At 40.3% G+C, this 71919-nt stretch overlaps 3 protein-coding genes across 5 annotated transcripts; 1 reads left to right on the top strand and 2 right to left on the bottom strand.

Moving 5' to 3' along the window:
• Positions 1-13165: 13165 nt before the first annotated feature.
• trmt44 (tRNA methyltransferase 44 homolog) lies at positions 13166-36033 on the bottom strand. The gene is made up of 11 exons (XM_033651789.2): positions 35565-36033; positions 35366-35483; positions 33983-34202; positions 33820-33888; positions 33335-33442; positions 31237-31308; positions 28481-28587; positions 27945-28128; positions 25830-26172; positions 15775-15891; positions 13166-13874 (listed from the first exon to the last, which is right to left on the bottom strand). Exons 1-11 carry the CDS (start codon positions 35902-35904, stop codon positions 13642-13644), a joined length of 1911 nt encoding a protein of 636 aa, XP_033507680.1. The 5' UTR covers positions 35905-36033; the 3' UTR covers positions 13166-13641.
• Positions 36034-43380: 7347 nt separating this feature from the next.
• Positions 43381-56148, top strand: tnk1 (tyrosine kinase, non-receptor, 1). 2 transcript variants are annotated; one of them, XM_078164865.1, is made up of 14 exons: positions 43381-43680; positions 46892-47066; positions 47548-47618; positions 47728-47919; positions 49018-49170; positions 49258-49535; positions 49629-49755; positions 49936-50082; positions 50224-50318; positions 52804-53022; positions 53487-53551; positions 54614-55107; positions 55189-55284; positions 55630-56148. In XM_078164865.1, exons 2-14 carry the CDS (start codon positions 46904-46906, stop codon positions 55801-55803), a joined length of 2274 nt encoding a protein of 757 aa, XP_078020991.1. In that variant the 5' UTR covers positions 43381-43680; positions 46892-46903; the 3' UTR covers positions 55804-56148. The 2 variants fall into 2 exon arrangements, with proteins under 2 accessions (XP_078020991.1, XP_033507594.1); XM_033651703.2 differs by having other exon boundaries at positions 46888-47066.
• Positions 56149-58087: 1939 nt separating this feature from the next.
• On the bottom strand, positions 58088-68602 carry LOC117246190 (phospholipid scramblase 1-like). Of its 2 annotated transcripts, XM_033609967.2 has the most exons (8): positions 68377-68602; positions 67709-67806; positions 64858-65153; positions 63799-63841; positions 63372-63592; positions 61516-61677; positions 60319-60480; positions 58088-60220 (listed from the first exon to the last, which is right to left on the bottom strand). In XM_033609967.2, the coding sequence occupies exons 2-8, from the start codon at positions 67719-67721 to the stop codon at positions 60161-60163; spliced, it is 957 nt and encodes a 318-aa protein (XP_033465858.1). In that variant the 5' UTR covers positions 67722-67806; positions 68377-68602; the 3' UTR covers positions 58088-60160. The 2 variants fall into 2 exon arrangements, with proteins under 2 accessions (XP_033465858.1, XP_033465859.1); XM_033609968.2 differs by lacking the exons at positions 67709-67806; positions 68377-68602 and adding an exon at positions 65404-65556.
• Positions 68603-71919: the final 3317 nt, after the last annotated feature.

Raw genomic sequence — 71919 nt, 5'->3', positions numbered from 1 at the left:
CAGCTGGCCTGGCTCTATCCACAAATACGCCTACCAACACATCTGAAACAAGTTAATCTAATTTTTTTAATCCAATCTCAAACAAAAAAGTAAAAATCACAGTTTGTGGTTGGACTATTTCTCAACAAACTAAAGTTTATCCATCAGACAAGCTCTGGGAAACAGTCTCTATTTTACAAAATATCTCCATCCACACTAGAATGCAAGAAGGACCCCAAACTTTCATCGACGAACGGGGTAACGTAACCTTTTTTTAAAACACCTTCCGGAGATCTCATCACCACTGATTACCCTTTAAAATAAGGATGAAGGAGCTCACTTAAACATGAGTGATGCTCTGGACATTCAAAAGTTTTCCACTCCTCATCAACAACAATCCCACTCTCATGGGGAGGTTGACCATCAGTTCAATCCCTGGTTCCTCCAGTCTGCATCTCAAAGTATCCCACATTGCTCCCAATGGCTGTTCCATGGGTGTGTGAGTGTGTTAAAGCTATGTATCCTGCACAGTAGCCTCGGCCACCTGTACAGTATGTGAATGGGTGAATGTGGTTTGAGTGTAAAAAGTGCTTCTAGTGGAACACTAGCGCTATACAAGTGTAAGTCCATCCATTTTACCATTTACTATGGAACGTGTCCCACCATCTACTGGTTCGACTGGGCCCGGCAGGTTTTGAAGCGCAGACGCTGAGGTGGAGCAAAAACTTTGGGCGTAGCAGTCGCCTTGGAAATGAAGCAACGAGGGGTAGGGGTTGAACTCTTTCCCTAGGAATTGGGACACCACTCACTACATCACTGCGTTGGTTACATTCACGCATACGTAACTATTTTAAACAGGAAGCTGTGAGCCATCTATATTTCCAACCGGCATCTACAGTGGAGTCTCCGGTTGAGTTCATCCTACCTATTGTGTTTGCTGTATTCATCATGCTTCGTTTGATGAACAACAGACAACAGGGGACTTCTGCTAGCTAGCTAGCTAACCAGCTAACATTACAAGGCAGCATAGTTACACTAGCTGGCGTGTTATCGTAATGTGAAAAATCCGACAATTTTGCAGAACAGGACAGATGACAGATGCCAGATAGTGCGAGCTAGCTAGCTAGCTAACAAGCAACCTGACGACGGTAACGTTAGCTATGTATGAATTATTTTCCCCGTCTCTTGCTCGGTAGTAGCCATGGCGACATCTACCCCTTGCTGGCAAGTCAGCATCTGAAATCCCTTGCTCCGAAGGGCTAGTTTCATACCCACTACCCCTCGTTATGCCCCCTACCCCTACACGCAAAAAGGAATTGGGACACCACTACCCCTCGCGGGAACGTGCAAATGAAGGGGTAGGGCCAAGGGAGGGTATCAAAACTGAGGGTCCACAATTGTTGTTGTTGTTGTTGCTTATTAGACAAAGCAACAACAGGCAACAACATCATTGTTTCCCAAATACTCCGTTTTACATGTCCACATTGATAAACAGTAATGCGTTTTTAAAAATCTGCACCTTAGAAGGTGTTTTTAACGCTTTGAAGCATGCGCAAATTGGCTTGATTTCTTTAAAAGGACATGGGAAGAAGACAATGATCAACAAAAAAGAAATGACCCCCCAAAAATTTGCAAGAAATCAGTAAAAAGAAAAATTAAAAACAAGAAAATAAGTATAAAAAAAAGTAATTAAAAAAAATGCCCCGCAAAAAAATGCTAAAAAAATAATAATGTAATATAATTTTAATTATTTAATAATAATCATTGTTAATTTAATTTTTCCTTAGCTTTTTTCACAATCTGTTTGGAAATAATTGTTTAAATCTATTAATTTTTTGCAGTTTGTGGGACATTTCTTACCAAGTTACTCACTACATTTTTCCCATGTTTTTGAAAGAAATGGCACAATTTTGCTCAATGTTCAAATATTTAGACAATTGCAAAAGGCATCTGAAAGCAGCATGAGAAAAGTGATGTCACTCCAGGCTTCAAAGGGTTAAAAAAATCACTGCTTTAGTGACTTAAAACACTGTTCTTATGTGAATGAGAGGCCAAAATGTCGAGGAAATATCTGCTCACCAAAACATCCATATATGTGTAGACAGGGACTGAGCTGATCGCCTCCTGGCTCCAGCAACATACTTAAAGACATGAGAGTGAGGACAATAACATGTATTTCCAAACTTGTCAAACTAATCCTTGTGAGGTTATTACTGCTTTGTAAAACTTTAATTTTATTCTGCTGCAGCACAAATAGGACCTTTAGGTGAATCAAATCTATATCGAATGTGGGCTCCAGCGGCTATCTTTCCTTAAACAAACAGCACAGCAGCAGTCACGTCTGTGTTTTGACACTGTTTACCCTCCCTGTGCAGCTACATGCATCTGTTGAACTGTTTAACTTTTCCTTATTGGCTCCAGAAAAAACACATGCAGCTAACACAGCTATGTGTTTGGAGAGGCTGTGTTTGATTAAAGGTAAACATGGATGCTATTATATTTTTCATGCACAGTTTAAATGCGGGAATATGTCCATCCATCACACAACACTAACTTCCAGTATGTGTTTAATCAGGGGTGTGACTACGATTTGACTAGAGACTTCTGGGAAATGCAGTGTAAGTTTCTTTTTCTAAGTGTAAAAGCTCAACGGTCCAATAGGCTCAGCTGCTTTTGTGCCATCTGGGTCACCTCGGCCCGTCGCCCATGGTAACGACACCCCCTCCCAGTTCCTGCCTCTATAGTAACCCCCATTTTCACCTCACATCAGTGCTGCCGAGCCACTCTCATGTTGGACAGACGCATTTTCTTTTTTCACTGTTGCAATTTAGCGAAGGCGTGTCATTTAGCTCACGGGAGCTGGATGCTCACAGCAGTGTAATGTCCTTCACATAATGATCAGCTGAAGGCGAGGTGTCACACTAACAGCAAAACAGATTGTGTAATATTGCATCATGAAACCAAAACTGAATGTGCTTGTTTCCCACGACAGCAATACAACACGGTGCATCCCTGTAAGCTGCTGATGCCATTGATTAGAAAAGGTGATTGTGCGACAAGGCGCTGATTCATCCTCACCAAAAGATCATTTGCTTTTTTGGTCATTAAGTGTGACGTAGTTGATAGTATGGAGAGTTTGAAGAATGTGTTTGTATCAACTGATTCTCACAACTGGGTCTATTTTTCTACAAAACATTTTAACAACTTTTAAACTGTAAATTTCCAACACTAATTCAATTTCATCACTGTCGCTAATTTGGTATTCAATGCAATAGGAAATGTTTTTACATTTAAACAAAGTCAAATTCTGTAATACCTTTAGAAAAGTACAAGAGATTATGTAAATCTGTACTTTTTTGTGTTACATTTTTCATGTTCTTAACATCTTTTTTTTTTGTTTTGTGTAGATTTGTGTAGACTTTTTTTCATTCTCCTACAACAGCAAATTGCAAAAACACAACAGCAACTCACAAAAACACAGAAGCAACTCACAAAAACACAACAGCAATTTGCAAAACATAACAGCAATTCCCAAAATACAACAACAATTTGGAAAACACAGCAGTAGCTCATAAAACACAACAGCAGCTCACAAAACAAACAACAGCAACTCACAAAAACACAACAGCAGCTCACAAAACACATAACAGCAACTCACAAAACACAACAACAACTCACAAAAACACAACAGCAGCTCACAAAACACAACAGCAGCTCACAAAAACACAACAGCAACTCACAAAAACACAACAGCAGCTCACAAAACACACAACAGCAACTCACAAAACACAACAGCAGCTCACAAAAACACAACAGCAGCTCACAAAAACACAACAGCAGCTCACATAAACACAACAGCAACTCAAAAACACAACAGCAGCTCACAAAATACAACAGCAGCTCACAAAACACACAACAGCAACTCACAAAAACACAACAGCAGCTCACATAAACACAACAGCAGCTCAAAAACACAACAGCTCACAAAACACAACAGCAGCTCACAAAAACACAACAGCAATTCAAAAACACAACAGCTCACAAAACACAACAGCAGCTCACAAAAACACAACAGCAACTCACAAAACACAACAGCAGCTCACAAAAACACAACAGCAACTCACAAAAACACAACAGCAACTCATAAAAACACAACAGCAGCTCACATAAACACAACAGCAACTCAAAAACACAACAGCAACTCACAAAAACACAACAGCAACTCACAAAAGCTTATAAGCAGTTCACAATATACAACAACAAATTGCAAATTTGCAAGTTGCAAAAACATCACAGCAGCTCACAAAAACACAACAGCAATTTGCAAAAACATAAAAGCAATTTGCAAAATATATCAGCAATTCACAAAACACAACAGCATTTTGCAAAACACAGCAGAAGTTTGCAAAACCATTATAGCAATTCACATAACACACAAGCAACTCACAAAAACTCATACTGTAAGCAGATCACAAAACACAACTGCAATTTGCAGTTTTGCAAATTGCAAAAACATTAAAGCAATTTACCAAACACAAACAACAGTTCACAAAACACAATGGAATTCACAAAAACAGCCATTTGCAAAACTCAAAAGTCACAAAAATTCACCAAAACACAGAAACAGAAATCATGTTTCTCATTATTCATGTTCACATGGAGCATTTTACTTATGAAAATTTGTCATGTAAACATGTGACCTCTTCACTCAGTGTTTTCATGTCCCCAGACACCACCGTTGCTGAGATTTCAACAGGCGGTAATTTGAATAGTGCATGAAAAAAGGAAATCCATATTTTGATCTGATTAGCACTGGAGGGAAAGGAAAGGACAGGGAGAGTGGGAATTCACACTCAGTGAGGCATCGCATTTTGTGCAGAACACAGTATTAAATTAACATCTCATCAAATATTAATTCAGTGGATTGGCTCCTGAGTGGATGTTTCAACAAGCAAAAAGGGTGTATTTTGATGCTGTGGATCAATGTGTGAGTAAAAGTTATGGTTTTATGTTCCCCAGGAATCTGTTGCAAAATATATCTCTCAGTGCAGGTTTAATAAGTGAGATAAATCAGCGAATATACGACAGCTTTAGACTCGCAGGAGCGCATAAACTGTGTTCTAATTTTACTCCATGTAAATGTGAGTGAGTTGGGTAGATGCCATGGCACGACCCATGTGTGTATTGCGTATTTCCAGCTCTGTGTTGAGAAGAAGCACCATCCACGCTCCATCTCCACTGCCAGCTTTTTGAAGTGCGTGTTGAATGGTGAAATGTCAAAAGGAAACATTTCCAAACAAACCCTCCCCTCGTCTCACTCTTCTCTCTCGGCCCATGCAATGACACAATGAGTGAGCACCAGCTATGACAGCTGGAGAGCCTAACACCCTTATCTCGGAGTGTCACCCAGGTCTGAGGTGATGATGAAGGTCGATGGAGGGGGGAGTGTCCTGCAAGAGCAGTACAGCACTCTGAGTCACAGGTACACAATAAAGACTGGATGTGTTTTATCTGCTGTGACCATCAGCTTGTCAGCTCTGAGATATTGATCGAGTGCCTGGATGCGAATATCATCCTCGACTTATCAAGTGGGAGAGGATTTAAAATGTGTTGTGGACTTTTCTGTGGTTGGAAAATCCCCCCAGGGGCGTTTTTTCAACTTGAAAGAACAAAGTTTGAAAAAGTTCATACGAGTATTAGATACATTAATACTTCTCACATCATCAAGCCAAAAGCAACTGCGTAATTATTCAATAAGTTAAAGGTGCTCCATCCAACGTGTAGCTCCATCAGACAAAGAGAAAAAAATAATAAAATAAAGGAGAATAAATACATAAACGTGCAGATATTTAAATGAAGGATTAAGAGAAGTAGGAAATCGACAAAGTACTACCATTTCATCCATCGTTTTTATGTGAACAAATACACCATGTGTAACGTTACTGTTGGCCGCAACCTGAAGAAGCAAGCTGAACAGTAAGTGGGACGTGAAATGACTGTTGTAGCCCACTGAAACAACCCCCCTCTACAGAAAACTCACAAACAAAATAAAACAGAAGACAAAGATATTGTAAGGCAGCAACAGCAAAAAGATTTCATCGCAGTGACAGCTGTCAGCGTGGAAGTCCTACGCAGCTCGCTTTGCTGAGAGAGACTTCTGTACGTCACAGGCCCTATGTTGCCACGCTGAATAAAACATGAAGGAAACACAGGGAAAGTTGTTGGCTTAGGCACAGAGATGCAGCCACTTCTCCCTGACCTAGATTTCAGGCATGGGTAGTAATTTAGTCTGCTAATGTGTTCCCCTCTGTCTTTTCTGTTGCTTTCACCATCTCTAATTTATTCTTCTGGAAATTTGAGGAGCTGATGGACGTCGTTCAAACTCTGCATGGGGACGGACCAGTAGGAACCAAGAAGAGAAAATATTTTCCTCTTTAGTTATGGCGAGAAATCACTTACATGTGAAACACTGTCTGCAGAATAAACAACCAAAGCCTCTGTTTAGTGTCAGACACTGTGTTGGACATGTCCACTTCTAAAGGAAGCTGTTTGTTTACATAGTTTGAATAGTTTTCCACTGGAGCAGCAACATGATCCTGATATCTGGAAACCGATTAAACTGCACACAGAGGAATTACCTAATCACGACCCCTCATCACATATGAGCAGTTCAGCCAAATGATCACATTCCCTTCTCGGACAGGAAACAGCAAAGATTTGGGAAAAGTCAGGAACAAATAAGCTGAACTTGTGTTGCAGGAATGTTTTTTCTTGTGTTTTCCTATCTTCTAAATCAACTCGTGACCACTTAGAACCCAACCGAGAATGTATGAAGAGAACTGGATACAGTGTTTGATGCAGGGCCTTGTTCATTTCTATAAAAGTAGCTCAGAGGCACATGCAGCCAAAAAAGCTAAACTTCCTGAGTGTAAATTAACACAGATCTTCTGCATCACTGGGCCCACAGAGCAAGTGCACTAGAGATTCCACCAGCCAAGTGGCTAACTTTCACTGGCCGAGCCAACCACTTGAAGTTCGCAAATTTGCACCTCCTAGGATAGCGAAGGCATGACCTGCCCTACTGTGTCTTACTCTGTCTCTGCCTATCCAGGGTAAGCCTTGATTGGCTTAGCCTGACATTCTTACTGTAACCTTTGCCAATCTCACTCCTCTTGCCTAAACTAGCCAATCAGAGGGAGAATAGGGTGGGTCATGAATAGGGGATAAAATGATTTAATTGCTTGGCTGCTCTAGACTTTCAAAATGTTATCAGACCAAATGGACCAAATCCCGATAGTGCAAAAAAAAGGTATACACTGATTTACAGGCGTCTCTTTCCCAATGTAAGTTCATGGGAAAAAAGTAATTTGGGTCCAGTGGCACCATGTGACCGACCCGGAAGTTGTAGTTACATGGTTTGGACCAGGAAGCGTGGCAGGCTTTGAAGCCAATTTTCGGAGTGGCCAAACAGCGGCATTACAACTCCCGAGTTCTTTGTGACGCCATTGGGCTCAAACAGACTTTTTCCCATAGACGAACACTGGGGAAGAGATGTCTGTCAATCAGTGGATACTTTTTTTGAGCGCCAAAACCTCCACAAATTGGATCATTTTATTATCAGGATTTAATCCATTCGGTGTGATTTTGAAAGTGTAGAAGAGCTGCAAGATTAAATCATTTTATGCCTGACTCAAAATATCTGTAGCCCCTCTCTTAACGATCTGAAGGGTGCTTGGGAAGAAGAATTGGTAAGAGGTTACCTGATAAGACCTGAGAGAAAGTGTTCCACCGTTTACGTCTCCGCAGAAGCAGACTTACCAGACTGTACCCTGAGGTTGACCCCACCTGTCAGAGGTGTCATGCTGCTCCCGCTACCCTACACCCCATGTTTTTCTCCTGTCATTTGATTGCCCCATTTTGGTCATCTATATTTGAAACTCTTTCACACATGTATGGTTGTAATACACCACCCAGTACCCTGCAACTGAGTTTGGAGTAGCTCCAGAAGGCTCGTCCCTTCCAAGTAGACAATCAAACTCCATGGCTTTTGAGTCCCTTCTGGCTTGCTGACTAATTCTCCTGAAGTGGAAGGACAGGGCTCCACCTTTGCGTGCCTGTTGGGTCAGAGAGGTGATGGCACACTTAAAGCTAGAAGAGCTGAGATATCATAGTCAGGGCTCTATTAAAAAACTACAAGGTGTGGCAGCCCTTCCTGGACTACTTTAAGAACCTACCATGTGCCAGGTTGACTTAATAAGCCCTTCATTTATCCCCATTCAAGTTAGCGGAGTGCTAAACCAGAATTACTCTGCTCAGTCAACAGAAGTCTCTGGTACGCCTGCTCTACAGGCCGAATGATGCAAAAGCAGCACTGATTGTCCAGGTACTTTTATACTGCAGAAATAGAGCATTTTTTGGCTTCATGCGCCACTGAGCAACTTTCATAAGGATGAACAGGGTCCAGCCTCCAATGCTGTATTCAGGTCTCTTAATACATCCATGGTTTGCCCACGATGTCAAATTGGCTTCAAAGTCCCGCACACTTCCTCGGGGGTGGTCCAAACTGCTTAAGAATCCCTATCCTACCATGTGATATGGTTGAAAGCCTTCCAAAAAGCTAGCAGCTGAATCTTGAGTTGGTTTTCTCATACTACTATTTCAAAGCTCAGATTTACATATTGCAGACTATGTATTGTATCTATCACAGTCTAAGATCACTACATTTACTTTGATGATTCAGCTGCTGAAAATAATTTGACTGGTTAATATTTGATTGTTTAAAAGATGTTTAGACGTTTGGACTAAATTAGGTTAAAGTGGGACATTTTTCACATCATGGTTACATATAATCATTGTTTCAAAAGCGTTTTAATGACTATAATTCAGTGTGTAAAAGGTTCTAACTAGATGTTGAAATAGTCATTACAATAATAGCTTTATGCAACCTTGAAATTTAACAAACTTTCTTTTTCAACCAAATGAAACCCAGTTTTAACCCTGTAAAGCCCAAATATTAAATGAGAACAATAATTAACCTTTCAGATGTGGTAGGAGGCCTCTGATGCAGAAAATAAAGGGTTCTTAATTTTTCACATTTTACTAAGTTTTTGGGGAAATTGTATTATATTTCTACTGGTATTTTTTCCATATGTGAACAAGTGTCAGGTGCACATGCTATTTTTACTACCATTCTGACTCAGGTATGTAAAATTGCAACACAGACATAACAAGCTGTAAATCAAATTTGATAAATGTGTTCCACAATAACTAAATATCTTCATGTTCTAGACATTGTAATAATCACTACAAAAATATTTAAGACATTTTACTTACTTAAATCTCGACAAATCCAGTCCAGTAAAACAAAAGTTTGCAGGTTGTGTGAGTTCATGGCCAGATGACCGGACCTTACGACACATTTACTATCCAATAGCAGTGCAAGGATAAACAGTGGGGCCCACTGACTATGTAAATGTGTGTTTTTCTTTTTTAAACCATTATATATATTTTTAGAGATAGTTAAAAGTGATGTAATTTTGCAACTGTGGGTTTTTCTTCTGGGGTAAATGTCAAGACATGTTCTTATCTGCCAATTACAGCCCAGTAACCAGAAGAAAAAATCGGCATTGTACGTTCTGTGAATCACTGATTTTTACATTTGTACAAATTCACGTGATGCATAAACGTTCAAAGGTGAGATGGGACGCTGCTGCCAAGCTGCAGACCACTGCTTGCGACCAACAAACAACAAACCTTTTATAGTCCTGCCAAAAGTGGGTGTTTTTTAGCGAAACATCAGTTGCAATTCCAGTTGTGTTTGTGGCACCAAAAGCAGGTAACATGATCTTCTCCTGACCATAACCAGGTGCTTTTGTGCTACAGCATCACCGCTCATTAATCACAGCACTGGTAGCATATATGCTAATTAATAGCAGTGTTTACATCAGGGCAGGGGGGAGGGAGACTCCCCTCCCCAGTGTGGGGAGGGATGGAGTGATGGAGGTGTGTGAGGGGTAATATTGCTTGCTCTTGCTGTCCTTTGGTCTCCAGGGCAGCGGTGCAAGGCGGACATAAACAGTCATAATTATGGCTTATTGAACAGCAGTCAGAAAGGGCCTGGGTCACAAGGTCACGGCGAGAGTGGCTGCAAGTGTGTGGAGCTGGGAATAATGCAGGTGAACACCTCCGCTGCCCGGGCACGTCACGCTCGTCTGCAGTTAAATGTAGGGCAGTAGGTCGATTGCACCGGATGATCTTTGCAGACCTGGAGCGGCAGGAGTATTTTCATGAATTGATTTCTTCCTGGAAGCATAATGGCATGTGGAGGGGAGGTCGAGAGAGGGAGAAATGATTTGAGGAGGTCATTAAAACCCACACATAGCCGTGCACATTATGACTGAGAGCTGCCTGTCAAACCACAACACTCATTTTCAGCTGCACTATAGTTTATGTCCATCACAGCTGGAGCATCATTTCTGTCTAAATGGCCTTTCATCAGCAGGAAATTGTCCTGAAAGATAAACTATTAGCTTTCTATGGAGCTTATTTCTTCTCCATGTGTTGAAGCTGTGGTCAGACTGAGTAATACATGTGCGTCTTCATCAATACTCAATGACACAGGCAATGAGCTGCAGGTGACACAAGGACATCCAGTCTACTAATATGTAACTGACCCTAGAGCGTCCCTTTCAACCATGATATAGACTTCTATCCTCTGAACAGGAAAACACAGGAATGGATTCAGTGCACATGATAAACAACTACAGCCTGAGACAGGACTCACTGCTCTTACAGTGATTTTCAATATGGATGCTGCCACTTTTTAAAGGTTCATCTGAATTATGAGGTACCAAAGTTACCAGATAAAACTTTTACTTTATAAGCGAAAGACAAAATTATGAGACAGTAAGTCAAAACTACGGACTTTAAGTCAAAAGAATGACTTCATCAAACAAAATGACAAAACTGTCAGCTGTAAATGGGAATATTAACTGTAAATGATAACATTTAACATCAAAATTTTGACTGTATAGACAGTTAAGACACTAAGCCAAAATGAGATAAGTAAAAATTCAGACTTCAGTCAAAATTCTAAGATACTACAATATAGATTTAACTTACTAACTATAAGATACTAAGTCAAAAGTTAATTATGAGTTAATTAGTCATCTTGTGAGATCCTAAGTAAGAAGTACAAAGTAATAAGTATCAATAAAATATATAGTATTTTAAAATCAAAATTATAAGATACTAAAAAAAAAGAAGTACAATTCTGAGGTACTCAAGTCAAAATTATGACTTAATTTGTCAAAATGATGAGGTACTAAGTCAAAAGTATAAGACAGTATATTAAATGTATAGTTTTTAAGTCAAAAATATGAGCTAGTAAGTAACAGCCATGAGATAAGACAAAATTTAGACTTTTTGAATCAAATTGTAAGATCCTAAGCATAAGATGATAAGTCAAAACAAAGTGTTTTTACATCAAAATTATGACATAGTAAGTCAAAAATATAATACTTCTTTAGAGTATCTTTATTACTGCTGGAAAGGTGGTCTTTTCATAAAACTGGGCTGTCTATGCCATAGAAAGATGCAAATACTTGTGAAATTAGTGCTATATAACCAGAGACAACAGAAAATTTAATGTGGCATTTGCTTTTGCTCAACAGGTAGGAAACCTACAACTACCAAAATGCACTGCACCACACCGGACCAATTAACGCTACCACCAGTGGGTGACATAATGCGAGCTTGTCCGTTTTGACACAGGAAACAATGTAACACCCAGCTGGTAATAAATGATCTTGAATTACAATTAACCCTGTCAAACTTGGATCAGCATCACTTTTCTTGGGCTGCTTCCAGACATCTTTCACAAGTATTTAAACCTTTTAACCCTGTCGGCTTGATTTTCTTCAGAAACATGGGAAAAAAAAGATAATAAGAAACTTGGCAAGAAATGTCCTGCAAATTGTAAGAAAGCATAAGATTTAGAACATAAAAACTGCATGACAATGACAACAATAATTAAAAATAAGCTAGGGAAATATGTCCAGAAAATTTTGCAAAATTTAAGTTGATTTTCTAGGATTTTTGTTTTTAAATTTTCAGGTATTTTTTGTACTTTTTTTTTTTTTTTTTTTTTTTGCCAATTTTCAGGTATTTTTTGTAATTTTTTGTTGCCAATTTTCAGTTAATTTTCTTGTACTTTTTACAATTTTTTTTTTGTTTTTTTACAATTTTCAGGTATTTTCTTTTTTGTACTTTTTTTATTTAATTAATTTCTTGTGCTTTTTGCTTTTTTTTATTTTTGCTAATTTTCCAGGTACTTTTCTAGTAGGTTTTACAATTTATTTTTTTTTTTGGACTTTTTTTTTTTTGCCAATTTTCAGGTAATTCTCTTCTAATTTTTAATTCTACTTTTTTGCTAAAAAAAAAAAAAAGAACACAGAAGACAAGAAACATGTCATCCGATGGACTTGAGCTGAGAGGTAAGCATGGATCTGAGCGCTGGTCAGGTGGACCCACACTGTTATGACATAAAGCTGGTTGAAAATCAGTTGAGTGTTCCTTTTAGTCAAATTATGAGATACTTAGTATAAGATATTAAGTCGAAAAATCCCATAATTTAATGTCAGAAAAGTGCACACAGCACCTTGTTAAACTACCTGTGAGACAGGTCCGTGATAATAAAAAAGACGCTAACATTATTCATAGTCATCTTTGTCACTTCACATTTTCAATCTGTATGCGACGGCAAAATCCAATAGATTTAAACAGTCTGTTCTATTGCATCAATGGTCTGATTGTTGTTGCTCACAAAAACAAACAAACCCAGAGGAGATGCTTCCCATCACCCCGCTGCAGTCCCTGAGTGGGCCTTACTGTTTTTGACATTTGAGCCACAGGGTGATGGCACACTGTGTTAGAGAGACACAGCAGTGAGCCCCCGTCCAGAGGGGACGACATGCAGCTCACCCCTCAACTCCTGCCAACAAATAATTCATACTGCTAACATTTACTTTGTTCAAACGCTGCCCGGTCTTTATCCACCGCCCTGCCGGTGAGCCTCAAAGTACCTGTCTGAGGTGAATCTCGTGTCTAAGTGAAGTATATGGAAGCTTTTAAAGTTTTGCTGCAGTGGAGGGAAAAGTTAAGTGCTCGACAAAAACGAAATCCACGATAGATTTGATCATCTTTAAATAAATAATAAGATGGAGCTTGACATCCTCTTTAATACACAGTAAGTGTACAATTCTCTGAGCTTAACTAAAGTCCACCTCTTAAACAAATGAAAAGACACAAAGAATCCCTTGAAGTTAAATTACAGCAGACGAACCCAGAGGAGTAGGCGGACTCCAACTGTGAAACCCAAAGCTGCACCAGGAAGCATCACACTCTGGCAGCCTCACACAGAAGACAGAGGACACTGTTAAATTTCAAAACCTCATTTCCCAGAAATGATGAAACATGGCATTAATAAAACTCACACAGCTTTGGCCTGAGCTTCTTCCTGTCTGTGGCTGCAGGTCTGGATGTCGAGACTTTTCCAGGAGGTTCAACAGACTGCATTCACAGAGTGAATGCTGTTAATTAGAAAAGTAGTTCCTCAATTTAAAAATCTACTAACTAAATGAGTGTTGAGGAGGAATGAGCCAATCAAAAGGCACTGTTTTTCATCTTCTTCAGAGGCCTGGTCGAGGGTCGGAGGTCGTCAGGTCCATGGGCGAAGCCACAGTGTTCAGCCTGCAGGGGGCAGCGCTGAGGGTGGTGGTCATAGAACCAGCAGGGGCGAGTTTTCAGGGCACCGGGGGCAACTGGCTTCCTCTGGGTATCCGCCCTGGAGGACTTCCTGTCCCGCCAGTCTCGTATGTACACCCTGCCTCCTTCCACTGAAAGAGAAGGAATGAAAAAAAGTCACAAATAAATCTGTTTCTATAGAGTAGCAAAGTGGAGGACTTATTTTGGGAATCCTGAAGGAAACAACCTGTTTATTTTCTGCATACTATAGAGACAAAAACAGGCTGAATCATCAGTGCAAAATATGAAGAACTGTGTTTGATAATATCTCACTTTTCTGTGGGGCAGTGGGAGACAGTAGAGCAGGGATACTCAACGTGCTTTGCCTGGGGCCACTATTTCAACCTTTCTACATTTGCTGTCTTCACTCATCTTTGGTAAGAGGGATATCCAGCCGCAGCAGCCCTACACAGGTCAGGTGTACACAGGGGTGTTTCTAGGATTTGCTTAGCCCAGATCTCTGTAGGTGGGTGCGGGGGATCCTCGTGTGGTTCTTTTTTTGATAAACAAGCTCTATTTTAATGGGTCTGTATGCACTCTGGCAGCTTATTTAAATTCAAAGATGGAAAAAATCCCATTGTGTATCAGATACTGTGTATTAGAAAATGGTCGGTGGGCCACCTGGCACCCTATCATGGGCCAGATATGGGCTTAAGTATTGCTGCAGTAGGAAGATGACAGGGGAAGAGGGAGGTTGAAGGAGACACTCCATCTGCTGACCATGACATGTGGCTCAAAGCTTGCCAAAAAAAAAACCAAAAAAAAAAAAAACCTAGTACCCATTTAACCCTTTGAAACCTGAGCAAAGTAGCTTGATTTCTTTTAAAAACATGGGAAGAAGGCAACAAGCAAAGAAAGAAGAAATTACCCAAATAATTAAAAACAGGAAAATTAGTTTTAAAAAAAGAAAGAAAAAAAAGAAAGCAAAGTTAAGTGAAGTAAAAAAAAAAAAAAAAAAAAAAAAAAAGTTTTTTATTATTTATTTTTTAAAAATAAATAACGAAATGACATGGAAAGGGTGCTTAAAAATTACAATAACGCTCTAACATAATTTCAAAATGTGATAAAAATAATTATAAATATAGTTTTCCCCTAACTTTTGTCTTCTTTTTTCCCTATTTTTTAAAATAATTTTCGAATTAAATTATGTATTTTTTTTTGCAATTTGTGGGACATATCCTACCAAGTTACTCATTGCCTTTTTTCGCATATTTTATATTTTATATATTTTTTGAAAGAAATCGCACTGATGTGTTCAGGGTTCAAAGGTTTAAATACTTGAGAAAGGCGTCTGAAAGCGGCGCAAGATATATACATATATATATATATATATTTCAAATATCTTAATTTTGTGCTCAGTGTTAAAAAAGAAGGTTGTTGCTAAAACGGACAATGTCGCTTTAAGATAGTAGAAGCTGCAGGTCACGTGTCATCCTCCAAGCTCGAGCATCAGCACTGTCATGCCTCTTGGTGTCTGAGCAGCAAAGTCGTGAGCTAATCAGCTTACCTTGTATTTTGACATATGTTGTAGGGTTGTGTGAGTCAAAAAAAGACAGTGAGCTTTCGTTTTGTGATTGCTTCTTCAGTTTTTGGATCCATGGGTAAGTTAACATTTACAGACAACAGTACGCTATGTAAAGAGAAACATTATCGATTTTTAACCAGCACTGTGTCGTTGCAGTGTGTGCAGACGAATGGAGTTTGGCTGGCCCCTGTGCCGCCAACGCCCAGAGCTCCCCGTTCATTTGCGGGCGGAGGTTCATGCTAATATCCATGCTATCGCTTTGACACTTAAACTACAGCAGCAATCTGTTTGCAATGGTAATGGATTACATCCAAAAAGTAACCACACCCCCATTTTCTGTTTTAGAAAGAGCGTTAAGTGAAAAAGAGGAAGTAGCAATGGCTGGAGTGGGGCTTTAACCACACATATGAAAATACTTTTATGTAGACTAGCTGTGAAAATGTATATAAAGCATGTGGTCCACCTACCTCTGAAGACTTGGTGGTTGTTCTTGATTAGTGTCTGAAGGCCTCCACACTCCTTCTTCAGGAGCTGCAGGGTTTCCTGCTCCAACAGCCCGGCGACCTCGCTCACAGAGAGGCTGCCTGAGGAGGAGGGAGGAGAGGAAAAGAAAGGGATGAAAGAGCAACAAACAGAGTGTGACAAAGGAGCGGGAGGAGGTTTATCGATGTTACATTCATCAATATATTAACACGCTGCTTCAGGCATGCACTGAAATCATTTTTATCCACCACTGCGGAGTCAAAAAAAAGAAGTATCCAATAGCTTGTGTTGATGTCACCGGTAGTTTGGAGGGAGGCAGAGCTATGACATCGTCTCAGTGAAAGTGCTCCAGGAGTGAAAAGGTGATCAACGCTAAATACGGAACATTTTACAGGAAGGGGAGGGAGAATAAAAACACCTCAGTCACTGTCTTGCAGTGTAAGCCTGCGCTGTGAAGTGTGCTCAATTAAAGCTGCTCCAACAAGCAGTCAGAGCAACCAGCATGCATTTCACCGCTGGATCTCCCACCAGCCTTTTAGAGCGTGAGTCACTGCCGTCACTCCCCCAGTGGGATAATAATTTTAGATACCAAAGAGCAAAAAAAAAGTAGAAAGGTGGATATTAAAATGCATAAAGCTGCGAGTTAAGTGAATAGTAAGCAGATAAATGACGTGCTCGGAGCAGCACCCGGCCTTTGGGCTCCCTTTCATGATATTTTCTGTATTTCTGCTTTTGCCCTTTTACCCCCAGAGGAGAATTCAATCAGGATTGACCTTTGCTTTGTACAAATGACAGTCTTTCTCCTCTGTCCTCTGACATATTGGAGAGGGACACACTGCAGGATTTCCAATGCTCCTTTGTGCCGTTTCATAACAATATTTGACCTAAATCTGCAGACATCATAATGCCATCTTCATCATACTTTTACACAAAATCTCTGGAGGCGCTCCAGGCAGCCCCTGCTGGCTTTGAGTTTAATGAATATGAGAGAATTTCACTGTCTTTGCCTCTGATCCAAGCTCACTTGGGAAAAGAAATAAAGCGCTAATATTTAATTTTACACTAACTCTACTTTTTCTAAAACATATTGTCCACCCAAATACATCCTAAACTTAGCCAGCCATATTGCTGAGTTAATCCCTGAAATATGCAACACACTCCCACATTCACAGACACTCGCACAGCCAAAACGCAGTCCTGCACTGCCGAGTGTGAAACTGGGCAGACTGCCGTCCTACAGCCCAGACGCCAGGGAGCTCCAGGCCTTAATATAATATCAATACGCCGTTTAGAGCTGCCCTTTACTGCCTACAATGTTAATGGGGATTAATGGGAGAAGGGCAGTATTGACAGAGCAGACTAAGACCAACAGAGATGGTTATTAATGGCTCCGCGTCACGTGCGGTTGGATTTGTTTTGTTTTTTTAAAGCTGAACATCCACTGTGCAAAAGATGCCCGGTGATTGATTCTTTGTTGATGATTGTTTTTGCTGCTTAACCTGAATCAGAATCAGGCTGAGTGGAGAAAATCAGTGCTAAGAGTGCTGAGTGGTGAGTCAAACGGTTGAAAGGACCATTACAGAGAAGCAGCTAGCTATTAGCTAGAGCTGACCATCGGTGCCACAGTACACTTGTTCTATAAAAGTAACAGTTTAAATTGGTGGTACATCAAATACAGTCACTGTCTTTAAAAATAGATTACTGGAAGAAGTTACTTTATTTGTTTTTGTTTTATTCATCTTAACATCGTGTCCTAACTGAATGCGGCGCGAGAATCAGTTTGATTGCATTTTTTTATAATAAAATGTACCTGGCAGTACTTTACCTGGCAGCAGCGTGACACAGTGCTGCCTTTTTGAGCTTAACTTTTCTTGAACGCCCTGTTTCTGTTCCGTCCTGTTGCTTGCGTAAAAGCGCCACAATGAATGAGGAGCAGCTGACTTGTAAAGCTGAAATGAGTTATCTACAAGTGACCTCCTTATATAACTACACAAGCCTGAATAGGTGGCAGCTGGCTGGAGGGAGATCAACAACCTATACTGTTATTTACAGTAAATATCATAATATAAAATGTGTGCTCTCTGTTCAAAAAGTACAAATGTAAAAAGACAGCAAGTGCTCACCCACATTTTAAGAGGTTATGCCTCCAGTGGAGTGCACAGCCTGGCCTATGTGGTTTGTTTGTGACATAACAGAAGTGCATATTTAACAGTTTCAGTGTGAACAGAGAGTAACGCTTGCTTGCTGCAAGGACGAGGTGAAAAATTCATATTCGGCATGCGTTTCCCATAAACAGATTAAAAAAAAGTCTGTGCAGTGCACCCGCCACGCGACAGCGGCAGAGGAGAAGCACGGCCTGGGCAAAGACGATTTTTAAGTACTCTGAAAGTAATCCAAAGTATTTAGAATATGTTATTTAGTTTGAGTAATCTAAAGGAATATATCACAAATTACATGATGACATCCTCTCGATCAAATCTCGGCCTTTTTGTCCATCCCCTGCTCCAACCGCAAACAAGTGTTTGCGCATTTGCTGTTGGCCCCAACGCTCTGAATCTTCTTCCCCAGTCTATCAGGTTTGCTGAACCTTTGGACTGTTTTCAGCGATGTCTTGGTTTATGTTAGTTTGGTCTGTCTCTCATTGTGCTGTCTTTTTTTTCCTTACAATTTAGTTTACAGTCTAACTTATTTTAAGGAACACTTCACCCACAAAATGATCATGCCATGTCATCCTCAGTCATGAGGAAAGTCTTGTTTTCCCCACATGCCAACAGTGGGCGAAGAATCCAAAAACAGCAAACTTTAGAAATTAATGAAATGTGTGTTTGGGAAGTACTGAGCATACGACTGGGTAAATAAACCTTGGATTATACAGGATGAGTTTTGTGAGAGTTTGTTAACAGGTGTTTAGGTATAGTTTTGCTGTTGTTAAACGTGGTCCCCGTTTACTTCAATTAATCTGCAATGTTTGCCGTTTTTGGATTCTTCGTTAACCGGAGGCATGCAAGAAAAACAACAATTTCCAACAATTAAATTGATATATTAAAAGGTCATTTTGCAGGTGAAGTATTCCTTTAATAAAGACTTCATCATGATTTAATATTATTGCCTCTCAAAACCTAAAAATGTAAAAACAAACAAACAAAAAAAAGAGTTTACTATCTTAGCCTGTGAGTCAGAATTACCCAAAGGGGTCACAAGATGATTAACAAGTTGGGAAAGATGAGAAAAAAAACATGTTTCTGCGACAAAAAAACAAAAACACCTTTTTTCATATCTTTCCCTTTTCTTGTGAAGTAAAATCTTGTGAAAAGCCAAAATAGCACCATCCCACTCATAATAATAAAAACACTCATAGAAACAGCATTATGTAGGACTGTTATCTTCATTACCTCATATGTGGTTATGATTATTCTAGCAAATGGTGTTCTTTAAAATGTTGTGAAAAAGTGAAAGATGCAAGTTGCAATTTTCCAAAGCTCAAGTTGACATATTTAAATTGCTTATTTATTTCCTGATTCATGCAAGCTGCTTCTGTGTCTTTACATTTACATGAGATACTGAGTGATTTTTTGACTCACTGCACCTGTCTTTGGAAAGAAAAAGTCTAAAAAACACATTGTACTGATTTGAGGTTTGGTGCTGCAGAGTGTAATGCATGTTGGATGTACAGCTGTGCGCTGACTTTTGTTCTCAGCATGATTACATAACTACCTGAGCCCAGTCAGCAGAACAGCATGTATGAATTAGTAAAGCTACAGCAGCCAGCTTCACACATTTGCACATTTCACACGTCAACTATTCGAAACACCAGAGAGAGAGACAGTATTTTGTCTTCAGGGTACAAATGTCGTGCTTTCAAATATTGAATGTTTCCTCAATAAAACGCAGTCTGAAGTTAAAAAGTTTCCTGATTTTGATGAGGAAATACCTGCACAAAGAATATTTGAATAAAGATAACATAAATCCAAATCTGATACTTGACATTTTTTGATGATCAATTGATACAAAAAGGAAAAATCTCTCTCTCAGATGTCTATCTATCTCTCTATCTATCTGTCTATCTATATCTAAAAAAAATAGCACAGCTTTCTTAGCCCTCAGTCAGAGGTAATTTCATGACTGCTTGTGTTGTGTTAAAGCTTCAATTTATCACAATCACAGGTGGAGAATGTAGACATCCAACACCAGATCCACACGCTCACAAGACGACAAGCTGTCCTTTTTTTCTGCCTTTTAGTTTATGAGCTAAATGTCTGCATTTGAGATGTGAAATAAAGAGACTTGGCGCTTGGGAGCAACTGATAAGTACAGTATGTTCAAAAAAAATGTGGATTTACACTAAAGCCAGGATGCTATATAACCACACCTCTACTGAAGTATCACTTCAAATATCAGAAATGAATAGATTAAATATACTCATACTCTTTGAAGATGCAATAACTGAATCTCAAAGCTCTTTCGGTGACTCTGGATCTTTTCAATATAGGCTGGCTCACCCCGAATTTACCCTTTGTTCTTACACAGCAGATTACTGGTAGGAATACCTCAATACAAATGCATACTCATGCATAAATCATAGACTGTGGTGCATTATTCATCCAGTCATCTCTATACAGGGTTACAGACTCCCTTCACTCACCCTCCCTCATATTTTCTACCAGTAATTTCAGCACTGATATCATGACAGAGAATTTTGTGGTTTAATCTTAGCAGTCCTCATCTCCTTATCTCATTCATACTGTGTGTCTGTGTGTGTGTGGGAGCGGTGGTGCAGAGGCATTGACAAAGGTGATGCGTCGGCGGTGTGCATATGTGTGTGACGCGGCGCGTGTGGCATACTCTGTACCGTGCAGTGCAGGAAGTGGTTGGCAGAGAGTGAGATACAGGAGTTCAAAGTGGCATCGCTGTGTGTCACGAAGGCCCTGCCGACTGGTGCCAAGAGGGGGACAGGGTGTTGACGAGGGAAGTGGGGGGTTGGATGGGATGATGGAGGTGGGGATCAGATGAGAGGCTCAGGCTGCAGAGGCTGCCGACCTGCCACGAAGCGCTTGGAAATATATTTTAAGGCTGTGACGAGAAATGTGAGAAGTGATTCATCCATGTTGTTAAGAGCGTGTTCAGGTTACGTCTACAGAGAATATGATGTTGACGCACGCTGTGTGCATTTTTGGACGTGGAAGCCATATTGTGGTCTTTCATATTGACACCTGTGCCTGCTATGATGGTCAAGCAATGGTATTTGGACAAACTACACAGGTTAAACAACATAGACCCATATGAGCTTGCAGGGCTGGATTACAGATCTGATGTACTACCTCCGCTCACATACCTCATCACTGTGATCTCATTTATGGACTGAGTGCATACACTCTGGTAACAGAGATAACAGAGCGCAGATCTCAAAGATGGCGTCCCCATCCTACACAGCAGGACATACCTTTAGGTTCCTCCAAGTCATGGATCTTTGTTGTTTATCTTGAGTAATTTGTCCAAATGTCACTGCTTGGCCACCAAACCAGGCACAGGATATGAATGTACAGAAAAATGTAACACAACCAGCGTAACCAGCCAGCACTAGCTCCAACAGTCACTACAAGTCACCAGATGATGTCATACGCTCATATGCATTTTGGTGAAGTGCATTAATGGAGGCATTAAAACCATGCCAAATTCTTAGATTTTGAGCTAAGCTAAGCAGCTGTAGCCTTATAGGAAATGGACAGATATGAGATCGTCTTAGCCGTCTCTCTGCCAATTTAAGTGCAAAGAGCAAATACAAGCACTTTAGGATCTATATCAGAGAATATATATATATATATATATATATACACACACACACATTATATATATACATACATATACATATATATATATATATATATATATATATATATAGATATATAGATACATATATACACACACACACACACACACATATACAGTACAGGCCAAAAGTTTGGACACACCTTCTCATTCAATGCGTTTTCTTTATTTTCATGACTATTTACATTGTAGATTCTCACTGAAGGCATCAAAACTATGAATGAACACATGTGGAGTTATGTACTTAACAAAAAAAGGTGAAATAACTGAAAACATGTTTTATATTCTAGTTTCTTCAAAATAGCCACCCTTTGCTCTGATTACTGCTTTGCACACTCTTGGCATTCTCTCCATGAGCTTCAAGAAGTAGTCACCTGAAATGGTTTTCCAACAGTCTTGAAGGAGTTCCCAGAGGTGTTTAGCACTTGTTGGCCCCTTTGCCTTCACTCTGCGGTCCAGCTCACCCCAAACCATCTCGATTGGGTTCAGGTCCGGTGACTGTGGAGGCCAGGTCATCTGCCGCAGCACTCCATCACTCTCCTTCTTGGTCAAATAGCCCTTACACAGCCTGGAGGTGTGTTTGGGGTCATTGTCCTGTTGAAAAATAAATGATCGTCCAACTAAACGCAAACCGGATGGGATGGCATGTCGCTGCAGGATGCTGTGGTAGCCATGCTGGTTCAGCGTGCCTTCAATTTTGAATAAATCCCCAACAGTGTCACCAGCAAAACACCCCCACACCATCACACCTCCTCCTCCATGCTTCACAGTGGGAACCAGGCATGTGGAATCCATCCGTTCACCTTTTCTGCGTCTCACAAAGACACGGCGGTTGGAACCAAAGATCTCAAATTTGGACTCATCAGACCAAAGCACAGATTTCCACTGGTCTAATGTCCATTCCTTGTGTTTCTTGGCCCAAACAAATCTCTTCTGCTTGTTGCCTCTCCTTAGCAGTGGTTTCCTAGCAGCTATTTGACCATGAAGGCCTGATTCGCGCAGTCTCCTCTTAACAGTTGTTCTAGAGATGGGTCTGCTGCTAGAACTCTGTGTGGCATTCATCTGGTCTCTGATCTGAGCTGCTGTTAACTTGCCATTTCTGAGGCTGGTGACTCGGATGAACTTATCCTCAGAAGCAGAGGTGACTCTTGGTCTTCCTTTCCTGGGTCGGTCCTCATGTGTGCCAGTTTCGTTGTAGCGCTTGATGGTTTTTGCGACTCCACTTGGGGACACATTTAAAGTTTTTGCAATTTTCCGGACTGACTGACCTTCATTTCTTAAAGTAATGATGGCCACTCGTTTTTCTTTAGTTAGCTGATTGGTTCTTGCCATAATATGAATTTTAACAGTTGTCCAATAGGGCTGTCGGCTGTGTATTAACCTGACTTCTGCACAACACAACTGATGGTCCCAACCCCATTGATAAAGCAAGAAATTCCACTAATTAACCCTGATAAGGCACACCTGTGAAGTGGAAACCATTTCAGGTGACTACCTCTTGAAGCTCATGGAGAGAATGCCAAGAGTGTGCAAAGCAGTAATCAGAGCAAAGGGTGGCTATTTTGAAGAAACTAGAATATAAAACATGTTTTCAGTTATTTCACCTTTTTTTGTTAAGTACATAACTCCACATGTGTTCATTCATAGTTTTGATGCCTTCAGTGAGAATCTACAATGTAAATAGTCATGAAAATAAAGAAAACGCATTGAATGAGAAGGTGTGTCCAAACTTTTGGCCTGTACTGTATATATATACACTGCCTGGCCAAAAAAAAAGTCGCCACCTGGATTTAACTAAGAAAATAGGTACGAGCCTCCTATTGGATAATTACTGCATGGGCGATTATCTTTCAGCTGGCAACAAGTTATTTAACCCCAACTGGTGCAATGAGTTGCTTCTCATTTCCTAAACAACCATGTCGAAAGACACATCCCGTGGTCGTGGAAAAGATGTTAGTCTGTTTGAGAAGGGTCAAATCATTGGCATGCATCAAGCAGAGAAAACATCTAAGGAGATTGCAGAAACTACTAAAATTGGGTTAAGAACTGTCCAACGCATTATTAAAAACTGGAAGGATAGTGGGGACCCATCATCTTCGAGGAAGAAATGTGGCCGGAAAAAAATCCTCAATGATCATAATTGGCGATCACTTAAACGTTTGGTGAGATCAAATTGAAGAAAAACAACAGTAGAACTCAGGGCTATGTTTAATAGTGAAAGTAAGAGCATTTCCACACGCACAATGCGAAGGGAACTCAAGGGATTGGGACTGAACAGCTGTGTAGCCTTAAGAAAACCACTAATCAGTGAGGCTAACCGAAAAAAGGCTTCAATTTGCTAGGGAGCATAAAGATTGGACTCTGGAGCAATGGAAGAAGGTCATGTGGTCTGATGAGTCCAGATTTACCCTGTTCCAGAGTGATGGGCGCATCAGGGTAAGAAGAGAGGCAGATGAAGTGATGCACCCATCATGCCTAGTGCCTACTGTACAAGCCTGTGGGGGCAGTGTTATGATCTGGGGTTGCTGCAGTTGGTCAGGTCTAGGTTCAGCAACAGTATGTGCTCAAAGAATGAGGTCAGCTGACTACCTGAATATACTGAATGACCAGGTTATTCCATCAATGGATTTTTTCTTCCCTGATGGCACAGGCATATTCCAAGATGACAATGCCAGGATTCATCGGCCTCAAATTGTGAAAGACTGGTTCAGGGAGCATGAGACATCATTTTCACACATGGATTGGCCACCACAGAGTCCAGACCTTAACCCCATTGAGAATCTTTGGGATGTGCTGGAGAAGGCTTTGCGCAGCGGTCAGACTCTACCATCATCAATGCAAGATCTTGGTGAAAAATTAATGCAACACTGGATGGAAATAAATCTTGTGACATTGCAGAAGCTTATCGAAACAATGCCACAGCGAATGCGTGCCGTAATCAAAGCTAAAGGCGGTCCAACGAAATATTAGAGTGTATGACCTTTTTTTTTTGGTGGTGACTTTTTTTTTGGCCAGGCAGTGTATATATATCTATATATAGATATATATATGTATATGTATATATATATATATATATAGATATATATATATATATAAGAGGTCCTTTATTCCCTATGCCATACAGGCAGTTAACACAGAAAGACTGTATCGAGGAACACTACTATTTTATACGATGTGCTCTCTCTCTCCCTTATTGGGAGATTATTATTATTATTGACTATTTGCACTATTGTATCATATATATTGTAAAATTGTACGTTTTTAATGGTGTATTGTGTTATGTGTCTGTATGTATCTTTCATGTTTTTGACAGAAGCCAAATACAAATTTCCACTTAGGTGGACAGTAAAGCTAGTTATCTGTCTATCTATCTATCTATCTATCTATCTATGCTTTTGACATATGTGCTGCAACATAAAAAATATTATGCCACAAAATGTATAAAAACATACAGCTTTTTAAATTTGTAGTGGCTACAAAACTGAGCTAATGATGAGAAAGCCACAGTTAGCCTTAGCGAAAGCTAAAGCTAAAGCTACAACTAAACTTACTGATATTTGCCTACCTACTTATAAAATGTATCAATTTTGATAAACTGAAATCTTGGTAATTGCGTAATAATAGTAATTCCACATAACTAAATGAGACAAAGGCTAACTTCGCTAATAAAGAAGCAAAATCAAACAAGCTAAAGCTAACGTAGCTAGCTTAGCAGATATCAGCAGCTACCATGTCAGCTTTCACCACTTCAACTTCATCACACCTAACGGGATAAATTGTGAATTGTAAAACAGACACCTAGCAAAACAGAGATGCATTTAATTATTTAATATAAGTATTATGTTGGTTCTTAAAGTGAAAATAATAGGCCTAAAAAGTTATAAATGAAACATGACAATCTTTGTATTCATTTTGTTTGCCAGCGAGCCTGAAATCTTTGACCCTTCAAACTTCACTGCTTCTACAGATACTTCTCGGTTCATCTGGAGAACATATACAGTATATACTGTATACATATATCTGCCCTGTAACAGATATTACAAAGTAATGAATTCAGAAATCCCCAAAGTGCACAACAACAACACTTGGCTTCACAGATAATGCGTCCTACTTTAGATTTAATCTGAACCTCTTCATCTCTACAGTAGCAGCTCACGTCCAGGGAGACTTGTGTGATTTGTTTGTTTATCTCGGATGTTTTGTTGCGGTTTACCTCCTTGATTCCAGTCACTGGAGGTCCCGTCATCACCAGTCAATCCTAGAAGAACATTGGCGACCCGCAGGACAACGCCGTCAACAAAGTCCCGGGGGAGAGCAGCGCAGTTTCGAACCGTTTCAACCCTGTCTCTGGGTTGGAACCCTGCTCCCCAGCTGCCATCGGGCGTCCTGTCAGTGTCTTTGTTCCCATGGCAACAATCACCATCATTTCTGATCTCCGACCTTTGAACTGCGGCCCCAGGGGCAGTCTGATGGCTCTGGATGTAATGAGCTCTTCGCTGCTCTGCCTCAGCCTCGTCAGATAGCTGGTAGTTTCTTGATTTTCCCACCAGACACACCTGCATGAAAAAAAGGAGGTGAATGTCAGGACGACTCCCATGGGTGCTGCAGCTCAAAAGTGTATAACAGAAACTCAGAAGGAGGAATAGAAATCCTCAATATGTGTGTTACTGTGGACAAAACAAACAGCGCTATGCCAACACTAATTATTTTGGATATACATAGTGATGTTTGGGCGGCTGTTGCTTCTATGTACAAAGTGATTATGACTGATCGCTGTACATTTAAAGTCCAATAAATACTTGCTTGTTCTTATTATGTGTCCATGTGTACTGAAGCAATTAATGTCTGCCAGCTGTGAAAGAAACATCCCATTGGGGACAATAAGGACTTGATTTATTTCTGTCTGTCTATACTAAATGAGCCTCAGGTGGACAAAAGGCGGGACGCACAGCTGTGCATGTTTGAGGAGCAGGAATACAGTTTATGATCATTTTTGAGAGAATTCTAATGATCTGTTTTTGGGAAGAAAATATGTTCATGTTCTCTGCTTTATTGGAAAGTCACAGAAAGATGGGAAAGATCAGACAAAAAAGAGATGGCATGCAACAAAAGTCAGAATAACACCTGCGACTTCACAGGTGTGAGGTACATGTGCATGAGCTGATTCACTATGTAGTGTTTTTAGACACTGTCAACGCTGTGAAATGTTACGAGACTATGAACATGTATACATCAACAAATTAGATACATCATTTCTGTTACTGCTGTCCTAAAATATTACAGATACAATGAATGCTACAGTAACTGAAACCTTCATTATGTGGTGTTTGTACTTTTCTTTTCAGAAAGGTCTAACCATCACATTTATTTTGTCTTTTAGGCAGACTCCCCTTACGATAAGGCTCAGACACAACAAGCCAACGTCAAAGAACTAGTGGCGACAATTGCACTTAAACACACCACAAAGACTACAGCCAACAGCCAACTAGCATGTCCATTCTGCACCTGCATAAGAGGAAACAACTGTCCATAGCAGCAGGCGGTGGTAGTCTGTATTTGTAATTCATGAAAGGAAAGCGAAAGACCGTCAGGACGGCTTCAAGAAAGAAAAAAGGTATTTCGCGTGTGCTAGCAAACTACACCGCAAACCATAAGGAACCGTTTCTTCTAAAGAGTTCAACGGCCAAAACTATAATCTTATCTACGCCCTCTTGACCAATGGGGATTCAACATACTGAATGGGCCGAAAAACAGCCAACGAGGGGTGACAAGGGCCGACAAGGGCCGACTAGTGCCAACAGTGCAGGACACACCACAAAAAACAGTGCCAGAGACACTCACCAATGGCCCAACACTGACTGACAGCCGACCATTGGCCTGGTGTGTCCTCCAGTTGTAGGGTTGAAGTCAGAAGCAATTAGGGTTAGAGCAAAGACGTCATGGTTAGGGCTGGTACTAGTCAGTCACAGCACAGTGGGACTAGGTGGAGCACTGTTGCTGATTGGCTGGAATAGTGTTGTGAGGCTCTGTCTGAGCCATTTTGTTGCTTCCCATATTAGAGCCAGAGCTGCGTATGAATATCATATTGAACAGAACACAAAGCTGGCAGACTGTGAGGAGATATTTGCTGAGTTTGACAAAAAGTGTATTTGTTCAGAACTGCTAACTGCACCTTTAATTGGACTTTGTAACTTGTTGTGGAGTATAGCTTTAAAAAAAAAAAATTAAAAAGATGTCAATTACATAATATGACAGCTGTTTAAGGATTGTGTAAAACACAGGAAGTCAACAACATCAGCTTTTGGCTGCAGCTCTGACTGGGACCTACCCGTTTGGTGGACGGTATCCTCAGGCAGTCCTCCTCAGTGTTGAAGCCGCTAACTTGGCTGACCTCCGTGATGAAGTCGATGTATTCTTTATACTGAGACTTCTTACACTGGCGTCTCTGATACTTTGCATAGAAGTCAAAGAAACAGCAGGGGAGGACGAAATACCGGCAGGAGTACGATGACCTGCAATCAGTGAGATGAAAACACAGATTCTTGACCAGTGCCAAAGAAAATTAAGGTTATAAATCTTTTGACTTGTTTTTAAGATTCTGAATCTGTACGACAAACAGGAAATAATCCATTAAAGAGATTATCATCTGTAGACACATTAGAGAAAAGCAGATATCTCAGACTGAGGCTCAACATCACCATCAGGTGGTCGCCTTGGGAAACACAATCTGACACACAGGAACTAACACACACACACACACACACATATTCACACATCCTCCTTCTGCACATAATGCTATTCCAAATTGGAGAGATCAGCTGGCACTTGAGCTGCTGAGTGAGATTGTGTCTGCTGATGACTCGCCTGGCAGCTATAACGGGGATCCACGGTGTGAGCTCGTCCGAGTGGTTCCCAATCAGCCAGTCCGTACCCGGGAATAAGAAGCTCTCGCTGGGAGTAATTGCCTTTTCCTGAAATAGCAAAGACCCGAAAAGCACAAGAGCTCCTTAGAGCGGGGAAGATGCATGCCAGTGGGATTTGATTCTAATTCACTTTATGGAAATTAACTAGAAAAGGGAAAACCTATTCCCCTCTCAAACTTTTAATATATCAAATAACACCTGTCAATGTGAAATTTATGAGAACTCATTTAGCCTGTGGCCTGGTTGGTTGTGTGGATTTAACCACTTTCTTGAAAAAACACTGACACTTAGATGATCAAACATAATCCAGAATTTCTATAAAACATTTCATATTCGGCTCAGGTCCATCGCCAACATCACAAATGATGTAGGTTAAGAGCACTGAGGCCTGTCAGGTTTAGAGCGAGCCTCCAAATGAAGATTTGGGACTGAGTACAGCACCCCTGGGGGCCCTGAAGGATCAGTCTGCCACATCCGCTCCCAAAAAATCAGTCAATAATAGATGACCTGAAATGGAAGCAGTCAGCAGCTTGTTGTCAAATGACTGACTGAGTCCAGGAGGAGTACAGGAGAGCGCTGTGTTTCTGGGGCAGGTTTCCCTGCAAATGTGTGTATGTTTACAAGGAGTTGTTGTTCCCCCTGTGCACAGGGAGTGTTTTCTTTTTGTAGCTCGCAGCAATCCTAAGTGTAACACTGCCTGTTCCTGTTCCTTCCTGTTTTATTACCATTAAATAATAAAAAAAGACACATTTTCGTTCTGATTTTTGTATTATGCATTTTTTTAAATGGACTTTCACAAATAATTTACAGGTTCATTCCAGGACAGCATCTGACGATTTATTTTCATCATTGATTATTCTGACAAATACATGGTCCATTAATCAATTAATTGTTTGGTCTATAAGTGTCAAAAAATAGGAAAAAAATGCTCCCAGTGCCCAAGTGATGTTTTGGAAATGGTTGTTTTGACTGAACAACAGCTCTGAACCCAAAGATATTAAGTATCATATAAGACCACCAAAATCAGGAAGTCTTCACATTTGAGAGGTATTTATCTTCATACAAAGCTGTTCATAGATCATCAAAATTGTTGTGGATCGTTTTGCTTTCGATTAACTAATCAATAAACAGACCAGCACAAATAATTTCAATTTCACTGGCCAAAGTTTGGTACAAAAAATTTTACATTTTCAAAGTATTTTGAGTGTTATTAAAAGACAACAACTGAGGAAAGTAAACATGTATTTTTTTTTTACATAAATTTATCTATTTTAAAATGTATATCTTTCTTTCTGCAACTCAAATGTAATCCCAAGTGTTCGAAAATTTAAAAAGAACAAGTTTCAAAAATTGAAATACTGGCCTAGAAAAAACAATGGCTGAAATTCTGTACTAACATACTATATAGTATGTAAAAACAGTATGTGAATTTTTTTTAGCATGTCCAAAACCTTAGTATGAAACCAATAGCACATAAAATACAAACTATTTCCACTTACATATCATAGTATGCAAGCACTTGACACTACACCAACATAAATATCCCATAATGCAATGCAGTAGACGACAAGGTTCACAACAAACAGCGACCAAGACAGCTCGGTGGCGTCAATATAGCTTCAGTATTAGTGTAAATATATACGATTTCTCTTTGCAAAGAATGATATATCTTTAAATTTATTTTTACATTACATTGCCTATAGAGCTGAGGTTGGCATGGGTTGCCATGGTTACATGTCTCCAACTGCAAGACTCAAGGAAACTATGACAAAAAAAGGAAAGGACATGACATCTCTGACACTGCTCGAATTTTGCACTGGAGCCAGAGTGTGGTTCCGATCCCAGTCTTCTCTCATAATGACTGTCAGAGCTATGATCTGTTCGGAGACCAATAACAAGGAAAACACACATGCATATTTAGGTAAAAAAAAAACGTCAAAATCACGTAACGTGTGTCTTTAAATCTGGTGGAAGCATTTTCCAGTCAAAGGTCAAACAGCACAGATATGATGTGTTATAGTGAGACTTGCCTACCCCACTAACGTCAATAGAAGTGGCTACAAAGTTAAATGCTAAATTCAAACGCTGTCACTAATGTCACGTCCTTTTATTCCATTATAGTTTCCTTGGAGACTCTCAGGAAGTGATACGGTAATAACAGCTCAGTGGGTCTGAAAAGATATGCTGTTTATTCACACAAAAGTATGTTGAGCGATAGTAAACATATTGGGCATGTAGTGCAACGAATTTCACTTCCAGGTCCACTTGTAGCTGTTCTGGAGCTTTCTGTTGTGTCACATGATCTTCATCAGCACATGATGTTTGCTCCATTACTATGAAGTTAAAAATTCAACCTGGACGTGTGACAAACAGGCAAACATCATGTGGTGATGAGGATCATGTGGTTTAATCAAAAGCTCCAGAACAGACACTAAATGGACTTTGATGTTAGATTTATGTTTTGTGCTTTAGTTCAGGAGACTTTCTGATGTTCTGAAATGTGTCTCAAAACTAACTCAAACTAACAGAGGAATCAACAGTTGGAGCCAAAGCACAAAGCAGCAGCAGCAGCAGTGAGGGGGCGCCGCCAGCTGAAAATACACCTACAGTGTGTGATATGTCAAAAGATAATAACACTAATTAAAAACCTGAATATGGCGACCATAAATCCGCCTTCTCCATGCTTGGCTCGCTCACCTCTAGCACAGTCTGGGGGCCGTACATGTCCCAGATCTTCCTCTTCCGAACATCGATGCCCTTTCCAGGATGCTGCAACACAAGACGGCTTGACGGTCAGCTGCTAATCTCTGACTATCAACAACCACGATGTCTAATTTCAACACCTGTCCCAGTTTGTGATTGGACGTTATGGCGACACTGTGCTGTGGATGTTTTCTATTCAGGGACATGGCCTGTGTCAGTGATTAAGCTGCCGGTGAGGATTCAGCTAATTGAAACACCTCTTCTTTGAGGAGGCGTGTTTTTACAAGACGGACTTAATAGAGGTTAAAAATCTGTTATTCCTTTTGATTAAAAAAACTTTCTGGTGAATGCATCTTATTAGAGTGCTTCTTTTTGCCAATTAGGCTTGTAGTGTGGCTCTGGGATGGCAGTGTGAGTCAGTCAGACAGATGGTCCACCACGAGGACGCGAGATGACTGGTCGCTCTGTTAACACAGATCAAAAATGTGTCGGATGCTCCAACAACAGCATAAACAGGAAGGCACTCTGAAATATAAGAACAAATATATCAGCAAGGAAGGAAACATTAAAAAGCCTTTATTGCTGTGGCTAAATCATAAAAAGCCAACATGCCAACTTTATGATTTAGCCACTACATAAAGGCTTTTTAATGTTTCTTTTCATGTTGATTTATTTTGTCTTAGATTTTGGAGTGCCTGGATCGTCTTCCTGTTTATCCAGATGGCAAACAAGCAGCAACAATAATGCCACTGATTGATTAGTTGATCAAAAGAAAGTAAATCAGCAACTATCTGAACGGTCGATTAGCTGTTTCAGTCATTTTATATGTGCTGATTCCAGCTTCACAATGGAGGATCTGCTACTTGTTCTTATCGTATATTATAGATCATTAAATATTGTTCAGTTCAGTTCAAATATTTGGTAATCAAATTGTAATTTATATGCTTTTTTTTTTTGGTTTAGTTGAGTGATTGCACTGCTATGGAAGCTCATTTCCGACAAGCTTCTCAAAATAAGGACTTACACATCTTGAAATAATCAGTTAGTAGTTCAAAATCATGACTTTGGATTTCAAATTATGACTTAGTATCTAAAGATAATAAAAAACTTTGACAAAATAATGACTTAGAGTCTCAAAATAATATCTAGATATCTCAAAATCATGAGTTTCTCAAACTGACTTGCTTATCTCAAATACTGACTACATAACTCAAATAATTATTAAAATAATGAGGAATTTTCTCACAATAAACTTCATATTATTTCTCATAATTTCACCATGCAATTATTTTTAAAAAAATTTTTTCCCCATTATTTGTTCATTTTAATATCTTTCATTGCGAAGTCGGATTCCACATAAAATCAACATCTACATTTACGGCTCATTTTTCTGAATTTAACAATCGTGCACAATACCCTGAGATCAAAAAGGGATCAAATGTTATAGGAGGCACAGAGGCAGAATTAAATACGGTGGTAAAATAACGGGCAAATACATCAACATAAAATAATGTGCGATTAAAAATAACTAAATAAATAACAAGACCAAGCTGAACATTATCCCCAAAGTCACAGGGCTGCCCTTCCTCCACATCACTTCTCCACTCCTCTGTTTTGCTGAATATTTATTTGTTGTAATGTTATTATTATTTTTTTTATTATCTATTTTTATATGACTTTATTCCTTATCTCATTGGCTTTTTTAATCTGCTGTTATTTTCTGTATCTTTGCCTGTAAGGTGACCTTGAGTGTCTTGAAATCAAAAAAATTAAATGTTTTACTATTATTATTAAATTCACTTTTAAAAAGCACATTATTAAAAGATTGTTTGGTCATTAATAATGTAAGGCACAGCTTCTGACTGTCCTCAGTTCAGTTTTAGCTGTGGGTCAGATGTGGAAGTGCATTTAGTTCATACAAAACTAGGCCAATACAGCCACTGTTATGAGGTTATTAGGTCAGAAACCACCTATCTACGGCAGATATATCACATCATGGTTGTTTTCTGTGGCTTTTCTGGGCTTCCAGTTAAATTTTAACCAGGCAGTAACATACTTTTAGTTTATGACAGTCAGCCAACACCTAACTCACCCCTTCATTGGCCAGTATGTGAACCAGGAGGCCGTTTCCACAGCCCAGGTCCACAAAGGACTGTCTGGCACTCAGACCTTTCTCTGCTCTCTCCTCAGCCCACAGCACCTGCAGCACAGTAAGAGACACTCAGAGCTACTGTGTGTTCACCACAGCTTTCAATCACCTGCAGTGTGACACCTGCAGCTGCTGCTGACACCCTTTCACCTGCCTCTGGCATGACAGTTGCATTGATTTGCTGGGACAGAGCCATTTTTCACACTCGAATTGATTGACTCAGCTTTGGCTGTGTGACCGGACAACATGTGACAGATAGAAATTAGCTTCACCTACACACTATGGACATGTTCGTACACTTAGAAGCTGTGATACACATTTCAAGTGAGTGCAAAAAGGAATATGGCGCATGAATTTTTCAGCTCAGATTAATGATCAATCAATGATTCTGATATTAAAACGACATTAACAACCGCGTTTGAACTCACAAGCAGATACGTAGCAATGGCAACATCCTCGTAGACAAACTTCTCAGGATCTGTAACCTCAGGCCAAACCTACAGACCGTTGGGGGAAAAATACTCAGTGATAAAGATCAACAATTATTAACAGCATTACAGTTTACATACAAAACAGCTGAGCTGCCTTCACCTTGACCATGGCCTTGTACTTCTCCTTCAGCTGCTGGTACATGACACTGTACTTCTCCACCGGCAGCAGGGACAAGGTGCTCCTGAACTCACTGCTCTTGCACTCAGTGGCCCAGCGCACCAGTTTAGGTAGCAGGTCACTGGACAGCCAGGGCAGCTTTGGGTACGCAACGCCATCAGAGAACCACGCATCTGAAGCCAACACGTGCAGCTCCAAGGCCCTGCAGATGGAGGCAGAGTCATCTAGATTTGTACTTTTGTATAACTTGTACTGTTGTTCAATAACACTTGTATAATATTACTAGCTTTTTTATTGTCTGTAAACTCCGGGGCTGCTGTGTCAACTGGTTTAATAAAAATAACACACTGGATTTACTCAAAGATGCTTTGCAGAAAACAAGAAATGCAGAGGCGGAGAAGAAAAACACAGATATTAAGAGGTTGTAGGCAGTTTTGAAGAGGTGTGTTTTGAGGGATTTCTTGAAGGTGGAGAGTGAGGGGGAGCGTCTGATGTCATCAGCAGACCTGAGAGTGCGGGAGGGAGTGTGCCCGTGGAGGAGTTTAGACAGGTAGGGGGGAGGTGATGGGATGAGGAGGAGTTTGAAGTGGATACGCTGGGGGATGGGGAGCCAGTGGAGGTCATGGAGGACGGGGGTGATGTGGTCATGAGTGCGAGAGTGTGTGAGAATACAAGCAGCTGAATTCTGTATATACTGTAGTTTCTTGAGAGAATTTTAATGACAGTTTGTTAGGAAACGTGCCACTAAAGCACAGTATGACACCTTCAAACACGGGCTCAGACCTGGTTTTTGGACAATCAGACATGTGAACATTTCTAATCAACACAGTCACTGCTCACCGAAACACTGTTGCTGTTATATCTGGCCTACATGCTGCTAACTTGCTTTGCATCTTTGCCCGTTGCCAGGCAGCCAACTCTGCATGGGTATGTATGCAATACCTGTTTTATTAACAACATGGCTGACTTTTTGTGCACATATGTTCTGAATAAATTTACATTTTTTGGCACTGATCTCAGCCTGTGAACCTTTTTTGTGGCTGTGTGCGGGTATTTCTTCTGCCATCCTCTCTCAATTTGTGCATTAAAAAAAAAATCCATTTTTGAAGCCATTTCCAAAATACTTGGAAGAGAAATTGATCCAAATCTTACAGCAATTTTTGGTATTCAGAACTGATAAGGCTTGCGGTACGAGGATCTAAGGACAGTTTGGAAACTAATAAATAAAGTGGAAAAAATCAACAAATAAAACCCATGAAAAAAGCTATTTTCATCAAAAAATAAGGTATTCGGACAAAAAAAAAAAACGTGTCATTATGCAAATCTGTACTGTCTTATTTGGGTGATGCTCATTCAGCCACTCACCATCCCTCACAGTCCTGATGGAGGAGCTGCAGCTGATAAATGTTACCCCTCTTTAGAGACACCTGTCCTCCTGTTTCCTCTTCAAATGGAACAAAGGTCACCTGCTGTCTGCCAAAGTCTGTAACACACAAAGACATTTAAAACCCATATTATAGGAGAACAGAGCTTAGTGAAGCCTTTCATTCTGCTCCACTCTTACCTTTGAGTATCACCTCTTTCTGCAGGTTTGTCCCATAACTGTTTACTTTAGGAATAAATGTCCTGACACTAGAGGACCACAGGTTATCCTGTTGGTGTGTCTGTGCCGGTGACACCCTGCTTGTCATGAAGGACAACACATCCTGGGTGACTTCAGCATCATCACCCAGCAGGAGCTGCACAGCCTCTCTGTCCACATCTTTACTCTCAGTCTCCTTCACCCCGCAGAGACGCTTGTTGACAACGTGAGGTTTCTTTATCCACACGTCCACAGCCGACCAGAAACCCTCAGGAAGAGTCTGACAGTCTCCTGGAAACTTTATATCAAACAGTTTGTGCATAACTGAGCATCAGACGCGACTACAAGCCATGTGTTTACAAACCGTGACAGGACTTCCGGGGTCTTTTATTGTGTAGATAAAGATAACTTGAACTCGAACATAAAACTTAAATGTAAAATAAATTGTCACTATTTCCTAAATAATATCGTAGCGTAAAAAACACATATTGAGCTGTGTTTTCAACATTAGCCTATGAAAAGGGAGAAAATATTGTCGCTGTATGATGACGTTGCACCACTATCAGTTATTACAGTCATACAGTAGAGGGCGCTGTTGCTCCTTCTCTACATTAGATGAGTAGCCGATATGACATATTTTACAGACTATTATTTACTGTTCTATATATTTTAACCAATAAACAAATATACAAACATATTCCCAATAACCCTGCCTGGCTTTTACTATTGTAATCATGATTAAAAATATCAGTGATCAATAATTATGTGACATGTAAACTCAGGTTGAAGAACACCCCCTTATATTAAATTTAAAATTTATTTCATTTAGTCTATATAGCATTTTAAAAGGAGGAGGTTTTGCACCAAAGTGTTGCACAAAGACATATATATATATATATGTTTACACGTACAAGTATAGAGACATGAAAGTGCATAGATGAGTAAAGCAAAATTAAATTACAATAAAACAAGTTTTAACAAAATTTAACAAAAATAGAAAAACAGTATTGAAAATATTCACAGTAGTGCTAGGCATGCTTTAATTGATTCAAAGTTGTTCACAGTTTGCACGTCTCACCCACAAGACTACAAAAATAATCAAAGATGCTTCACCCCTCTGTGTGAAATGTTCAAATCAAGGATCTCTGTTGGCAGGTTGCAAACTTTTTGGGATCATTTTTTAAACTTTTTTGCTAAGGCCTTAAAGAAGGGGTTTCCCCCTGACCCTTTAACTGCACTATTTGGGATGGTTAAACCAGGTAGAGTGAAGGATAGGTATGAAGCTCAGGTCCTCTCTCTGTCCACACTGCTAGCAAAAAACAAATGTTGCTTCCATTTTGGAAATCTGAGAAACTCCAAACATTTGATATGTGGCTGAAGGAATTCGGTCATGTTTTACATTCAGAGAAAATTAGATTCAACCTGTCAAACAGAGAGGGACTCTTTAAGAAAATCTGGCAACCAGTCACTAGTTTGGTTGAAGAATTTAAGTAAATGGTTGATGGTTTAACAGGTTAACTGTACCGTGTCATCATATGTCAACACCCTGTAACTTGTGGAATAACTTATGTGTGATCTTTTTTTTTTTCCTTTGACATCTCACCACCAATGCTCCATTTTGTTTTGTTTCTGTTTTTTGCTGTTGGTATGTTTCTTTAATGTATTTACACTTTTTGCAGAGACCAATAAACAGACATTAGAAAAAAACAAAATAAATTAAAGAAATTATTATTCACATAATTCCATGTTGTCATAGAATACATACACAAATCAAAATGTATAAAAGCATGTGTTAATGCATATCTACTGTCACTTTGATTTGGAATATTTGGAAAGTGCACAGTTGGGTTTGCATATATTATATATATATTTATCACATTTGTCTACAGCCAGTTTGTACTGTGTAAATAAAGCTTTCTAACATAGCTTTATTTGTTATTAGAATATACTTTTTTCCACTCATCTGCGCCCTGTCTTCCTTTAAATTTTCCTTCAGTGGATCAATAAAGTTTCATCTTATCTTATCTTATCCTATTTTATTAAATTTGCCCTCCCATGACATAAAATCTTTGAGAATTACAGCATCTTTATCAGCTTCAATAATGTTTACACAGTAAAATCTTTTTATTCTTGATGTCTGTGCATTATTTCATACAGAGTTCCCCAAAATTCAGTCTGACATATTTGATGTCTTTTGAAACTTTGGGATCTCCACTGGAATTTAAACCATCATTTTTTGTCCTTTTAAATTAAATATGATGCCAAAGTGCATAAAAAAGCATTAAAGGAATACTTCCCCACAAAATGATAATTTGTAAAAACATTTGTCATGATGTTACCTTGAATTTGTTGAGACACTTTTGTTTTGCTCCAGTGCCTCTACAGAAAATGGTGAGCATATTGATTTATTGACTGACTGGGGACCACATGTAACGACCGCAAAGCTTTATCAAAACATAAATTTACAAACTAATTTCCACTAAAATCTTACTGTTTTAAACTGAACTGAAAGTGTAACTTATCCGTACTCTCTCACTAAAAGTCAGACTCCAATATGAAGTGAGGTTTTTTTTGTTAACAAAATACATGTGTTTGAACATACAACTGGCAAAATGAGACTTGTATTATACCACATGAATTGTGTTTGTAAACTGATACTTTGATACAGTTTTGCTGTTGTTTAACATGGGCCCCCTATTAATCAATAAATCAATATGTTTTCTTCATAAATTCAAGGTATGATTGATTTGCAAATAGTGTTTTATGAGTGAAGTATACATTTATATAGAGCATTTTTTATTTAAAATGAAATAAAATAAAATAAAAATAAAACAAAATAAAATAAAATGGTATTAAATTAAATTAAATTAACTTGAATTAAATTAAATTACATTAAATTAAATTAAGACATGGCTACACTCTGAATGTCCGCAAATCCTAGAAACACCCCTGTGTGCAGCTGACCTGTGCTGGGCTGCTGCAACTGTATTTGCCTCAAAAGGTTGAAAACAGCCAATTCATTTATTATATTCACTAATAAATATTAGTGTTTGTTTATTAACTGGCCCCTGACCTCCTGTCATTTTGTGAACGTGCCCGAATGTTGAGCATCCCTGGCATATGCCTCTAAAATCAGTTAAGTTTAAGGGGTTAACTCATCTGCTATAATCTACAACGGTCTCTATATAAGCTTTATGTAAATATTAAAGCCACTAGGTCTTGTCATGTTCTCTCCTTTCAAACGCTGTGACAACTGACTCTTGACCTTTTTGGCAAACAATGCAAACAGATAAATCACCTTGCCTAAAAATTGTTCACCCTTTGTTCCTCTGTCAAAATGTCACGTATCTCGTTTCTTTTTCATCTGTTTCACACGGTTAAGATTTCCAACTGGTTGGTGAGACTGCAAATATTCACAGCATTGGTTCATACCATATCTCTCATTCATATATGAGCAAGAAAACAGATATATGTCATATTTCTCTCTGCTTAATTCAAACAACTTATAGTGCATTTTGCCAGCAGCACAAAACAAAGAGTGCTTCCCATGCTGTAAGGCGACACTGAGGAGTTTCAGCCTCAGAGATTTAAGACAGCAGAAGGAGTGTAAACATAACATCCATCCCACACACTCCTTGTTAGCCCTGTAGACACAACTGCTCATCAAATCCTGGAAATGACAGGTTGTTGTCTAAATACCTGTCTGGTGGGTTGAGGATGGATTACTTAAGTTGGGATGCTTTCATTAATCACCTGGTCATTATTTGTATTAGTAAGCTCTTGGTTTCAGCATTACAAAAAAATATTATCTTGCAAACTACTGATTAAAAAAAACAACTGTCATGTATCTTTTAACCTGTTTTCACTGGAAGTGCATGAGGTCTCCTGTTTGCAACATCCTTTGAATGACAGTTCTACCGAAATCCATTGTGTGTATTGAGTAATTCAGGAGAACAGGTAAGGAGGAGTGACGACGGGGGAGATACTGTACCAGGAAGTGCAAAGTGCAGGCAGGTCCTTCACAGTGCTGCCTGGTTTGCATTCAAATTAACAGTCACATGGGAGGCTAAAAAAATCCTGTCCAACTTGCTTGGCAACAGTCAGTATGGAGGAGTGAAAGACAGGAACAGAAAACCATTTGACTCATAGCTCTGCAAGTTTCTGTTGAGTCCAAACATAAGCATTAAACCTGGCCAATGGAGAGAATTAATCACATTATTCATGGAAATGATTTGAAGCTCAGCCATGACTAATTGGAAATTTTAGTTCATCATGGGCGCAGTTAAAGAGATGATGATGACCACTGATCAGTTAAGGGAAACAACACAACACATCATGAATAAATTAGGCTGGAGGATAACTTGTTCTCATCCTAATTACCATTTCATTACAAGGCCCAGGCTACTCCTAGCTGCAGCTGATGCGGTCTAATGCAGCAATAAATCCTTCTTTTATGGAGGCTATAATTTGCAGTTTTTGTTAAAACTGTTTTACAGTGATGAGTTGATTCAACTTTATGGTCATTTTAGAGGCTGATGTCTGTGAATTTTATTGCAATTTGCTGAGGCAGACAGATGTTACAGCAGCTTGGAGCTTTCTATAAACAAAGACAAAGGGCAAAGATTCTACAATACTTATCGAAATACAAGCAAAAACAATACTTATCAACAATGACTTAGATAAAAAGTGGGAGCATTTTTCTGTTTAGGCTACATGTGTGAGGTGGACATGTTGCAAGTAAAATGTTTACTGCCATTGAAAAAAACACAAATTCAACTTTTAAATTAAATCAAAAATCAAAACAGTGTTAGGCAAGGACATTATAACCTTTAAGAAGGGATCATTTGCAGGATGCTGGCCATAAATCCATTCTTTTCCTCCTGGATTTAAGTGCTGCATTTGACACTGTGGGGTGCCCCAGGGGTTGGTGCTAGGCCACTTTTCAACTGACATGCTCCCTCTTGGCCACCTTATACGCAGACATAATATCCATTTCTATTTGTACCCAATTGATACTCAAATCTATTTAAGCTGTGATCCAACAAATAACTACCAAAACACTGTCAGTCTGCTAAATTGCTACAAAATTTACTGCAGCTTACTGTAAGACAGAGATATTGATCATAGGACAAGATCTACAAGCTTTCGATTATCAGTCACTGTCCTACTCAGTAACGACACATTGCAGAAATTTTGGTGTCTTTTTTGATCAAACCCTTAGTTTAGACCATGTAAATTCAGTTGTTCAATCTGGCTTCCACCATCTCAGAAATATTTCCAGAATCAGATCATTGCTTTCCAGCTAACATCTGGAAACTGTTATGCATGCATTCATAAACAGCTGATTAAATTATTGCAATTCCTTGCTCTCTAGCATCAGTAAAAGATCCCTCCCCTGCCTCCAGCTCATCCAAAACTCTGACTAGAAACTATGACTACATCACACTAAGCCTGGCTTCCTTACACTGGTTATCTGTTGTTTTTAAAATTGATTTTCATATTTTATTGATTACTTACAAAGCCCTGAGAGGCATTATGCCAAGTTATACACCAATCTTTTATTGCCCTTTGTTCCTTCTTGCACCCTGAGATAATAAGATGCGTCTTTTCTTGTTGTTCCGAGGTCTAGATTAATTCACAAAGGTGATAGAGGTTTTGCAGTCAGAGCTCCATAACTCCGGAATGACCTGCCAGAGGAGATCAGGGCTGCAAACTCAGTCTCATCTTTTAAATCACCTTTGAAAATCATTCATCTGTTTTATTCATGCATGTTTTACTCCCTTCAATGTATTCTATATTCATTTCTTTAGGCTTGTTCTATTCGCTTTATGTTATATTCAGTTTTGTGAAGCACTTTGTAACCATGTTTTGAAAGGTGCTATATAAATAAAGTTTATTATTATACAAAATGAAAACTGAAGCTATAGCCTACCTTATTGTACACCTAAAACACTTTTAGCTAGGTGTAAGTTATTGTGTACCCAAGAACCTAGTCTTACCTAGGTAGCAAAGACTTCATTTGGTGCAATGAACTAGCATTTAGTGGGCTAAATCTGGTGCAGGCTACCCAGTAAGCTAGCTTTAGCTATGTAGCCTAGCTACTTTTAGTCTAATAGGCTAATTCTGATGGGATACCAAATAAGTTAGTTTTAGCTAGGTAGCCTAGCTTACATTTGGTGTAATAAACCAGCATTTAGTTTTAGCTAATTAGGCTAAATCTGGTGTAGGCTACCCAATAAACTAGCTTTAACTAGGTAGCAGAGTTAGTTTTTTGTCTGAATGGCTAATTCTGGTTGGATACCCATTAGGCTAATTTTAGCTAGGTAGCCTATCTTACATTTGGTGTAATAAACTAGCATTTAGTTTTAGCTGATTAGACTAAATCTGGTGTAGGCTACCCAGTAAGCTAGCTTTAGCTAAGTGGCCTGGCTAGTTTGAGTCTGATAAGCTAATTCTGGCAGGAAGTTGAGCTAGGTAGCCTAGCTTACATTTGGTAATAAATTAGCATCTAGTTTTAGGTAATTAGGCCAAATCTGGTGTAGGCTACCCAATAAACTTGTTTTGGCTAGGTATACAGCAGGCTCAACTGTTGTAGCCGGTGAAGACATAGTGCAAGTATTCTGCTCTCATTACAAAATATATAGATATTTAGGTTTAATAAACACCAAAACAAATTTCAAGCAAGAAAACATTATAGCCCTAATGAAGGGAAGATTTATTGCAGTCTGGTTGTATTTAGAAAATTAGAAGTGAAATTAATAGCCTGTCTTTTCAAGTAGGCTACACGTAAAATGTTTTAGCAAGGTGTTGCCAATAAGCTAGTTTTAGATAGGTAGCCTAGCTTAAATCAGGTGTATTAAACTAGTATTTCGTTTTAGCTAGGAAGCCTAGGCTAAATCTAGTGTAGGCTACCAATTAACCTACTTTTAGCTAGGTAGCATAGCTTCCATTTGGTGCAATAAACTAGCAGTTAGTAGGCTAAGTCTGGTGTAGGCTACCTAATGACAGTTTTAGCTAGGTAGCCTAATTTGCATTTGGTGTGATAAACTAGCATTTAGAGAGCTAAATCTGGGTTTGGCCACTCAATACGCTAGTTTTAGAAAGGTAGCCTATCTTAACTCTGGTGTATTAAACTAGCATTTAATTTTAGCTAGGTAGCCTCGGCTAAATCTAGTGTAGGCTACTGAGTAACAGTTGTAGCTAGATAGCCTAATTTTCATTTGGTGTAATAAACTGGCATTTAGTGGGCTGAATCTAGGGTAGCCTACCATTAGCAACTAACTTAGCTTTAGCTAAGTAGCCTAGCCTACATTTGGTGTAATAAACCATGAACTAGCAGTTTGTGGGTTTGTGTAGGCTACCAAATAAGCTAACTTTAGCTAGGTATATAGCCTAGCTTCCATTTAGTGTAATAAACTAGCATTTAGCTCTAATAGTACAGGCTAAATCTGGTATGTGCAAGTGATCTAATAAAGAACTTTTAGCTAAGTAGCTGCAGCAGCTAAAACTGTTGTAGCTGACTAAGTTTAATGACTTCAACTAAAATTCACTTGATTCTATGATGGTGTAATTAAAAAAAATATGCATACAATGTGTGTTTAACTTCACTGTCTGGTCAAACCACATTGCCCCAAGGTAAATTACACATCAGCCATCTGTTTGTGATGATGATTGATGTCATTACGCTACATTATTACGCGTGCAGGTAATTTCTTGTTCTGCTGTCTGGAGCTTTGAGCTGTTTTGAAAGCTCAGGTGAGAAAGACAGGAAGAGGTGTGGTCAGTGGAGTAACTGGAGAGAGGCGGAGAGAAGAGGCGAAGTCACACAGGTAGAGACGGAACGCGCTTCTAGTAGTGAGTCACAGAAACATGTAACATAAAACACAGGCTGCACCTTTTTGCGATAACCTGCCTGGATCTGTCAGATGGTGAACTACTAAGAGGTGGTTTAGGATTCACAGAAGAGTTGTGATTTGTGGGAAAGCCCTCCGTCGACGCCGCTGGAGGTTTCAATGCCAACATGGATCACTTGTCTCGGGGCGGGTGTGATTGAGAAATAGCTGTCAAGCACCGGGAAACTCTCATATTTTGATTAACGGTAAGAATAAGACATTATATCACTTATATCTGTCTGTAGCTGCGTTAATGGGGACACTGCTGTCTGGGGAAATACCTAATGTCACATAGCTTTATTATCTGGTTTCAAAAAGTTGTTATAAAATAAGCAAATGCAGGCCCATTTTGAAATGGCCCTTAAATTATGTGTCTGAAGGTAGTTTTAGAGTAAATATTGAAGGCAGATATCACAATGACCATATTGCCTGTATTTACATTTACTTTCAGAGGGAAATATTGTACTTTGTACTTCCTACATGTGTTCGACAACTAGTTATTAGTTACTCCTCAGGTTTTATACACAAAATGTAATCAGGTAATAAATTATGATGCACTATTATGGATGAAACTACCATCATAAATCACCTTCAACAGCTGCAACATGAAAATGCTGCTCACACAGTAATCCATCACTGATAATAATCCAGTAATATAACAAAAACATAAGTAAAAGGGGCCATTTTCCCTTGAATGACATCATTTTAAGTAAAGTTTTGAATGCAGGGAGTATTTTTGGATTGAATTGCTGCTTTGACTTTAAAATATCTGAATACTTCTACTACTGATCTTGGCTGTACTCATTGTCTGCGCTTGAAAAACACACAGCATCTTGGGCAATTTTTGGAGAGGCACACCCATCACTTCTACAATTACAGATTAAAACACAAGTGTGATCTATTATAATATCTGTGTCTACAGTTATGCACCATCTCCAAAGCCCTGTCTGAGCTGTAACGCTGTAGGTTGATCTTGATATCCTCTTGGGTTCACCCAGACGAAGCATGCATCACCACTGTAAACAAAGGCTCTCCAACAGAGGTGCAGTTGTGCTGGATAAACAGTGCTGCGAGTCGTTTGTAGTTGCAGATAATGTCTTGTAAGATAAAAGTCAGGCCAGTTTAACCAGCGACTCCTCAGCCACATAAAGCTATTAACTAAATAGTTGGACACTTACACACACATGCCATTTGGCTGAGTTTTTTTTTTTTTTCAGTAGCTGGCCAGGTTAAAGATTGATCACTCTGTACATAGAATGATCACACAGGTCTCTCTCTGTTTACCAGCGTGCATCTTTGGCTTTTGAATTTGAATGTGTGACCTGCGGAGAATTTACCACACGCTCAATCAAGTTGGGCGCAGATTAATTGGGAGTTGGCCCTGGAAATTAATGCAGGCCCAGGCTAGTACCCTCTTGCACTTGCCTGGTTTTTGAAGCATCGGTTGGCTGCGAGAACGAGCCGGCTGACTGCAGGAGAAGTGGCTCTGCTTGTTGTTTAGCATAGATGTTAATTTTTTCCCAGGGTAGCTGACAGGGGAATGCTGAAGACCCTCCTTGACTCATACCTGCTGGGCTGATAAGCAGGGGATTTATGGCTGTACAGCCCTCTGGTTACATGAGGAGCAGAGGCTAATGAAAGAAGAATTTACTGTTTAAACTTTTTAGTTTTTAGCAATAAGGAAGTAATGTGAATGTAATCACTCTTATAATTAATATTACTGCACCCATGACTCAGGATGCTGTCAATATGATAGGAATTCACCCTCCAAATTACTATTTGTGTATCAATTAGTCACCCTGTTTTATACTTGGTTTTTCTTTAATACCTCCACAGCAAACGAAGAATCCAAAAAGTGAGAAAATTTCTAATTAACTGAAGCAATATCCACTTTTAACAATGGCAAGCTATATCAAATCATCCATTTACAAACTCTTACACAACCTGTGCAGTATAATCCAAGTCTTGTTTATCTAGTTGTATGCTCAGTACTTCTCAAACAGACATATGAACGGGAAGTGAAACTTCAAAGCCAGACTCAATTAACAAAAATAGTCATTTTACCTCCTGAACATGGGAGCTCCTCGTCTACTTCTGCATCGATCAGTGTGTTTGTTTGTGTCATTGTGTGACTTTGGTGTTTTGAAAAGTTAGTTTGGATTCAGCAAAGAACGAAGACAAACTACGGATTGAGGCAGCGGTAGACCAGCAGCTCCCGCGTTCAGTGAGGTGAAATTACTGGTTTTGTCAATGAAGTCTGGCTTTGAAGAGAGCATAGAAAAGCCTCACCTCGCGATCAGTATCTCGTCAGAAAGGGCTGTCTGTTTGGGAGGTACTAAACAAATCACTGGATAAATGACACTTGCACGAGTTGCGTCAGATTTTGTATACTTATGTTGTAATACAGGCTAAATCAAGAATTTTCTCTGTTTTTGGATTCTTCGCTCACCATGAAGACATGCGAGAAAAATAAGGTTTTCTTTTCGAATTCAGTGTAACATGGGGCGAGTAATTGATACACAAATGATGCCATTTGCGGTGTGAAGTATTCCTTTAAATATGTTAAAGAAATGCAAATTAAAGAGGAGATTTTAGTGAAATTGATGCACCAGTTAACCTTACAAAAGCTGCAATGCTGCTGTCAACACACAGCACGACTTCAGTTACATAAATACTGTGTGAACAGAATCCTGTTTAACTGGTACCCCCAAACCACAGACGAGTTAATGTTTCCACCTCGCAGTTTTACACCGTCCCTGCAGGATTGTTGCCTCTGAGGTTCAAAGTGAGTCACAACCCAGTAAACAGCACTGATACTGGACCCACTTGATCTGGCATCTGAGGATAAGACGATCTTTCATGCCTGTTTTTGTTTCCTGCTCCCTCACCCACCTGTGCCTCTTTGTGCAGCTTCATTTATATGCTTCTTCTAACATCTTTCATCATTTGCCCTCTACTCATTTGTGTGTCTAACTGCCACCCAAATGACACTTCTTTCATGTTCTCCTGGTTATAGAAAGCGTGGTGTGGTGTAGTAGATGTGATCAGCCGAGAGTAAATGAGTTGAGATTTCCTCTCACAGGACAACAACAAACAACTTGTTTAAAAGTTGGCACAAAGCTAAAAGCTTAACGATTCCCCTCCGGCATCACACACCAAGGGCTTTTTATTAGGTCCCCATGGTAACCTAACAAGGCCCAAGTGGGAGCAAAGTTACAGTTAAACAGCCTCTTTAATGAGATGAAGAAGACTCAGATACAGGTGCATAATAGCGTCTTTGGGTTTTGTCTGAGGGCTTCAGACTGGAAAACATGATTGAGAGCATAACTTCTCTTCTTATTGTGAAGTTTCAGCGACCAAAAACAAAAGATTTAAGAGGTCTCATAACTGTCCTGTAACCTTTGACCCTGAAGGCAGGTCGGCCGGGTGATGCTGATGGACCAGGACACTCAGTGGCTGTACCAACTCCTGGCTGAGGTCCAGTTGGAGAAGTTCTACCTGCGTGTTAGAGATGGCCTCAACATCACCCGCAGCGAGCACTTCAACTACGTCAAGGAGTCCGACCTAGAGCAGATAGGGATCAGCAAACCTGGTGAGCCTTTGATCATCCACACGGGGAATAAGTCAAAACATATCTGTGTTCTCAGACAGGGAGGCTTTGATCTGTGGATCAGTAACTGATGTTTGGCTCATCAAAGCTTCTGATATAAAAGCATTGTCTGCTGTTTCTCTGTCTCTTTTAAATGTCCCCAGTTAACCTTTGGATTCACAGTATTGATGGATTAATGGTCCAAAAAACAATCCTATCATAACGTCCACTTACTTGTTTAACCTGAAGCTTGCAGGGACATCTCATGGCCGTCGTCAGCACATGCTCATCGTAAAAACACATGTCATTTTTAATGAAATAATGACTTATGAAATGTGCTGAAGGATACATTGGAGTGATAGTAGGGAAATCATTGGTCAATATATTTTTATAAAACAGTACCATTTACTGTAGATGTAAAGGCTGTCATAAAAATCTGACCGATATTTCATGTTGGATAATTACATGTATTTTTTTCCTCCAGCACAAAGAAGATTATGGGAAGCTCTGAAACGCTACAAGACAACTTCACGAGGACGGTCATGGATGCCCAAGGTCTGACACATCAAGTTAACTCTGTCATATGTATTGTATGAGAACTACATGTAAACAGGCATGACAGTGAGTAATAAATTTTCTTTTCTTCATTTATTAATGCATTTAGGTGTTAAGCGGGCGAGGTCCAGATGGAGGGGACCAGTGGAGCGGAGGTGGCCCGCCTCAGGGTCAGGAGGGTGTTAGCCGCGCTCTTCCTAGTCTGATCCAGGACAGTGAGCTGGTTCTGGGAGAGAAGCTGGGCTCTGGGTCCTTTGGGGTGGTGAAGAGGGGAGAGTGGCACACACCCACTGGGAGAGTGGTAAGGGACAGGTTTTTTTTTGTTTGTTTTTTTTGGGTTGTTTTTTTTTTGTATTATTGTCTGATAGATGCCGTATCCCCTGTATACACACAGTTAGACAGCATAACATCCCCAAAACAATCAGCATGTACTGTAAATTACATTGTACATGCTGTTTTTGATCGCTGCATGCATACTCATTTAAGTAAAAGTCAAAAGCATTTGTCTAGGGACAAAGTGAGCTGCTTTTGTTTTATGTTACTGCACATTAGACTTGTAGTGACCAATCCACAGAAAATTATCACCAGACTTTTCAGTTCCCCTCGGCTCTACAGAGCATTTTAGCCTCTTTCAGCTCATTGTTTTGGTCGTACAGCCCACAACTTTACTGTTGTCACTTTCACAGCTCAGCAGCGTTCTTTTTCAGCTGCAACAGGCAGCTGTTAGCCACAAAAACCAACCTCCACTGTACACTATGCCCTCAGTGCCAAACAGCAGACAGACACAGTTAGTGACCAAAAGCCAAATATTTTTCTCTGGAGTTGGTTGAGACCAAAACAGAGCTAAAAGGAGAGTGAATATTGGACTTCAAAGTCATGTGTAAGTTTCCTCCATAAGCCACCACTCACATTTCTGAAAGGGGATAGTGAAGAATGACAGAGGGTCATTCCCAAACACTGTCTTGTTTGGGAGGAAGAGGTTTTTTCTCTGTTGCGAATTTGCGTTTCCTAGGAAATTACCCACCGGACTCTCCCTCTGATTGGCTAGTAAGTATCGCCTTGTTTGGTTGGATTGGTCAGGTTTAAGCAAGAAGAGTGAGATTGGTTTGGGTTAAGGTAAGAATGTCAGGGTAAGCCCATCAGAAGTAGAGTAAGGCAAGTCATGCCTTCTCTGTCTATGGAAACGCAAATTCACAACTTGGTAGCTTTAGGTAGCTATCCCCAGTTAGCAAAGATCCACGTAAGGCAGTTACTGTCCCCAGTAGTGGGAAAGGTGGATGGTGGAATAACCAAAGTAATAGTTGAAAACTAAATGCAGTGTGTCCTGTGTAGCTGCTAGACTCTGAGAAAGCAATCCAGCTGTCTTGAGCCAGTGTCTCTTTCTTTCCTTTCCTCTCAGTTGCCTGTAGCAGTGAAGTCACTAAGGAGCAGTATGTCCAAGCAGACGGACACACTGACCGACTTCCTCCAAGAGGTGACCACCATGCAGTCACTGGACCACCCGAACATCATCCGACTTTATGGCGTGGTGCTCACGCAGCCCCTCAAGATGGTAAGATGTTCAAACACTGAGCTAGTATATGGATCTGTTTGAAGTAGGGTGTGTTTAGGAGCAGTGACATATTTTTCCTTGCTCTAGGTGACAGAGCTGGCCCCCTTGGGCTCACTGTATGACATCCTGCGCTCACGTCAGTATGAGTACCCTCTGGTCCGCCTTTGGCTCTTTGCTACCCAGATAGCAGCAGGTATGGACTACCTTGAGTCCAGGAGATTCATCCACAGGGACCTGGCTGCAAGAAACGTCCTGCTGGCGGCCAGGGAGATGGTGAAGATCGGGGACTTTGGCCTGATGAGAGGCCTGAGCCAAGACGCGGACCACTATGTGATGTCAGCACACAGAAGGATCCCGTTTGCATGGTAAGGGCTGCTGGGACATTGAGTTGGAGGAGGGTGTTATTAATAGTAAAATTCTCACTTTCTGTGTTGTCCATCTTCCTGTTTTTCCTCCAGGTGTGCTCCAGAGAGCCTGCGTGTGGGCTCCTTCTCCCACTCCTCAGACGTGTGGATGTTTGGCGTCACCCTGTGGGAGATGTTCACCTACTGTGAGGAGCCCTGGTTCGGCCTGTCAGGCAGACAGGTACATGCTTGTTGGCTACATGTGAACATTTCACGCTTAGGCTTTCAGTGTTTGTATCCCTGCCAATCAGCATGTTTGTCCTCACGTATGGAATGTGTGTCCCCGCCCTGACACAGTTTGCCTTTACGATATGCTCCGTGACTCATACTGTGTCACTGATGTTCACTCTCTTCAATCCAGATCTTGTGGCGTGTGGAGCGGGAGGGGGAGCGCCTGGAGAAACCGCCAGATTGCCCTCAAGAAATGTACGCCGTCATGAGGAAGTGCTGGGCCTGCAATCCTGCTGACAGACCCAACTTTGCCCAGATCTGCACAATGGTGGCAGAGGTTTGCAACATTTTGTGAAGCTTTTAATCATGAAATCAGAGGAGGCACTGTTGATCAAGCTTTATCAGACAAATCTGGTCCTGTAAATGTTGTGGAAATGAACTGATTTCAGTAAATCTTTGTCATGTTTTTCCTTTGCAGGCTAAACCAATGGAAGGCCAAGCAACAAGAGACTTCGTTGAACCCAGGAAACTTGCACTTGCAGCCAACGACCTCGTGACCCTTGTAGACCATGGGTGGGTGAGAGAAAGGAGGGTGGGGCTAAAAGAGTAACACAGTGGGTCTTTGTTAAGATGAAACAGGGGCTTAAGTCGGCCTCTGAAAAGTGCATTCCAGCTGTGATCTCATGGAGTCCTTGAACATGGCTTGCTTCGTTTGTTTGTTTGAACCAGTCTAGCAGCTATGACACACACAGTGTATCCTTACATAAGAGACCCACAGTCAAGATAATATCTGTTGTGTCACTGTTTTCAGTTTTTTTTTTTTCATGTAGACACGTGCACAAAACCACAAGCAACAAAAAACACACCTAAATCCAAAAACAAACAAACATTAAAACAGGTTTTTGCGTCACTGTGAATTTGCATCTACAGGCCATTAAATAAATAAAGTCATGCATTAAAACCCCTAACTGAAAAAATTAAATTCACAAAGTGTTAAGTGCTCTCTTGAAAAAATTTAATGCCAGTAAGACTGACAGAATAAACCAGTGTAAGAATAATGTCTAAGTGACTAATGGAGACGACAAAAACAGGCTGCAAATGAAATCCATACAGGTTAATGTGCAATTTATGTCCATTGAAAGTTCTTGTCTTTGACACTGACAGGCTCAGATTGTCTTTAGAAGTGTCCGACAACCTTACAGAAAGGACCTGATGCCGAAATGAAATGTTTTCTTAGCTTTTGCCATTTGTTATCGTGACTCATTCAAGGAAATGTTTATTTTGAAATCTCATGAGGTGACTTGTTGCAAAAAACAACAACAACGGAAATGTTAGTGAGAGTTTGGGAGAGGAGTACAGAAAGTGTAGCTCAATGTTATTTAAAAGATTCCCAAGGTCACGACTAATTTTTAAAATGCAGAAAAATCCATGATATGTCAGAACGAGACTTCTCCTTGAGTGAAACATGGTTACACATAATAACAAACAGACTGGATCAGTGAAAGGTGTGGAAAAAAATTTCATTTCTCTGCAGGGTCCTTTCCACAACGTTGTCCACCACTTACAATAACAATCTGAGCCTGTCAGTGGCAAAAACAAACACTGTTATTGGACGTAAATTGACGGTGCACAACTGCCCCTAGGGATTACATTGCAGCCTGTTTCACAGCTGCCGGCTGCAGCCATCCCTCTCAATAGTGGACCAGTTTAAAAAAACCTGTTGTTTCTATGAGTCACTTTGACAGAAAACCATGGGAAAACAGAGTCCAGGTTGAAAATGACCAACGTTTCCTTTAAAGTCTGTTAATGCTAAATAAATACTAATAACTAGTCCATACCCATTGGTAGCTTTGTCACCTTCTACCTATGCCAATCCTCAATGCCTATGTGCAGTTTCACATAGATTGACCACGTCAGTGAGTAGAAAAACGTGGGACAGACAGAATGACTGACTGACAGAATGACACACTGACAGTTTCCATGATTATGTACAGCATACCATACCATGACTTAGTCATGCCAAAAATTAGAAGAAAAAACAACATTCTGCCACAGGGGGAGCCACAGCGATCGGTCGTATTTTAGCCATTTTTAAGCATTTTTCTGTTGTTATAGCGCCACCCAGTTGCCAATTAGAGTTAAATTTCTCTCGTTTCTTTCACTGAGTTTCATGCAGATCGGTCAAACTTCCTAGGAAGAGATAGATTTTAAGGGTTTTTCAAAAAATTCAAAATGGCAGAAAATCTATATAACCGGAAGTTATGGGTTCTTGGGGCAAATTTGTTCCTCATGAGGAGAGGCATCTCTGTGCACAGTTTCATGTCTCTACGACATACGGGGCATGAGATATGCCCATTCAAAGTTTGCAATTTCAATCGGTTGCTATAGCGCCCCCCTTTGGCCAATTGATGTAATATTGCTTCATTCGCATCCTCCCATGACCCTCTACCACTGTGCCAAATTTCACATGGATTGACCAAGTCAGTGAGGAGAAAAACGTGGAACAGACACACACACAGAGTCAAAAGAGGATTTTCATCCCAAGCGTTCAGCATTCAATGAAGAAAACTGCATTCTATATATATGAACATGAAGTTAATTCTTGACCTTTGGGAACAATATTTGATGTAATCTAAGCTTAATGTAGCTGGTTCAGATGTTAATTAGAGTTTCATATTTCCCTTTCTTTGTTCTTTACAGACAGTAAAACTGTAAAGATTAGAGAAATAAAGTCAAAGAAGCACTATTATCTGTATCCTGTCAGTAAGTGCACAGCTTCTGTAAGGTAAAACTGGAATGTGTAACTTTAAAAAGAGGAAACAACACATTAATCCTCTTAAAAATGAAAAGTTTAGTCCATAAGCAAACCAGTTGAAAACAAACGGCTTTACTTGGTGTGGTAGGTCTATCATCTTATGGTGGCTAACTCACTGACTGAAGACTCATCCCTAAGTGTGTCACTGTGACACTGTTTTAGCGCTGACCATTATGCTGCTGTTCACCAGACGTCACACCCTGGTAGTGTCACTATAAACAAAGAGTCTCTCTCTCTGCGCAGACTGGAGCTGAGTGAATGGAGGGGCCAGAACCAGAGGACGCTGACAGTCGGCTGGTTTCCAGCGACCCTCATCATGCCGACACTTGCCCCTGCTGCCGCTGCCAACCCCGCCTCTACCACTGCTTACATCTCACCCCCGCTGAAGGGCAGCCTGCACCACACTGCGCACGGAGACATCAAACCTGAGCGCTGCTGGGGAACACCTGAGAACATGGACGAGTCAGTGACACCACTCATTCATTCCCTCTCTGTGTTACTGAGGCTGTTTTGTTTCATTTTCGTCGTCTTTGCTTGTGTTTATTTTTGCAAACAAAAAGAGACTTGAATTACCTGCAGCTAAAAATACACCATTAACAATAATATAGTGTTTCAGGATGGACGATTTTTGATTGCCTTGTGGCCTTTGGAGCTTTTGTCTTCATTTATTGACATTACAGAACGCTACAAAAGAAAGAAAGAATTGTTAGTTATGATTTTATAAATTACTATTACCCTTATTTCTTTTATTCTGCCTGTATCATGTAGAAGAGGACTGTATAAACCTCTCTCAGGTGCCTGTGTCACTGAGATTTATTGCAGAATGCTAACAACAGTGCAGCGCTGAACTTTGACCTGCTGTCAGTCAATACAGTTTGTGAGCCGAGGCTGTCATACTAATGTGTGCACTGTTCTGACCTGTGCAGTGGAGGCGGCTGGAGGACGCACCCTGCCCGGGACAAGGAGGGCTCCAACCTGCAGAAAATGGCAGGTAGGGACTAAAAATAGAAGCAGCCGCAGAGTGCAGTGAATAGCGCTACAAGATGGATATGATATTAGGATTAACATCATATGACTAGATATTATCTTGGATTTTAAATATCATGATATTGTACTCAGCATATCTCTACATATCTTTAATGAGCCCATCACATTCTCACTACTAAATCCTTTCTTTTTTGTCTACACCCTCATTAGCTTCCACAAAGTGGTTGCTTTATTTCAAAATATCACACACAACACCCCCAAAAAACAAAAAAAAAGACTGTCCGTTTGACAAATTCTCATCAAAAATTATTATTTTTCATCACTTTGTGTTTAATATCACTGCTTTACTTGTACATAGAAAACTTCCCAAGTTGATGAGCTTCAATTTGAGCCCAAGTTGATGTTTCTGTCTTGAAAATTACACCTGCTTTGGCCTAAATTTGTCACTATACCTCAAATCAGAGAAAACCGAATCATCGGTCACTAGCCTTCCAGATTTCAGCAACTGCTCAGCCGATTTGGACAGTGTTAGAGTGGTGTTGGGGATTACTGGGGATGCTGAATCCATTTATGACATTTTCAAAATAGCTGTTTAAACCAGATGTAGCCATATTTCAGTTTTAGAGGACATGCTGGTACAAAAATGGCCGCCAGCCTTTTTACCTGCTATATTTCAAACGTCTGATACATTAACTTCACTGCTCCAACTTCATCATGCAGTGTAGAGGGTCACTCTGCAGACCCTAGAAATGACCCAACTGATAAAGCCATTTGTCCATTTATTTCTTCACATGTTCTTTTATAAAATGTTCGTCAATGCTTGCAGTTTTTTATGCTAATATTAGACAGAAATCATCTTATCCATTCAGGAAGTGACTCAGTTTATCTAGTCATTCATTCTCACCAGTCTGCCCTCTAGAGCCCACACACACACTCTGAACTAAGATCACTTACTGCCTCTTTTAAATGCTGTCACCTTGTCCATGATTTCCTCACTAATTTCACATGGCAGACCGCTGTAATAATACTTAATGGTGCATTCAGAGGCCTCTTTCTGTGTCTTCAGGTATGTCTCGGAGCCTGGAGTCTGTTTTGAGTGGACATCGGCCCCGGGCTCACACAGTAGGGGCGGTCAGAGTGGATCAGCAGGGCAGACCCGTGCCCACTGTGATGGCAGCTCGCAGTGTGGTGATGCAGCAGGACACACGCCGCTTCAGCGAGGCCAGTATCGCCCCTCCTCCACGGCCACCGCCCCCCAACCTGAAACGCTTGATGAAACCCCAGAGGAGGCCCACAATCCACCCTGTCCCGGGCACTCCGTGGCCTCCACATGTCGTCCCTTCCCCTCCATCGCAGGCACAGCCTCACCCTCAACCTCAACCTCCACCCCAGCACCCACCTCCGCAGGCCGCCGGAGGCTCCAACTTGGCTAAAATGGCTCACATGGCTCGCTCAACCCCGCAGCTGGACGACTACACGGACAACAGAGAGAGGGAGCGAGCCAGAGGTCGGGATAAGTCACCCCAAGTGCACAACACGAGAGACAGTCTCATCGCACAGGTACGAGACTGATTCATATGTTTTTTTGCTTTTGCTTTATGAAAACTTGTTCAAAGGATTAAAATACAGGCTTCTTCTCAGGTTATGGAGGCGGTTCATGGAGTGACCACTGAAGAGGTTCATACTGCACTGCAGCGTAGTGAGTGGAACCCAGTGCGAGCTGAACAGCAACTCAAGGTCAGACCAAGAAATGACTATGAAAGAGAGGCATCATCAGCACAGTGTACATTTATCTAACATCTGTTCATGGTGGAGCTTTGAGTAATGAATGTGTCATATTTGAATTGTTATGTACTGGGTAAAAGGAGATTTAGCACCAAGTCACATTTCATACAACTGCAGCTTGTGATTCAACACTAAAGCATGTTGCACTACAGGACATACTGTACCTTCATCAGTGATTTCAGAACAGGTGTTTAGCATTTGAATGCTGATGAACACCTGCTTGAAGAGTTTCTTTTTTGTTTTTCCATGTATCTTAAAATCCGTATTTTGACTGATTGTTGTTTTGCGTCCCATCAGTTGGAGCAGCTGTACTCGCTGAGCCTCTGCTCCCGAGAGGACTGTCTGAGGATCCTCTCCAGATACCAGTGGAACCTGCAGGTGGCCAGTCGCTACCTGATCCGATGGTCGCGGGACGAGAGGGCCGTCACCGGCGACCGGGAGCGACCAGCGAGCACAGAAAGACGAGTCTGAAGGGATTTTTGTCGCTGATTTTACCTTTGTTCGTGCATCAAGCAACAATTGTGGCACTGGATGCTGCCCAGTATGACTTTTTTCATTGGCCAGCTTGATGTGGGAACAGAAGGGAGTCCAGTGGGTACGATAACGGCAGAAAAGTGAAGGTGTATTAATGTAAAAAGGAATATTCTGAACCAGGAATCTAGCAAAACATTTCTGACTGCTGTTTTTGTATTTTTATTGAGAAACTGTCCGGCACATTATGTGTGCTTTTGCAAATAGTTTTTGTATCTAAATGAATTTGTACATATTGTTTTAGAAATTGTATTATTGAATAAAATGATCTGGGCTTAATGCTGAGTTGCTGTGATAATATGACCAGTTTATTCAGTTAGTTCATTATAGAAGTGTATGATTACTGTACTGTACTCTTAAAGGGCCAGTATGTTGGATTTAGGGGGATTTAGTGGCATCTAGTGGTGAGGATTGCAAACTGCAACCAGTTGAAACTTCTTCCAGATGGTATTTCTTCAGCAATCATTGTTCAGGAGGTTTTTCCTGGGAGCAGAATTTGTAAAAAAAAAAAAAAAAAAAGACTCCTGCACTCTAAAGCACTCTAAAAATGATGTTAATGCTTATGCAAAATTTCGGTGACTCGACCTTCATCAGGCCAACCTTGATGAAACCCTGCCTGAAAAAGGTCAAATCACCGAAACGTTGCAGTAGCATTAAAATCATTATTTTAGCAAGTTGGACAGTCTTTTCTGCAAGTTTAGTTCTTGTCCCTCTCCTACACACCTGTTTGAATATAGATGTGGGAAATATTCCTTCACTGGGAGCAGAATTACCTGAAGAGGTGTCTTCCTCTCCAAAAAAACAGATCAGGGGTCTTATTTATAAAACAATGATCTATTCTAAAAATGTTCATATGGACTTAAGCCAAAAATGGCACCCTAGAATATAAGACAATATCTACAATCAGGCTTTTACTACACCTTCTGCTTCACTAATTTCTGTTTCCAAAATATTCGTCAGCACGGGTCAAAGTTTCTTTCATCAAGTCTGTTTTTATAGATCACAACTTTTGCGTGGGAAGTGGCGTATGCTTCTTTCAGACCTCGTTTTGTGCGTACACAAGGTTGATAAATGAGACCTCGGGTGATTTAAACTGGTAAAAGCACTGAATAAAGCGGTGTAACGTAAAATAAAATGGTGTTTTCTCAATGCTTGTTGCGGAGGGACTGCTGACTACATTTGCTGATGTGAAAACGTGCATTTTGGGCTTCTGTAGAAACATGACAGTGCAACATGGCAGACTGCATGGATGAGGACCCGCTCCCTTTATAGATGGCCCATTGTGAACAAAAATACAATGATTCTCATTTCCAATATATCCCCGAATCCTACACACTGGACCTTTAAATGTAATAGAGACACTGTGTTGCGTTAAAGAGCCTGCTGGTCTTCAGAAAGAGTTTAGTGTCCTAAATCGTATGACATTATTAAAATACAAAGCCTTACATTGACCAGATAGCGAGATCAAAGCTGTGAGAGCCTTAAATGTATTTTCTGTTATGAGAGAAAGGTGATAAACTCTGCTGGGATATCAACTAAGACATTTCCATGTTTACTTTATACAACATATTTTCCTGTTGTGTCTTTTATGGGTTGTAACTTAAGAAAACAAACAGACACCGTGTGGATAAATATGCCAGTGCAAATATTTACAGAGCAGTTAGCATGCAGAGTATCAGGTCAGCTTTTACAACCTGTTGTTGAGCCACTGAATTGATGGTTCCTGTATAGTAGGAATCATAGAATTGTATATTATGGGAGGTTAATTACATTTTGAGCATTGAGGCATGGGTGGACATGTTCAGACATGCTCTCAGGAATACTATGCTTGTATTTCCCACATTTTCCCAGAGGGTGGAGCAGTAGGATATTCAGTATAGGACCAGGGAGGAGAGGGTTTGTCTCCTTCTGTAGCATATGGAGTAGGGCATGGATATGATGTTAAGATAGATAAAAGAAGGTGATACTGACACCAATAAAGTGCATGTTGTACTGATAAAGTTACATAGTAACTAAAGCGGAGATGGGTTTTAGTGGAAGTGGACTTTGGCTGATTGTGTTCCAGATCATAAGACGGGATTTCCCTCCGCAGCGACAATCATTTTTTCCAAGTGAAACCAGATGTTCCACGTTTAGCGTTAAGGTTTCCAAGGGCCTTCCTAGAAACGTTCCTAGACAATCGGTGGAGCTTAAAAACACAAGACATCAACACTGTAACAATGGCTTCGTGTGGCATTTGTTTTATTTCTGAACAACAGGGTATTTGTTTCTGTAAAAAACTTGATTCACAATCACAAGGCAAACAACAGTGGGTACAAAATAGTTTGATAGAAACACAGGAAACTGATTACACAGATCCTGCTTGCTGCAGATACTACTGATTGTAAAAAAAAAAAGCAAGTTAAGAACATTAAACTGACACAATGAACATACAATTGCAATAAATGTACTGTACATGCTTTGGCTACTGTCTCTTATCAGAGGTGCACAGAAGCTGATAGACACATAGATATTAGTTACTGACAGTGTAAGAGAGAGTTGCATTTGAGAGCACTAGTGGCAACCAAGCCTCACAGGAGGCACACCCATGTTAAGTCATGTGAACAGTGAGAATGAGAATGATAATCAAATACAGTGCAGAGAGTTGCGTTCAACAACAGGCAACATTTGTGAACAGTGAACAATTGACAGCACAGCAATTAAATAAGATACAAACGGACAACACTTCACATTCAGGTTTCTTTCGGTTACAAACTACAGAAACTCAAATTGTTTCCTTGAACCCGCCACTGGTCAGCTTTTCCGACCACTGCGAGGTCAGATAAACGTTCACTTTAATGTTCACCGACCTCAACTTCTGCTTTTTATGTTCTTTCAATTCCTCCTTTACTCATATTATTCTTACTTTTAACCTACATGTTCTCCCTCCTCTGTCATTACACTGGCACATGTTCAAGGCAGTGGTATCTGGAGAAATGGGAGGGCGAGGTTTGGCGGTGGCGTCAGTCTCCACGGCAACTGTAAGACCACAGAGGGAGCATGAGAGCATTTACACTGTAGCCTATGCTACAGGTTTGTTAGGTTATGTACACTGGAGTTTAAGACAGAGGGCTTCGAGGAGAAGAAAGGCAGCTGAGAGGTAGCTCCCACTTCTCTCACTGACACAACCAACACTTCCTCATATAAGCTTAACGACGACAGCTTGTTCACTGTGGTTTTATATGAAGCTTTCAATTTGCAAGGTTGAAAGTCACAACAGCCACGCTCAGACACAACAGTGCGTTGAGCTAAGTGCTAATGTCAGTATGCTAACAATGACTTACACGCATATATGTTCAGCAGGTTTTACTGTTTACCATCTTTGTTTATCTGTTTGTATGCTAACATTTGCTGAACAGCACTAAACACAAAGTACTGAAACCACTCTGCCTGTAGGATAAACACAAAGCTGCAGCCAGCAGGCGGTTAGCTTATCTTAGCTTAGCATAGCATATAAACAGCTAGCCAGGCTCTTTTTTTTAATTTACACAATCTACCAGCACCTCTAAGCTCACTCGTTAACACGTTATACCTGGTTTATTTAATTAACTGCTCCCAGCTTTAAATAACCATGCACATAACCTCGCATAAAAGAAGGCACATCAGTGTTGTCAGCTAAGTGCTAATGTCCAAATGCTCACAATGACAATGCTAGCATGCAGGTGATCAGAAGGAATAATGCTTATCATGTTAGTTTAGCTTGTTTGCATGCTAACAGTTGCTAAATAGCACTAAACACAAAGCATCTGCTAACTGCTAGCATGCATGGCTAAAAGAGAGTATTGCACTTGTGCTAAACCAACTGTGATTTCCTCATAATGTGATATAATAGCAGATAAAAATATATAAATATGAAATGTTATTGCCAGTGTAGCATAAAGCATTCAAACACATGTTGATATCCGCTCTTATTTCTGTGTGTGGGTACTGAGAAAGACACAAAGGGTAAGGGTGACATTCTTTAGCAGGGATTAAATCTCAGTCTGAGGTACGGTGTGGAGTGTAAAGAAGGCTGGCAGAGTAGCAGCCGGTATCAGTCTCTGAGCTTGGACAGATTTCAAAAATAATCCGTGGCTGGTTTTTGTTTGCTCATTTTAGTCTGTGTGTATAAAAGGATCCAGGGATTGGCATCACTTTGGCTGGAATTTGGCAAAGGAAGGATTAAAAAAAACAAATGGAAATATAAAGTACATGAACAGAGAATACATAACTGGCACTAGCTCTCATGCTGTTGTTTTTCCCCTCCTTGCTTCCTCTGTTATGAAAACACAGTGCTGCGCTGGTTGGCCTCCCCGACCTTCTCGAAGAACATGAAATCCTGCAGAGTGGACACAAAGAAGGAAATTAACTCATCGTGTGATTAGGCAGAAGGGGAACAAAAAATTCAAAGAGGAAAAACTAAGAACATGGTCTCACAATGAGGAAACAGGCTCCCATGAGCACAGCTTTCATTTTCACATCCATGTCCAGCGGGAACTGGATGCCGAAGTTGTCGGTGTCTGTGAAGACTTCCTTCAAGAGGCCGCTCCACTGCTTGCTGATGCGACCAATGGGCTTGTCACCATCTTTGCCCTTCAGCTGCAGAGCAAGAACAACGTTTCTAAGATGTTTTATCAAGAGTACAACACAGGGATGCTATCATGTAGAGGTTTTTCAGAAAAAAATGGCCAAACTTGGACTGGAACTGTTTATTTACAGAAATAAATAGTTTGACAGTTGCTTTCTTCTTGAGGGTTAGATGAGAAGACTGAAACATTAGCTTAGCTTAGCATTAAGTCTGAAAACTGGGAATCAGCTAGCCTGGCTCCCTCCAAAGGCAACAATATTCACCAACACCTCTAAAGCTCATGAGCACCAACTAAATTTGGAGTTCCAATATGTTATTTCCGTGGCCTAGGAAAATATAATCAATATTTGTGAACATAAGATACTCTCTCTCAAAGCCGGAAACCAGAGAAGTAAGTCTCAAACCTGTGATGTCATCAAGTATAAAGTCTGGGGCTGCCCCACAGACAATGGATAGGAGCCTAATTTTGTGAACACAATGAATGTTTGCTTTCTTTGTTACACCCAAATGAGCTTTACTCTATTGTTGTGTTCTCAGGTCTGCAGTCTTCGTCAGTTCGTCTATGTGGTAACATTCAGACCAGCCTGCGCTCTAGCTCAGATCACACATGAGTTTTAGCACTCTAGTGTTTGGATTTGGGAGAGAGTTGTTCATGTTTACTAATATTTTTGGACTGTCTTAGACCACAGGGACAACATGTATGGATTTTAAAAATGGGCGTAGTTCCCTTTTAACGTGTAATATCTCGTTCATTTAATTAACTGGGTGCTGTAAATTCCTGTGACTGTGAGCCTGCCACGCAACCAGTGGAGACTCCAGACAGTAGCTCCTGGCCAAGAAATAATCCTGCACATAACCTCACATAAAAAAAGTTCTTACATTATCGTTTCTGTACAGATTAGTGAGCTTTAGAGGTGCTGATTGGCAGATTTTGTTATGTTTGGACAGAGGTCGGCTAGCTGTTACTACCTGTTTCTAGTATTTATGCTAAGCTAACTAACTAATGGACAGATGAGAGAGTGGTGCAGACCTTCTTCTAACCTCACCTCAAAGTTGACGTCCCCACAGCAGTTGCAGGCAAAGCAGGGCCCCTCCAGTTTCATCAGGGTCTCCTTGTTGGCTCCCTGGATGGAAAACCTCGGCACAAAAGGGTGCCAGTCCTGTTTGACGTAGCCAATGGTGGTGCCCGGCGGTGCCTGGACCTCCATCTGTGGATCAGATATGTAATTAAATACACATACTAACGTGCCACAAAATTAGTTACCCCAGAAAGCCTAAAATCTTCCCCTGACAGCTGACAGCTATAAATACATCATCACGGGGTTTGGCGTGTCAAACACGTCACACGGGACAGCAGGAATGATAAGTGATTCTCTGACTGCTCCATTGTGCCATGACATTACAAAGGTAATACGTCTCACATGGCTCCTGTCTGACCAGTAAACAGGACTGCAGTATGTGAGAGTGTAACAGCTTGGGTTCATGCCAGTGGGAGCGTACTGTAGCCAGATTGCCAACCATGTGATTACACAGAAAGAGAGCGGTCTCAGAGGTGGATGGATGGACGGCAGAGAATCGGGGGAGTCTAGGAGATAGTTGGGACAGACAAAGGGCCATTCATAGTCTTAACAATCCCCTGCCTGAGCAGACGGGTGCACAAAGACATCGAAGCACCGCTGAACCACTCAACAGTAACACAAAGCGACGGAAGGAAAGACAGAGGCCTCTGTTTATGTTAATATGAGGTTCATCAGTGAAATTATCTTCAGAGTGAAAACCTGCATGACACATATTTCAGTTTTGTTAATGGTTTCGTTTTCTCACGTACTTTCAGTGACATGCAAATAGCTTTAGATGTATCTGCCCAGATAATGAGATATCCATTGCGACAGAAGAAGCAGTGACACACCGACTCAACAGTTTTCAGAAAAATCTTTACCATTGTGTAAGAGAGTGCGGGCCAGTGGGCTTGATGCGATCAAAGCCTCTACACCTGTATGTCACAACCTGCAAAGCAGCTCTGCCCCTAGTGCCTTACAACTGAACCAAATCCAGACATTGGTGACCAGTTTGAGAGAAAATTTGAAATGAATACAAATCATCACAAATAACCAAATATTAAGCTTCTCTAGAAATGTTATTCAGTGATGTAGTTATCTGAAAAGTTCTGCGTAAGGAAACCATACCTTTACGGCAGCATTCAACGTTGTTTCCATGGACACAGATGCCGCAAAAAATTATTTATAAAAGAGACAAAAGTCATGGGGGGAACAATAATATAATGTTACTTATTAAATATGTTAAGAGGAATAATAAGAGCATAGGTCGCAGTGATTAGTTTACTTCCTCTTTGGGCAGAGATGTATGACGGTGAAACATTACTCAACTTTATGCGTAGGAGTGTGAACTCAGTTTTCTGAGGGCTGGCTACTTTTACCAAGATTTCAAATATGGTCAAATTTCTTTACCAAGAAGTCTCGAAATTTGAGTCTGGAAAAGTGTGAAATTTGGAAATGGAAAATGATAAGTAACCCTGTACAGATATCTCAAAGCCAGTCAGTTGTTTTGTTTTTTTGTTAACTTTAAATTTATTTCCAAATTGTTGTCACTAGTGTCATTACCAGCAAAACTATGAATAAACTGCTTCAGCAAATAACAGCTCATTCTCCAGACAATCCAAATGGTCAAATATTAACAGCGTTAATAATGGAACACGTTATCTTGGTTCACTTAGTACAAATATAACGCAGATACCAGAGTGTTTATCAATGAGCAGGATGAGCACTCAGGGTGATTTGGAGCTGAGTGCACCACTGAACAAGTACAATATTGGTGTTGGTGTGGTAAATCGATATATGAGGCTATTAAAAACTGCCTTTGACACCCACACCCAGGCACAGACCTCTTGCAGGCAGCAGGGACACCAGCAGGAGACGCAGCGGAAAGGCCGTATGAGACGGATGACCTCCCGGTCCATGTTGTCCTTGATCTTCATGTCGAAGCTGCGCAGCGAGCCGCAGCAGTTTCTGGTGCAGCAGTCGTTTTTCTCTTTGGCCTTGTAGATCTTTTGGCCCAGGCTGTTCTTTATCTCGTACTGGTTATTGGTCTCGAACCCGATGAATGCTGGGCGGGACAAAGGAAACGGGTGGATGTGGTGAATAACAAAGATAAGTAAAGACTTTCAAGGTCAAATGTCTGTTTATCATTATGATTTATGTTGACAAGTTCAATGCTCGCTGGTGCACCACAAGCTGACAAACTCCTGATGCTGTTTATGTGCTGTTTGCAAAGTGGCGAGTGTAAACATGACTGGATGATCAACGCCTTACCTTCTAGGAGTTCCACTTTCTGATGAATGAGGATCTGGTCAATCTAAAGCCACAACAGAAAGCAATATGAGACAGAAAACAAACAGTCAGTTTACTATTGTGAAATGCATCAATGTGAAAGTATGAACGGGGAAAAGCTGCAAATGCAAAGTGGAATTTTCATTTGTTTGCAATGCAAAGCAACTGCATGAATTATCATAAAAGCATCTATCGACTATCTCAAAGCTAGCTGCTGTGTGGAGTCACTCCTGAGTTGGGTTGGATCCTTGTTACACAAATAATGGTCCTTTTTCTGTCTGGGTAAACACAGAGTTATTTGCTGCAAGTTAACGTCTTTGTTTGAACTCTATTTGAATAAAAGTAAATGTCCCTATAATGTGTACACAAAGAAAACCTACTTACTGTTGTGAGAAAAATGTTTAATGTGATCTTTTAAAGTTAAACGGCTGTGACCACAGAATCATACTGCATCGTTTTAATTGGAAAACTAGATTTACAAGTTCACAAACCAAAGCCAGATTATCATATGCAAAGCGGACACTTCTCCTCTGTACCGGATTTGAATTTAGTTCTAGCGAAGTGCAATAAACTAAGCAGCACAAATACAGAAATGGTTAATCATTTACTGTGACAGGAGTGCAGAAATGCAACTACATGAATCTTTGTCGAAACTTTATGGCTATTTTCTCATAACGTTTTATTCTATGTAAACACATGTGACAGATGGAAACAGAGGAACTTAGGGTGTGAGTAAGCAATTAGTGCATTTCAAAGTTTGCTCTCCGTAGCTTTACAGGACACAGTTCACCCTCGAGTGATCTGCAGTGTGGCGTCTTATCATTAATTTTCATAAGTCAGTGTTTATGAGTCAGACAGCTGCACACTAAGAAACACAAAAGGGAACAAATTCCAGAAGTGAAGGAGTGGTGTGTGTGTGTGTGAATGAGCCATTGTAGCTAAAAATAAAGACACTAATCTTAACACAAATCTTAAAACAGGTTAAACAGCAAAAATCGCCTGACTGCAGGTGCAGACCTTTCTTTGATTTCTCTGTCCTACCTGTGTGAGGTACTCGAGTCCCGGTGGGACCCCAACAGCAACCGCAGCTGGAGCCGGGGCCGGGGAGATCCCTCCTTGAGGGGCACCGTACTCCTGCCCTGGAACTGAGCCTGGGCCAACGGGACCAGGCTGATACATGACAGGAGGCTGGCCTGGATTGTAGCCCATGTTGAAGCCTGGTGGAGGGGCTTGACTGGGGTCTCCATACCCTCCCGCAGGGACTGGATAAGGGGCTACGGAGTGGCCGCCGGGCTGAGGCATGGGGTAGGGCGCTTGGTGGTAAGGGCCTGGGTAACCTGGGGAAAAGACAATAACAATAGTTCAACTCATTTTAATGAGACTGTTCATTAAGAGCTACACACATTAAGTTTCTTCATTGCACAAAACCACATTTAAACTGGAAGCACAACTGGACACATAATGTAATATACAAAACATAACCCACACAATAAACAATAAATATAGACATGTAGAAAAACATAAAGCTGCTTCCTGGTTTTAACATCTCGGGAATCGTGATCAAATGTGTCAGTTTCAATATCTTACCTTTGTATTAGATAAAAAACTAAGATAATGCAGCAACAAACATCCAGGTCATCAGTGCACCACGGAGGTAGTCATGATCTGTGTGTGTCTGTCTGATAGCAGCTGCTCTGTGCTCGTTGAGTGTGTGAGAGAGCATGTGTGTTTGCTGTAGATCATCCTACTTTTCCCCCGCTGGGAGGGACTGCAGAGCCAATAAGCTACTTATTACCCGAGCCTCAGAGGAGATTGGCGTCACTAACAAGGGAGCTAATAAACAGCCAATACTGGACTATACTATACAGTGACAGCCCTGGTGGGTCTAAATATAAACACCTGCGGTGACTGTATTGCCATGGTTACCAAATGATTTGCAAATAGGTGACATACATGGCCTTATAAAGACCAATTACAAGATCATTTCCTGCACATATTTTACAATCAACAGGTGGATTTATTTGTAGTTTAGCTTTGGAAATCATGCTAAAATCACACATCTGCTATCGGCCTGGAAGCAGACAGAAACCTACCTTTTCAAGCTGCCTTGGTTCTGTTGTTTGGTCTGCACCACAGTTAAGTTTACAGCTTTAACACAAGCCCACAAGAAGGCGCCAACAGACTTTAGTTTATTTCAATCGAACGCAACACATTGGGGGTGAAAACACTCTTAACAGTCAAATTAGCTGATATCAGTCTTTATTTAGGCATGAATCCAACAGCTGCAGAGTCTTATCTGCCCAGAACAAACTATGCTAATCAGTAAAGTTTTCAGCAGGCTAAAGAGCAGTGACTCCAGTTTCAGTGGCAGCCTGGATGCTTATATTTCTGCTTGTTTGTCTGTCTGAAGTGCATCAGCAATCAAGCCTGACTTGATAATGACAACAAAACTTCCTCCCACCACTGTGTTGTTTACTCAAAGGTCTGCACTCCAATATCTTCTTAAACAGAAGCATCTTCTGAACTTCTGACAGCTAATAGAAGACTGTATGTTGTGGTTCAAGAGTCCAAAGCAATTAGAGAAGACTGAATTACTCACTCAACACTCAAAGGCAACAAACAATCCGTGGATCACATTGAAGAGAGCCTAAATGGCAATTTAAAGGAAGTGGGTGCAACGGAGAAGTGCACGAGGATGACGAGCTACTAAGGTGGAACGCTGACTGTCATGTGTTCACTCACAAACAGATGTCTGCACCGTTGTGTCACCAGGGAAGTTCACTGAGAGGGGACAGCTCGGACATTTCCACAGGTTTCACACTCATAATTATACATCTACTCTCTTTCTCTTAGCCAGATTTTTTTCTGTCTGTGGGGTAAATGTGGGCTTGTTTCCAGAGGGTGGGTGTTTTTTCTTGATCACATGCCTCTGTGTGTGTCACTTGTCGCTGTAAGCACTCAAATGCAAAGCTCGTTGAGTTTATTTGAATGAGCTGTCATAATGTCACCACCGTATCATTAGTGTTGTGTTAAGGAGGATGACTGTGCCATGTGCTGGTGTCATTTGTCCCGAGCTGACCAAACTGGTTTTTGTTGGCATGGCAGTGCAGTCCAACAACCACCAGCTGAAGAGTTTTAGAGGTCGTTGGACTGTTTCATAGTGAGATCCTTCCTCGCTTAAGGTCGCGAGCGTGCTGATATACACTCTCAAAGCTGAACAGATGTTAAATCTCGAAACAAATGTGGGTGCAATTGAGAGAGACTTTCGATCTCAGTCAAAAAAGAGGATCTGAGTAATTTGTTCTGTGAAGTCTTGGGGCTTGTTGTTGCTCCACCCACTTCCACATTCCTTTCTCTACTTGCAGGAAACAAAACCCAAATTTTAAACCAGCGTGTGTGTGTGTATGCAGGAAGGCAGTCCTTGTGTACACAGACGGACATGCCCCACACAAACGGTACCTTTCACCTCCTGAACTGCTCTTTTCCATCGAGAGGGAGGAGTACGCTGTGCCAATGAAAAATTAGTTTTCACCTCAGGTTTCATGAAAGCATTCGGGGAATCTCTTTCAGATTTCACCACCTTTGGGAGGATAACATTTCTCGAGGACGATGAAGGAATCTGGGGGCTGGACCTGGTGTCTTTTCAGTTCACAATGCTCAGTGAGCAGGGAAATCTAATGGAAACTTGCACGCGAGACATGCGAGAGCCTAATCATTTCAACAACAGCAGCAAAAGGTGACATAATGGAAGAAGTCAACTAGGAAGCAAGTGTTTAAAGTGAAAAACTCACCATCAAAGCTCTTAATTCTTGTAATTCTATGTCTAAACACCAAACTAAAGATGCAAATCTGACACAGAGCTGGTTATTTATCCACTTTTCAAGCCACTTACCAGGAGCAGACATGGCGAGGGGCTGGATGAAACTTCTCTGGGCACGGAGTAAAAGGAGGTAACACTTCCCAGTCCACTCCCCGGGTCTCTATGGGAAACTAGAGGAATGAAAGGGGACAGGGAGGGACGGGGGTGATGCAAAGGGAGGGGGTTGCACAGACCAGAAAGTGGTGATGACAAAAAGGCGAGACGACATTAAGTCTCAATTATTCACACAGTCACGTTGAGTGACTCCTGTCATCACGTCGTATGATAAATCATGTGATACAGGGGAAACTGAAAGGCAGCAAACAGCTCTTTTGTTCGTGATGGATCATGTCTGAGAGCTAACACATGAAATATAGAAGTGGGTGTGACGTGTTTTGAAAAGGCAGGGGGGGAGGTCATTAATTTTTCCACTGGATTCTCTTCATGCTTTTATTTTGCTACTATTACCATCAGAAATCACTCAATAAAGCTGAATATCCAGTAAGGACAGGACTGAAACACACACAAATCCCCCCAAAAGTCATCAGGAGTACATTTCTCTGAAAACACTACAACTTCTCACAGCATAGCCCCCCTCTCTGTGTCTCTCTCCCCAACAGTGTCTGCTGCAGGCCTGATAAAACCCCTCTAATCCTTAACATGTCAGGAAGAGAAACATGTAAATGACGCATTAATCTCACCTATCTGGCTGCTTGTTTCCTCTCAGTCCCAACTAAAAAAATGACGGTGAAAACAAACGACTTGACAGTGGAAAATGAATCCCATACACGGTGCCAAGCAGGCGCTTTTCTTTAGTCTTCTTCCTGAGCTGTTTCTCGTTGCTGCGCTGTTGCTGTCACTCCTCCCTCCCATCAATACTTATTTTGTACTCTCCTCCCCTTTTTAGGCTCATACGACCTTTATTGGCAAGGCTTCCGTGTGCTGCCAAATATAAACACAAACATATGTAGCTGCAGGAGACTGGACACTATGTTTTACCCTACTTTTGCAAGGGTTCACCGTTTCTGCTTGTTCTAGCATGGCGTCGGCTCTCACATGGGAGGATTTGTGTCATGGAAATGGAAACATGTTATTATCAGTGCACGCAGCAGCAGGAGGGAGGGGGCTGGTCTGCTCAACACGGTGTCAACAACAACCACCAGAGGGCGCAAATACGTCAGTAATGACATGCTTGTGCTTGTATGCACCAGTCAAGTTGCAGCTATGTTTACATCCATGTCTGAAAACATGGATGCTTCACACACATCTTCCCCCCAGCAGCACAGAAGATCTATACAATCAGTGCAGTTTTAAGATTAGTGTCACCAATTCAATATCTGAGATATGATGTTAAATAATGGTCAGAAAAGTGTCTTTGCAGAACATCATGATGTCACACTTCAGGTGATCACTAGCCAAACAAATTTATAAATTGTGATGTGTGATATTGGGCTTTATAAATAAAACTGAATTGAATTCACCTTTGACTTTTTGGATGTCATCACTTCATCCTTTTATCCTATTAGACATTTCTGAAATTTTGTCATATTTAGTGCATCATTCTTTAGGTTTTGGACAAAATATGAATTGTGGCGTCACAGTGATGTAGACCTTGACCTTGACGAGATCACAGTGATTTGATCTGCCACCACCAAATTCTAATAATCTCTTGTTATGTCCAACTGGATAGTTGTGCCAAATTTGAAAAAAAAAAAATCCCTCAAGGCGCTCTTGAGATTTCAAAGAACAGGACAAACAACGAGAAAACATAATGCCTCCAGCCACAGCTATCACCGGCGCAAAAGCGTAAAAACATTAAGTTAATACAGAGAACTATTCCAACTAAGTATGATCTGCACAATGCACTAAAACAAGTTACGTTAGTGTTAGATCATACTACTCATTATGTATAAAATTATATGACATACTGTTGGAAAGCTATCATTAAATATTTCTAAATATTATAGATACTGCTGGCATTTTGTACTTTAAATCCTAAAGTGGAAAAAAGTGTAGTAAAAACTACATTATTTTCCTCTCAAATGTAGTGAAGTAGCTAACTTAGGGGAGCGTATCTATGTTCCCAGGGTTCTATGTTTCCCGGGTTCTATGTTCCCCACTTAACCCTGCAAAAAAGGTTCTATGTTCCCCGCTTACACAAAAAAGGTTCTATGTTTCCCGGGTTCTATGTTGCCCGCTCAACCAAGCGGGAAACATAGAACCCTTTTTGTGTAAGCGGGGAACATACAAGCTTTTTTGCAGTGTTAAGTGGGGAACATAGAACCCGGGAAACATAGAACCCTGGGAGCATAGGGATGACCCCGTAACAGTAACTGGTAGTAATGTTAGTAGTTAATGTTACTTCAATGCACTCTGTAACTTTCCAGTAAAATTAACGTTACTGACTCCAACTAAGTAAATCCCACAAACTAACTACACTTGTCTAAAGGTTAATTATGATAAAAAAAAAATTAACCACGCTAAAATACACGTATCTTGTGTTTAGCTGAATTAAACAAACTAGCTCTAGTAAAGTTAACTGAAGTTTAACTGACATTAGCCAAAAGGCTAACTGACAGTCTGCCATGTTTCTTTTAATGTTACATTGCAAACCACATTAAACCTGAATAAACCAATAAGTAAACTTTTTAAAGTGCACTGAATTAAATTGATAGAACAAATTTAAATTTAGAATAAAATTACAGCTGCACTTAATATTTTTATATCAGCAGTTGGTCAAATGCGGAAGGGTGTTAGCTAGTACCGTTAGCTAGTTAGCTAGTAACAGTTAACTGATAAAACAACAGACAATTAACTTAAAAGCTGTAACTTACTAATATTTTTATATCAACACTGAATCAAATTACTTTGTGAAATGTGGAATGGTTTTAGCTGGTAAGGCTAACATTAACAGTTAAACATAGAATTATCACCTCATTTTGGAGGTTTTTAACATCTTTAACACAAAGTTAGTGACAAGCTAATGGTTAATTAACTGTAGGAGAGTCAAGCATCTATGCTAGCAGCATAGATGCTTGACTGTTTGTTGACCTGAAAAAAAAATCTTAGAAATTAAACAGAGCGTGAAAAGGACAGTAAATATTGGACTTACATTTGTTATGTGGCCAGAAACAGGACTCTAAATAAATGCTAATGTTGCTCCATGTTAGTTTTATGTGTAAATCATGTAAATAATCAGCCGTTTGCTAACATTAGCTTTCAACATTACTGTCTGTCTGAACTTCTTCTGCCCTGTAATGTTACTGGACAAAAGTCAATTAATTAATTCAAGTGATTATAAAAAGCTTATGAAACAAAAATAAACAGTATGCTTTTTTTGTCATTGATTTATAGACTTTTTTCACAAATGGCTGTCAAATACACACAGTGGTTAATTATATATATTCTATCAAAGGTCTTTTTCTTCAGTAGAACTATAATACTTGTGTGTAAAAAATGTCATTACAAGTAACAGTCTTTCATTTACAACAACAGTAAGTATTATTATCGGCAACTGTCAGTGTGATGACCAATTGTTTGATTGTATTATTATTATGATAGATATATAACTGGAAAAGCAGAAATTTAATGTTGCAGCTGGTCAAGGTAGAGGGACATCACTATTTTTAACTACTCGATGTACTGTTGTGTAGATATATCTGGTGTATATGCAACCAACTGCCTGGTTTGATACAATAGTTCCAATAAAAATTAAAATTAAATTAGTTAATTACTAATTACGCCCCCATTACCTGCTCCTTTATCATTTGCTTAAAATTGATTTGAACCCTTGCCTATTTTATGAGGTGTTTAGTGTTGTAAATGTGTGTATTTTGTGTATCGCAGACATCAAGTCATTTTTGAACAATCAGTGATAAGACAAGCTCGTAAAACTGTGTCTGATCCTGACCATGTGCTGAATTCTGAATATGAGTTATTGCATTTGGGTAGAGTACCATGATGCAGGTATAACAGGTACAAAAACTCATTTATTCTGTTGTCGATTAAATTGATTAATGAGGAGTGTGTCTGATGTATGTATTATGTATTTAATTTGATGCACTGAGGTAACTGAGTGACTATGTGTTGTAATGTGTGTATTTTATGTTGGTGACTATATGGTGATTGTATGTATGTGTATGCTGACCCCTAGCTCCAAGGAGACCAATAAATGAACTGAATCTGAATCTGAATACAGGTAATAATTACCTGACTAAATATATTTACACAGGTGTAACAAATTA

This window comes from Epinephelus lanceolatus, chromosome 22, assembly GCF_041903045.1.
Source record: "Epinephelus lanceolatus isolate andai-2023 chromosome 22, ASM4190304v1, whole genome shotgun sequence".
Lineage (NCBI taxonomy): Eukaryota > Metazoa > Chordata > Actinopteri > Perciformes > Serranidae > Epinephelus > Epinephelus lanceolatus.
Note: the sequence above shows the minus strand (reverse complement) of the source record. Positions and strands in the feature narration are given on the sequence as shown.

What these genes read in the sequence shown, in the direction of transcription:
- trmt44 (XM_033651789.2), bottom strand. Translation starts at nt 35,904, where the DNA reads ATGCACAAACTGTTTGATATAAAGTTTCCAGGAGACTGTCAGACTCTT. An exon ending in CCATTGCTACGTATCTGCTT is followed by an intron (nt 33,443 to 33,819) that starts GTGAGTTCAAAC and finishes ACTGTGCTGCAG; the next exon opens with GTGCTGTGGGCTGAGGAGAG. An exon ending in CAACCACCAAGTCTTCAGAG is followed by an intron (nt 13,875 to 15,774) that starts GTAGGTGGACCA and finishes CTTCTCTTTCAG; the next exon opens with TGGAAGGAGGCAGGGTGTAC.
- LOC117246190 (XM_033609967.2), bottom strand. An exon ending in GACTCGAGTACCTCACACAG is followed by an intron (nt 63,842 to 64,857) that starts GTAGGACAGAGA and finishes TTGTGGCTTTAG; the next exon opens with ATTGACCAGATCCTCATTCA. An exon ending in GTGGGGACGTCAACTTTGAG is followed by an intron (nt 60,481 to 61,515) that starts GTGAGGTTAGAA and finishes CTTGCTCTGCAG; the next exon opens with CTGAAGGGCAAAGATGGTGA.
- tnk1 (XM_078164865.1), top strand. Translation starts at nt 46,904, where the DNA reads ATGCTGATGGACCAGGACACTCAGTGGCTGTACCAACTCCTGGCTGAG. An exon ending in ACACACCCACTGGGAGAGTG is followed by an intron (nt 47,920 to 49,017) that starts GTAAGGGACAGG and finishes CTTTCCTCTCAG; the next exon opens with TTGCCTGTAGCAGTGAAGTC. An exon ending in GAGCTGAACAGCAACTCAAG is followed by an intron (nt 55,285 to 55,629) that starts GTCAGACCAAGA and finishes GCGTCCCATCAG; the next exon opens with TTGGAGCAGCTGTACTCGCT.